Source organism: Camelus dromedarius, chromosome 9 (genome assembly GCF_036321535.1).
Source record: "Camelus dromedarius isolate mCamDro1 chromosome 9, mCamDro1.pat, whole genome shotgun sequence".
Lineage (NCBI taxonomy): Eukaryota > Metazoa > Chordata > Mammalia > Artiodactyla > Camelidae > Camelus > Camelus dromedarius.
In genome coordinates, this window is record NC_087444.1 from 75,378,132 (window position 1) to 75,436,294 (window position 58,163).

Below are 58,163 nucleotides of genomic sequence, written 5' to 3' on the forward strand. Positions count from 1 at the left end.
TTTAAAGGTTAGGGTATAGTTATAATATATTGGCTCTATTCCCCATGTTGTACAGCACATCCTTGTAGCTTATTTTATATCTGATAATTTGTACCTCTTAATCCTCCACCTCCATCTTGCCCCTCCTCCTTCTGGGAGGGGGTGTTACTTTGGATAGTACAATAAACAAAGGCTTCTCAAAGATGAAACCTGAATGATAAGAAACTCTGTGCCAATCTGGTGAGAAGAGCATTCCAGCAGAGGGAACAGCAAGTGCAAAGGCCCTGGGGCTGGAACAAGTTTGGCTTGTTTGAGGAGCAGACAGAAGGCCAGAGCAGCTGCAGCTAAGTGAACGAGTGAGGCTGGGCAGTGGCATCAGCTGGCTTACTTGCTTGGGGCCGGTTAATCTGAAAGTGGAGACCAAGGTGGAGGCCGGGAGACCAGAGCCTTGGCTTTTATAGTCAGAGCAGTCATTCAGGGGAGACAGTGACAGCTCAGAGCAGGGTGGAGTGGGAAGAAGAGGACAGAGTAGAGATCTGTTTTGGAGGCAGAGTCAGCTGCTCTTGCACACAGATTGGCTGTGGGGGGATTGGGAAGGAATTGAGGATTTGAGTTGGAGTTAAAACAGCCCCAAGAGATGACTTCAAAAATTCCTGCCTCCAACTGCCCCCAACATGGAGTGGGCTCAGGGATTGTCCTCTTCTTGCCTAAAACCTATATCAGGGGACGTAGGGCAGGGATGCCTCACCTGGTGAGCCAGGAGAGAGGACTGGCTATAGGACTATACCTATTAAATGGGTGCATAGTGGGGCTGCGAGGAAAGACCTAACTGCAGGTGGCTGGGGTGCTGGGCAGAGCCAGCAGCTCCCCAGGAGTGCTCTTCTTCTTCTCAATAACCTTGAGAAATAGAGACTATTCCATCTTCCATCTTGACTGGTCCAAGGTCACGCAGGCAAGTAAGGGAAAGAATGAGGAGTGGGGACTTTTTGTACCTAAACCCTGGATTGCCATCTCCCAAGGTCAGGTCCCCCATCTCTCCCCATTCTCCTGTTACCCTGAGCATGAGGGTTGGGGTGGAGGGAAGAAGTAAATTTCACCCCAGAAGTCAGTCTAATTTATGAAAGTAGATGGAGGAGCTGAACGATGTCCCACAGGAAGAAGGGACTGGATGCTGTTACTTCTGGGTCTGGGGGAGATGGGGACTGAGGGACCAGACTCCAGGGTCTGAGGAGGAAGGAGCTGGAGGCCTGGACTCTTGGGTCGGAGAGAGTAGGGGGCTGGGGGAGAAGGGGCCTGGGGGGTGAGATTTCTATGTCTGAGGGAGGATGAGATCGGGACCTGAAGCAGGAGGGAGGTGGGCTCCGGGAAGTGTCCCAGGCCCAGGGTTCCTAGGGATCCGAGGTGGGAAGCCGTGGGGACGCCCGGGATGGGAGGAGGTAGGGGCCGGGCCGCAGTAACAAAGGCCTCTCCCTCCAACAAGCAACCCCCCTCGGCCCCGCCTCCCCGGCCCCCCGCCTCCCCTGATTGGTCGGCCTTCCTGCCCGTCAGCGCCGCCCCCTCCCCGGGTCTGCTGCAGCTCCGGCCGCCTCGTCGCGCCCCCCCAGCCCCCTCCCCCCGCCCCCGCCGCCCCCCGGGCCGGTGCAGCCGCAGGCGGGGTCCCCCTCCCCCTTCCCCTCTCCCCCCAGGCCTCGCGCGCCCCGGACCGGCCCCCCCTTTCCCCTCCCCCTTCGCGCCGCCGCTGCCGCGATGCCCCCCCCTGCGCCCGGGGCCCGGCTCCGGCTTCTCGCCGCCGCCGCCCTGGCCGGCCTGGCCGTCATCAGCCGAGGTACCGCAGCGCCGGGGGCGGGGGGACTCGTCCTGGACTCCAGGGTCCCGGGCGGGGATTGGGGGCGGTGAGGGGGGCTGCATCTCAGGGCGGAGAAGGGGAGGCCCCCGGTCGCCGAGGTCTGGGCCCGGGGGCGGGGGCCGCATCCCCCACCTGGGAAGGGGGAACTCGGACATCTGGATCCATGCCCGGGGGCGGGGGTCCCCGTCCTGGGGCCTGAGCCTGGGCCTAGGGGCGGAGGTCTGCTTCTCCGGGCAGGAGAGAGAGGGTCGTGGACCCCTGGTCCCGGCCTGGGGGCGGGAGGCTGCGGCTCCGGGTCGGGGAGGGAGATCAGACACGAAAGTAAGGGTCTCTGAGCAGGATCTCTGAACTGAGTTGGGGGGAGATAGGGGAGCTGCCCCGTCCGGGGTCTTCATCTCTACGAGGAGAGGGTCCCCTTGGGGGTCCTGGCCTGAGGGCTGGGGTAGGTGTTTCTGAGCAGAGGTGGGGGGATGGTATCTTCCCAGGATCAGTAAGAGGAGGGGGCAGAGGTGTCTGTGGACCTCCGTCCCAGGGCCAGGAAAAGAAGGGGGTGGGGTCTGGTTTCCCACCTGGTAAGGGGCTGAAATCCCCAGCTGGGTCGTCTAGGTTGGAAGAAAGTGTTAGTATTTGGAGTGTTGCCGTTATGTGTGGGAGAATGAAAGAAGGCAAGAAGTTGGGGTGCTGGGCTGGGAACTCAGACATGGAACGCTCTGGCTGAATATTTGGTTTGGGGTAGGATGGAGGGTGAGAGACGGGGGCTGATTGAGAAGGGAGGGAAGGAAAGGGTTAACATGGGGTCAGAGGGTTAATCTCAGCCCTCCCAGTGGGGAAGGGGGCCTGGGAGTTGGTCTCCACAGAGCAGGAAGAGGAGAAGGGAAAGTGGGGGGCTCAGGTGGTGAACCTGGCAGTCTCTGTCAATAGGATGTAGAACTGGATCTCGGATCTCCCCATCGGGCTGGCATCCTGGGGTCCAGGAGATGCTCCTTAAGGAGGGGAGGGGAGAGCAAGAAGGCAGGAGGCAGGGAACAGAGCTAATTCAAGGCTTCTGGAGGATCCCCCCAGGCCCTGCCCTAACACAAGATCACAGAGTCAGGGACACACCGTCAGAGACAGTCTCAGCCAGACAGCTGCTCTCAGCTTCCCGCCCACACACAGCAGTCAGGCATAGTCATATAAACACCCATCACCAAGTCCAACCTGGAGCCAGCCACACCTGCAGCCGCCCACAGTCGCACACACTCAGCCCAGTGTAGGTAGGATGCTGGGCTGGGCCACAGAGGGCCGGAGGGTCCCTACCTCACTGGTGCAGAGGTCTGAGGAACCCTCCCACCTGACCTGTCTGAATCACTGTCTGACTTTCTACCAACCTGTCTGTGTCTCTCTATCACTTGCCTCTTTAAGTCTTTCTCAAGTCTCAGCCATTTCTGGGGTTCCCTAGCCCTGGGTGACATCCTATTTGTCTCTGTCTTTGGTCCCTGCCTGTCCCTCCCTGCTGGGCTCAGCACAATTTCATATCTGTCCCTCCCTCCCTGACTCTGGAAGTGTTCCTCCTTGTCACACCACGTGTCTCTTAGGGGAGCCAGGAGGTGGTCTGTGACCTAGGTCAAGTCCTTTCCCACCTCTGGACCTTTTGTCCCCCATCTGAGAACTACACGCAAGAGGGATGGGACAGGGGTGAACAAAGACAGGATTAGGATGGCAGAAAGATAACCGCACCCTCCCACCACCCCCTGACTGTTAGGGCTGCCTGAGAAAAAGCCCGTGGAGGAGGTACCAGATTGCCTCTCTTCCCGTTGATTCATTTGACGTGTTCCACATTAGGGGGGGATGCGTACAGGTGAACCAGCCACGTCAGGTCTGCGCGAGAGCAAACCCCACCGCGTCCCACCCCCACCCTCCCCAAACCCACTGTCACAAGAGAGAGAGCGAGGGGTTCACAGCCGGGAGCACGGCCTCCCCAGCCTTCTCTCACTTACACAGTCAGACGCGCAGAGTTCAACATCTGTGAGGGGGGTTGTTGGTGTATTTCCCAAGATAGAAACAAAATAAAGCCATTTCCCTGCAACTGGCTTTTTTCCCACTTAAACTCTACCTCCCCGGCATCTGTAGAGATTGTTCTAGCTTTACTTTTTTTTTTTACTAAATTCTTTATGCCCACGCACATACACACACACACACCTATATATATCCACTTACAAAAGTCGCTGCAGCAGGGGATTTGGGGGCAGTTCCTCTGTCGTGTTAGACGGAGTGGGGGCAGAGTGAACTGGGCATGGGGACCTGCTGCCCCCGCCAGGCACCCGAATTTGCCTGGACTGAGGACTCTGCCTCACTGTGGGCTCATTTAACACGTATTTACTGAGCACACAGTCGCTGTTCCAGGCACTGGGGATCTATAAACACAGCAGCGAGGGAGCCAGATGAAGTCCCTGCCCTCACGGAGTTTACGTCCTAGTGGGATGGAGAGAGATAAAACTAGAACAAAACCTAACAACAAGCAAGTAGGTAAACAGGTAATTTCAGAGAAGATACGTAACGCCGAGAACGTGAGAATGACTCGGCAGACGAGTTGGCCTTGTGAGCGCAGGTGGTGTCTGAACAGCTGAGTGGAGGTCAGACCGAGAGGGGAGACATCGGCCCTGGAAAGATCCCAAGGGAACAGCAGAGGCAAAGGCCCTGAGGTGGGAACCAGCAGGAAGGAATGGCCAGCGTGTGGAAAGTTCCAGGATTCTAGGCTTAGCATCCTGATTCAGGGCATCTGGGATAAGAAGGACTTCCGAGGTCAGCAAAGAGGAAGAGGGGTCTGGGGGTTCCTCAGTGGGAGTTAGACCAGGCCCGGCCCCTTCTCACAGCCCTTCTAAGCCAGAGCCACACGCACCCCCCACCCCCCTCCATCCAGTGACACTTCCACCCCCAGCTCCCTGAGCGCCCGCCAGTGGCTCAGATACATTCTCCATCTGTGGGTTCTAGGGTGGTGGAATCCAAGCACTCCCCACCCCATTGGAGGGTCCCAGCTTCACCTGAGTTCCTTTGAGGGGCATCCTTGTCTACGACTCAGGGTCACTCAGGTGGCTAGAAATCCCCTCCTCTCAAGAGAAGGGAACTCACCCACTGCGACCTTCAGTCCTTGGTTTATCAAACAGGTGTGAGGGCTGCCAGTCTGGACTGGCAGAGACCCAGGTGGTCCCTCCAGTCACCACTGGATCTCCCCCCCACCCCTGCCCACAGCCTGCCACCTGCCACATAACTGGCCAATCAGCCAACACACAGAGCTGTTTGAACCCATTGCTTGGGTGACTTTTCATCCTCCACGATGACTGTCCCTGGTTTACAGGTGGGGAAACTGAGTCCCAGTGAGGGGGAGTAACTTGTGCAACTCGGCAGCCCAGCTGGGGTTTGAACCCAGGCAGCCCGGCTCCCCGGGTCATTCTTTTCACAGCCTGCTTCTGCTGGCTTGGCGGTGGGCACAGCAGATGTTGACGGGGCATCTGTACGAGAGTCGGCGACTCAGGGGTGGGTGCTGGGCAGAGAGCAACCCACAACCCGGACCTGCCTTGCTCTCCCCCTCCCCCCAGCCCCCGGGGACCAACACCGAACCAGGGATAACAATAGCTGTTTACTTAAAAAGAAGGTGCTGTTAGGATCACCTAGCATTTACTGGACCCTTTCTGCATGCTAAGCGCTGAGCTAAATGTTTTGTTTGCATGTTCTCCTGGAATCCCTGACAAAGACCCTCAGAGGGAAGAGCTATTACTTTTCTCCTTTCTGCAATACAGTTGGGGAAACTGAGGCTCAGACTGGCTGGAGATCACCCTGCTGGGAAAGGGTGGGGCAGACGTATGATCTCTCAGCCTAGGCTTCTCGGGGCTTTCCCACCCAGTCTCTAGAGACCATCAATTACTTCTACAAACAGTTCTCTGCTCAGAGCTAAGCCCAGCTTTGGGGGACACAGCCAAGATTCCAGGCCCTCGGGGAGCTCCTGATCAGGTAGAGGAGACACCCTGGACACTGTCCCAGCTGAGTCAGAGGGTACCTAGTAGAGAAAGTGGAGACTCTGTCTTGAAGAGTACTCCTGGAGGAGGGGGCATTTGATTTGAGGTTTTGAAGAATGAGTAGGAGCTCAAGAGTTGCAGAAGCATGTTGTAGGCACCCATTTACATCCATTCAAGGAATATTTCCCAAGGCCTTCTGGGCCAGGCCCTGTGGTTGGAGATGCTGGAGACACAGACCTGAGTCAGAGCTAGGCTCTGCCCTCAAGAAACTTCTAGTCAGATGGGGAGACAGACACAGACAGTCAACACAGTGTGATCAGAGCTCTAATGGAGGTAGTTCAGGCATTGTGGGAACACAGACCAGGGATGGAGGTTATAGGGAGCCTGAGTTTTCCAAGCAGAATTCCTACAGAATGCACTTCATGTGCACCAGCTTGTTTATTTATACATTAAACACCTCTTGAGGCCACCTGTGGGCCAAGCCTTGAGCCCAGTGATGCTGGGACCCAGACGTGGGTCACACCCAAGCCCCACCCTGAGAGGATCCCATCTGGTGAGGGAAGCCAACCTGGACACAACCCTTGGTAATTGGGACTGAGACAGAGGGAGGGGCCGGGCCCAGGGGCAGAGAGGGTGATGTAATGGCTAACCTGACCCCTGCTCCATTTACTGAAGCCCAGAGAGGGGAAGGGACTTACCCAGGGTCACACAGCACAGACAGTCCTCCTGATCTTGATGTGTAGTAACTGTGCGAGAGACATGCAGGCCCATGACATCCAAATTTATAGACACAGAGACCAGGAATCAAAGACCCACTTGAGATAACTTCATCACTCATCTCCTGAGACTGCTCTCAGCCAGGGCCCAGCTGGGTGTGCTGGGGACACAGATGGTCTGAGCCTGGCCCTGCCCTGGAGGAGCAGGTGGGGGAGGCAGACGACTCCGATCCACGGTGCCCTGGGAGCAGAGTGGCAGCGCATATGGGCTCATACAGGCCGCCTCTCCTCTCCGCCACATGTGCATCAGGGGAGGGGAGGCAGGAAAGTGATGCCAGGCCGAGGGGCTGGGACTTCATCCTGAAGGCAGTGGGGGGCCACTGGAGGGGCAGGGGCCCACTTTGAGTGTTGGAGAGGTTCCCTGGCAAGGAGTGTGTGTCTGTCTGTCTTGGCTGTTTTTCTGTCTGTTGGGACATATGATTAAGATCCTACCTGCCTCTGTGAGGTCGACACCCCACCCCAGGGCCCTAGGCTGAGCTCTAGAGCCCCGGGTTCTGCCCTGAAGTTTTGAGGGGCACCTTGGACAGCTCCCTCTTCAACCCCAGACTGGGGTCATTCCCCTTAACCTCGGACAGTGGCTGTCACAGGGCTGGTGGGGAGACAGGCGGGGCAAGGCGGGGCTGGTGGTGATTTTGCCCCCTAGGAGGTATCTGGCAATGTCGGGGGTGGGGAGGTAATTAGGTTTATTTATTTATTTACTTATTTATTTTAATGGAGGCACTGTGGATTGCACCCAGGACCTCGTGAATGCTAAGCACGCCCTCTACCACGCAGCTATACCTACCCCACCCCCCCCACCCCCGTCCAGAGGCATTTTGGGTTGGGGGAGCTACTGGCATCTAGAGGGTGGAGGCCATGGATGCTGCCGAACATCCTAACACTGCACAAGACGACCCCACAAAGTAGAATCACCCGGCCCCAAGTGTCAGTGGTGCAGAGATGGAGAAACCTTGGTCTGGGATGTGTGTGACCAAGAGTATGACAAATACTGTGGGGCGTGTGTGTATGTGTGTGTGAATGTGGCTATGGCTGTGTGTGATCTGATCGTCGGTGACAGCATGCCTGCATGCGCCGGATTCTTGGCCCAGGGCGGTGGCGCCTTTGTATTTGAGAGGCTCTGCCCCTGTCACTGTTCCATTACACAACCTGGAGCTTCCTGCATGACTTTCCAGAGGGAGGGGGTGGGGACGAGTATGGCTCCTGGGCTGGTAGTGTCACTGTGACTGATTAGGCCAACGTGTGTGTGCGCGCGCGTAACCGTGTGTAGACTTTGCACCTGCGCGTGGGGGGCTGCTGGTGTCCGTGTAACCGTGTGGATCGGTTATATATGGTGGGTCGAGTCAGGATGCAATGGCGGCTGGGCCTGGAGCTGCCCCTCCTGTGGCTGATAGGAGTGCTTCTGGGAGAGAGCTGTCCTTTCTAACTGACCTTCTGCTGGGTGTGTGTCTCCGGCTGTGCGCCTCAGCGTGTGTGCTCCTGTCCCTCCGAGCAGGCCCTACCCGGTTCCTGTGACTGCTTGTGGGACTATTTCCTGACCCTGGGGCTGGCTCAGTGCATCTTTCCGGGACCCTAGTGACTGTGTGTGTGTGTGTGTGTGTGTGTGTGTGTGTGTGTGTGTGTGTGTGTGTGTGTGTGTGTGTGTGTGTGTGTCTGTCTGTCTGTCTGTCTGTCTGTCTGTCCTGGCCGTCCCCTCCTGTTACCGGGGTGTGTGTGTGTCATCCCCCCTCCGCACAGCGCAGGGAGAGCGAGTTCCTTCCCCACCTCCAGGGCTCTTCAAAGCGCAGGAGGGACTCTGGCCCGGCTGCAGGGCCCGGCCCCCAACCCCAGGGCCTGGCGAGCCCACTGCACTGGCTCTGCCCCCGCCCCGTCCTGTGGAGCTGCTGATGGAGAGGGCCTCCGGGAGTCATTGGGGCGGCACGGGCAATTAATTCATTAGATTAATTAGCTCCTCATCCTGGGGCGGGGCACCAGGGCAGCCCTGGATGGGGCCCTCCCTCCCCAGGCGCCCAAGGTCACCTGGCCTCCGCCGCCTCTCCCCCTCCTGATGCTGTCTCCATCCGCTGCCTCTGCGTGCCCAGCCCCCACTCCTTGGCCCCGGTCCAGCCGCTGGCCACGGTCCACAGAGAGATGAATGGGTGGGGGTGGGGGCTCTGCCAGGCGCTGGGGTGCGCAGGCAGGCGTGGGCAGGCGCCCGCCAGAGCGTGCCCCGCTGGGCATGGGCACACCGGGGTGTCTGCGTAGATGCGGGGGTCTGCGGAGGCTTGCGTGCGGCTGTACACCAGGCCCAAGGGCAGACTGTGCGTCTGTGATAGACGTGTGTCTGCGTGGATGTACGCAGACATCTGTGTTCCTGCGCGTGCTTGCATACGTGTGTCTGTAGGTCTGTGTAGACATATGTGGGTGTTGAGTATCTGCGAGGCGCTGGCGCTGCGTGTCTTTCCATGTATTTCTGAATTCAGGCCTATAATGTGTGTACAGAGTGCACATGTCTGTTACACACGTACATGTGTCTGTGTATATAGGTACCTACATACCCATGAGTCTGAATACATGTGTGTGCGCCCGTCTACGTGTGTATCTGTGCGTGTATACGTGTGTATCTTCATATGTGTATCTATCTGTAGATTTTTTTTTATTTTTAGTGGGGGAGGTGATTAAGTTTATTTATTTGTTAATGGAGGTACTGGGATGAAACCCAAGACCTGGTCCATGCTAAGCACGCGCTCTACCACTGAGCCCTGCCCTCCTCCCCATCTGTGGATTCTTGAATCTGTGTGTGTGTGTGTCTGTACACTGCTTGTGAACATGTCTGTGTGTGCCCGTGTGTTCCCATGTGCGGGTGTGTCGGTGTCCATGTGTATCTGTCTGTGTGTATCTGTGTGCATGTGTGCCTTTGCATTTCTGTAATTGTGAATCTGTGCATCCGTCGGTGTGGGTGTCTGTACACAGCCTCTGTGAATGCGTGCATTGAGTACTGGTGCTCTTGTGTCAGTGCGCACACACACTTGTGCTTGTGTGCTGGGGTTGGCTGTTGTCTCCGTGTCTCTGGAGGAATGTAGGTTTTGTGTGTCTGGGCGGTGTAGGCTTGTGGGAAGGTACTGGTTGCGTGTGTTGGCTCTGAGTGTGTCTGCTGTGTGCATCTCCGGAAGCATCGGGGGGTGGGGGGAGGGTATAGCTCAGTGGTAGAGCGCATGCTTAGCATGCCCGAGGTCCTGGGTTCAACCCCCAGTCCCTCCATCAAAAAGAATAAATTAATTAATTAATAATCTTAATTACCTTCCCCCCCCCAAAAAACAGAAAGAGAAACATAAGTGAACATGTGTGCCAGTGTGTGTGTGTGTGTGTGTGTATGTGTACTGTCCCTGCTGAGCTGAGCCACTCCCCCTTCTGCAGGGCTGCTCTCCCAGAGCCTGGAGTTCAGCTCGCCAGCAGACAACTACACGGTGTGTGAAGGTGACAACGCCACCCTCAGGTACAGGACTCGGAGGGGGCTGCCCCCTCACCTTTCTTAGGGGTAAATGGTCCTGACTTGCAGGCACAGCCCATACCTCCCCCATCCGGAGAGAGGCCATTGGGGCAGAAACTCTGGGCCCACCTCCACCCATGGGCCTCAGTGTCCCCATCTGTCAAGTGGGCAGGAGAATGGTCACCACCGAGTGAGTTGTTGTGAAGATTCAAGTCTATGCACACACCCTGAGCTCAGACAGCGTGGCCCACTGTGAGAGCCAGGATCACGTTGTCCCAGGCTCGGCCCCTCCCCACTCTGGGTCCCTGTCCCCCCCCACCCCCGGGTCTCTGTCCTGTCTCTGGGTTCCTCATCACTCTGCATCTCTGTCCCTCTCCCCCAGACTTTCTCTCCCCTCTCTTCTCTGACACACAACAATCACTCAATAACCATCAGCTGCTATTCTGTTGTACACGAGCTCACAACTGTCCATCCCTGAGGTTCAGTTTGCCCACCTGGAAAGTGGGCACAGTCACCCCTGCCTTCGAGGACTGCCATGGGAACTGGAGATGCGACAGGCCTTCCTCTCCCCCAACTCCAAGCCCCTGAGATGGGGGACCCTGGAGGGCCAGGCAGGTGTGGGGGAGGGAAGAACCGCCCTGCCCTCGTCCTCCCCGCCAGCTGCTTCATCGATGAGCATGTGACCCGAGTGGCCTGGCTGAACCGCTCCAACATCCTGTACGCGGGCAACGATCGCTGGACCAGCGACCCACGGGTGCGGCTGCTCACCAACACGCCGGAGGAGTTCTCCATCCTCATCACCCAGGTGGGGCTGGGCGATGAGGGCCTCTACACCTGCTCCTTCCAGACCCGCCACCAGCCGTACACCACTCAGGTCTACCTCATCGTCCACGGTGAGCCCTCGGCTGGGGCCCCAGAGAGTCAGGGAGGGGAAAGCAGGTGGCGGATGCAGGGGAGAGGGGACCCTCATGTCCTCGCAGATCCCAGGGATGCAGCCGTGGGAAGGCAGACACACATCCTCCCTCACAGATTCCAGCCAAGCAGAGGAAGGGGAAGTCATGGACAGCTTCTAGTGCAGGAGAGCGATGGGGGCGAGGGGGCATGCGGAGGAAGACCGCATCCATTCTCTCAGCCCTGTTTATTGAGCACCTACTATGTGCAGGCATTGCTCCACGCACTGGGGACAGAGAAGGAGCCAGGCAGGCTGTCGCTGCCCCTCTGGAGGTGTCTTTTCAAGGAGAGGTGGCTTCCCAGACATAATGTCTGAGCTGAGACCTTCAGCTGGGTGCAGGGCTGGTCCCAGAAAAGGAACAGCACGTGCCAGATCAGATGCAGCAGAATTCAGAGCAGGAGAGGTGGGGCTGGAGAGATCCATGGAGGGGGCAGGAGGCTGCTTCGCATGGCATCAGAGGTGGTCTGGAGGACAGGGAGCACTTGGAGAGACAGGACCCCAGAGACAGCCCAGCAGGGCCACGACCAGTCCTGACTTGGGAGCCAGATCCCCTGGTTTCCAACCTCGCCGCTACCACCCACCGGCTGAGGGACCTTGAGCAAGCCGGACTGACTCAGACGCCTCATCTGCAAAACAGAGATGACGTTGTCATGTATCAAATCCAAGACATCGTCAATTGGAAGGGGCACCTTTATTTTATACCCTGCTGGAAGAGGGGGTAAAACCTGCCTATTAAATTCTGGTGTCCTACCTCGTAAGGCCTTCCTGATGGGAGAAATCTTCAAATGGGACACGGGGTCGAGGTGGAGAACACCCCCCTGTGTTAGAATTGATGACTATAGCAATGTCTACCCCAGAGGGGTGGTTTAACAAGTTAATCTTTATAAAACACTTAGAACAGGGTGAGCTTACACCCAGAAGCAGAATATAAGCATTAATTAAATAAATTAATTTTAGTGATTTTTTTAAAAAATAATAATTAATACATAAATGCAAATAGAGACTGGAAAGGAGGACTTCAGGCCAGAAGATAGAAGAGAGAAACCAAGTTAGGAGGAAGGTGGAGAAAGACAAGAGACTGAGAAAGAGAGAGGAAAACACAGGAGCAGCAGCTGGAGAAGGAGCCAGGCCCAGAGGGAAGGGAGGACACAGAGGGAATCTTACAGAAAGACAGGAAATGCCGGGGACTCCCGGGTCGGGGGGGGGGGAGGAGGGGCTGGGGCCTGGATCCTGGGTCCCGGGGCCCACACCCAGCCTCTCACTCACCTTCCCTGCAGTCCCCGCCCGCATCGTGAATATCTCTTCGCCCGTGACGGTGAATGAGGGGAGCAATGTGAACCTGCTCTGCCTGGCTGTGGGGCGGCCGGAGCCCACGGTCACCTGGAGGCAGCTCCGAGGTGAGGACCCACCCCTGGCCGAGAGCCTCTTCCCCTTCTCCACCAGCTGGGCCCCCAGTTATCCCTCTCTCTTGATCCCTCCCCAACTCTGGTGACGACGGGTTTTCTCCTCCCACCCTGGTCCTGTTATTTCACCCGCAGCCCCCCAGAACCTTAGAGCCGTCCCCACTTGCCATCCCAGGCCTGGATGATTTCCTCCAAATCGCCTGCGAGATCCCAGCTTGCCACGCATCCCTGTCCCCAGTATCTCCAGTCTCTTCCCCACCAGTTCACAGGATTCTCCTGGACTCAGACCCCTACCTACTAGGTGGCCAGAGCCTTCAGCCCCGGCCCACGGTCTCCTCTCCTGCTCACATCACTACACCTCTACTGGATGCCTTTAGAGCAGCAGTTCTCAAAGTGTGGTCCCCAGACTGGCATCACCTGGAAACCTGCCGGAAATGCACATCTTGGGCCCATCCCCAGCTTAATGAGTCAGAACCCCACCACTACCACCACAATCTGTTTTAGTAAGCCCTTTGAATAATTCTTATGGTAGAGCTGAGAACCACAGCTGTCCCAAAACAGTGCCATCATCCATCGCCCCTTTTACCTGGATCTCCACCACTAGTTCCCAGATCCCTAAATCCTCACTCACAGGGTCTTTGGAGACCAACCGTGCCAATCACTAGATCCTCTGGGACCCAGAACCCAATAACTAGGTTTCAGATCCCTGGATCCTCGCCTACCAGTTCATGTAAGCCCCAAGGTCCTGGTCTTGATATCCTGGTTCCCTGGATGTTCTGAGTCTCGAAGGGTCATCTGAGCCAGTGCTCTGGCATAAGACCCCAGATACCTGGATTGCTGTCCCCAGTCACCAGATCCTGATTCCTTGGACCCCAAGAGCTAGATCACAGAACTCTAGAGCCTCCCCCATTGGGTCTGTATTTTCTGGATCTTTATGAATCTTTCTGAGCTTCAAGATCCTAGGATCCTCCCCACTGGGTCCTGTGAGCCCCATGATCTGAGTTATGGACTCCCAGATCACTGAATCCCCTGAGCTCCCCAAGTTCTATGACCCTCACCACTGGGTTCTAGTTACTTGGCCCCAGATCCCCACACCCTGCCCCACCCCTACCAGGAGATCCTGGGCCCCGCTAGCCCCCTCCCCACTCCTACTGAGCCGGGCACTCCAGGCCCTGCGGTGTCCGCCCCGCTGATGTGTGTCCGTGTTGTGCCCGTGTTGTCCCGTGTTAAGTGTTTGTGTCTGGCCCTGCCCCTCCCCTTCCCTCCCTCAACAGACGGCTTCACCTCCGAGGGGGAGATCCTTGAGATTTCCGACATCCAACGGGGCCAAGCCGGAGAATACGAGTGCGTGACTCACAACGGGGTGAACTCTGCACCCGACAGTCGCCGCGTGCTGGTCACAGTCAACTGTGAGGCCCCCTCCATCCCACCCCCGGGCACTGGGCACCAAAGGGGGGGGTGGGCCCTGGGTCCCTGGGGATGAAGGATATGAGAGAGAAGGAAGGGGGTGGGGTGGGTCTAAGGGACGAAAGGGTTTGGCCTAAGGAGGGGGTTGGAGATCTGGACTCCTGGGAAAGACGGAGGAGGGGACTGGGGGCGAGACCTTTTCGTCCCCACTGGGCTAGGAGAATTCGGTGACCCTGGTCCCCCTCCAGATCCTCCGACCATCACAGACGTGACCAGTGCCCGAACGGCCCTAGGCCGGGCCGCCCTCCTGCGCTGCGAAGCCATGGCCGTGCCTCCAGCGGATTTCCAGTGGTACAAGGATGACCGACTGTGAGGACAGCACCGGGGCGGGCCGTGGGGATGGTGGTGGTGGGGCCCTCAGTTCTTTGGACTGCAGGGAATGGGGCAGAGGGAGCAGAGTACTGGGTCCTGAGACCTGGGGGTCTAGTTTCTAGGTCTTGGGGTCCACTGGGCACCGGGAGACTGGGGTGACTTACTAAAAATTTGGGGTCCCAAGATGATAAATGTTGGAGCCCAGTCTCCTCCGGCTATTCAGGAAGAAGGTCTGGGGTCAGGGGTTGCTGTTGAGGATCTGGCCGAGAAGCTTTAGGGGACCCTTGGGACCTGGGTCCAGCGTGGCCTGGGAACCCCTAGACCTAGAGGTTGGGGGGTCACACACTGGGAGAGTCCAATGTCCCTGAGGGACTGCGGTGCCTGGAGAAGGGCGTCGGTGGGAGTGGCCCGTGATCCATGGGGAGCTAGAACAGGAGGCTAGAGATCGCTGGGGTAGGGGACAGAATGCAGGGTCTTCAGGGAATCGGGAACTGGGGAGCCTGATGGTCGCGGATGCGGGTGCAGGGCTGGTCTCTCCGCCTCGAGTGGGTCCCAGGCCGGGTCCTGCGGCCTGGTCCCTGACCCGGGTCCCTGGCAGGCTGAGCAGTGGCACGGCCGAGGGCCTGAAGGTGCAGACGGAGCGCACCCGCTCGATGCTTCTCTTCGCCAACGTGAGCGCCCGGCATTACGGCAACTACACGTGTCGCGCAGCCAACCGGCTGGGAATGTCCAGCGCCTCCATGCGGCTCCTGCGTGCGTCCCTGAGCGGCGGGCGGGGCGGGGCCGGGGAGGCGTGGGCGGGGCGGGAGCTGAATGGGCGGGGCCAGGGAGGTGGAGATGCAGAGACCGCCCCGAGAATGTCCTCGAACTTAGGAAAGATACGCGTGCTGAGACTCAGAAGCAGTGCGACTGAGCAAGAAGCCTATCCCTCTATCGATATTCACTGAGCGCCCACCTAGGGCTGGGCGTTGGGTGCTAGGGACCCAGCAATGCACAAAAGAGGCGAGCTCTGGGGACTCGCAGAGCTTGCTGTCCAGCAGCAGTAGAACAGCAATAAACAAGTAGACACAAATAAAATTAAAAGCAAACAAATCTATAAACACGTAACTAAGCAAAAATAATTTTAAATATCCATAAGGGCTACGAAAAAAATAAGTAATAGGATTGGGGGTGGTAGCATTAGATCAGATCATCAGAGAAAGCTTCCTGGAGGGGCTGATATCTGAACTGAGATCTCAATGGTCAGAGGAAGCCAGCCCTACCAAGATCTGTGGGAGGAGGTCTGCGGGCAGAAGGAACAGGGATCACAGATGCTAAGACTGAAACACTGAGTGGGAAGCCCAGAAAGTTCCCTAGGAGGCAGCCTCAGACAAGACCCTCGGAGACCAAAGCAGAGACAAGACTCCTGGGAGAGACACACATGGGGTTTCCCCTCTCCGGGCCTCCTCCCCTGACCCTCTTTCTCCCCCCAGGCCCAGGATCCCTGGAGAACTCGGCCCCGAGGCCCCCAGGGCCCCTGATCCTCCTCTCCGCCCTGGGCTGGCTGTGGTGGAGGATGTAGGGAGAACCGGTGCAGCTCGCCTCCCCCTGCGGGGGGCCTGCGGCCGAGAGCGAGAGGAAAAGGGGGAACAAGCGCTGTGGGTCTCGAGGAAACAGAAGAGCTCTCGGCCACTGAGGAAGAAGAGAGGAAAAGGAAGAGGAAGGGGAGGAGGAAAGATCTTTAGAGAACCCATCACTGTGAGGGATAACGCAAAATTATGCATCTTTCTACAGCCATTCTCGCCACTGTTCACCTTTCCGATTGTGACTCACCCCTGGCCACCCCACACCCCTCTCTTAGCTCAGGCTGTCAACTGGATCGTGCGTGTGTAGTGGGTGTGTGTGAGCGTAAGCCTGCACGTGTGTGTGCGCGCATGCGGGCGTGTGTGGACGGATGGGTGGGTGCGGAAGGGGGCGCAGCACTCTTCCTTCCCCAACACCCCCACATCCACTGCCCCCGTCCCTGCTGTCTCCCACTCTGGCTGGAGGTAGGTATGGGGGCTTCGTGGTAGAAGCCGTGAGGAGAGGTTTTCCAGGCTCCCTCCTTTCCCAATATATGCACGCACACCGCCCCTTCCCCTCCCTGTTGAAAGGCTGTCTCCTGGGCAGGTTGGGAGGGGGGGAGGGGCATCACTTTGTCAAGCTGTCATTCAGCCTTTATGAGAGGGTTGCGGGATCTCCATCTTGGCTTTGGGCCTCCCTGCTGTCAACCGCCAGCTGCCTGTAGCCAGAGGCCCCATTACCAGCTCAGCGGCCTGAGACCTTCCCACTTTCCCCGTCTCTGTCCACCCTGGACTTTCGGCCCCCTTCTGGGCCAATCGGTGCTTCCATCCAACTGTCAGGCTGGTGCCTGTTGTCACCTGCCTGTCTCAGTGCTTTGCCCTTCCTCAGCCCCACTCCCCTCGGCCACCTGCAGCGCCAACCAGCTGCCTTCAGCGCCCCTGCAGCCAACCCACAGGTGTGGGCTTACTGGTCTACCACTCCCTGGCCTCTCCACCAACCCAACCTCCTGAAGGTTGACCTGACCACCCTCACACACATTCAGACACACCCACAAAACCAGCGACTGTGACCAGCAATAGCCCCCTGGCTCCAGCTGTCCTGTAGTCAGTCGGTTCCCCCCAAGGATGGGCAACTGTTGTCAAGAAGGGGCTCTGAGGCTGTCACGTCAGCTCCGATTGTAGGAATACCCCACCCTGGCACAGCGCATCGCACCAAGTGGGGGAGAGAGGGGCGCCGCACAGACACCCCGAGCCCAGGCCAGGGTGCCGGGCTACCAGCTCCAACTCCCGGGAGACCCTCTATAAACACCCACCCTGAACTACACCACCCAGAGCTTGGGATAGGGAGAAAGGGTAGAGCAGGGGCAGGGGGGCAAGGGGCAGTGACTGTACCTCAGACGGGGGCGTGGGCCCCATCCCACATTGTCTTCCATTCCCAGGGTCCGGGGGACAGGGAGGGGAGGGGGAGGGACGCAAGGGAGGGGGCGGGGGGCCCTGGGGGCCGTGTGTTCCGATTCATGGGGAGTGTTGAGACCACCACACCAATAAACGCCTTTTTCCAAAGTCTCTGCCTGCAGGTGCCAATGTCATTAAGATATGGGTGAGTGGAGGGCAAGGGGTCGTGGTCCTTGGTGGTGCCACCCCAGCATCACTGCATCATTTCTACCCTCTTCTTTCTCTTTGGTAAATTTGGAATTGACCCACTTACAGAAGTGGCCCCTGATTGGCTTAAGCCACTTGGCACAGCCCATTTCCCAATGTGACTGGTTCAGAGGTGGGCACGTGACCTAGCCAGGCTAATGACAGAGTGGACATCAGAGCTGTGTGGATTCACAAGAAGAGATGCTCTTCTGCTGGATAATGTGGCTCAGTGGTATGAAGGCTAGATCTGCAAGGTTGCTTTTTTCCATCGCATGGAGAGCTCTTGGGTCTGTGGGGATAGCAATGGTGGGGAAGACAGCACGTGGAGCCTGTGAATGATAGAAACACTATGGAATGCAGAGTGAAAAGTCTAGAGAAACTGAGTCCATGATGACATCATTTGAGCAATCGGTTCAAAACTTACCTGATGCCCACGAACACTTACATAGGCAATAAAGTAGGTTTTCTGTCTCTAGTTATCCAAAAGGAAATGAAAACTCTAACTGATATAGAAGAGATATATAGAGTCCAGGTACCCAGGACCCCAGCCCTTACCTTTTAAAATTATATATGTGTGAGTGGGGAGGGCTATGTGTGAACTCTGTATTTTCTGCTCAATTCTGCTGTGAACCTGAAACTGCTCTAAAAGAATAAAGTCTATTAAAAAAAAAAAAAAAAAAGGATTCAAGGGCTCTTTTGCCCAAATCTTTCATCCCAATCCTTAATCAGAATGCCTCACATCCTTCCCCAAGACAGATGCTGGTTGCCTACACTTTATTATATGTTTTCTCCCTCTTTCCTGTCAGATGACCTCACATGATACAGGCTGAGATATTTAGTTTCCTGACCTCCACCTTGCAGTGATGTGGCCCATTCAGGGTCAATGAGACATAAAGGAAGTTTGCTGTGAGGCTTCCAGGAAAGTTTTTCCCCCCATTTATGAAGTTGGTCAAGGGGAGGGGGACCCTACTCCCTTCCTTTTGTTGTCAGATACAGTTGTGTGAAGATGTGATGTCTGGGGCTGCAGCAGCCATCTTGCTACATGAGACAACATGCCAATCCACCAAGGGTGGCAGAGCAGAAGGATGCAAAGAGCCCAGGTACTTGATGGGGTCACTAAGTTGCTGAGCCAGCCTGAAACCACTTACCTCCATGTTACTTGCAGCCAAAAGGATTTTCATTGATGCACTCCTTAAATTTTCAAAGAGAAACCCAGGTGAAAAAGGAAGGAATCCTGCTGGGTAAAGCAACAGCAAGCCCAGTCCTTCGCGGGCCCCAAAACATTTGATCGTCAACAAATATTTATGGAGGAACTGCCATGTGCCAAACTCTGTGTTAAGTGCTTGGGATAATGACACGGTCTCTACCTTTGTGCAGCTCTCAGTTTAGAAAGGGACTCAGAGGTTAAACAATTAATTATGTATTTACATATAAGGCACAGGAGGTTCAGGGGCTCTGGGACCTCACACGTAACAGGTAGGTTGGGGTCATGGGTTCGGGAAGTGTCCTCTATAATGGTAATGGTTACTTTTACATTTGAGAAACAAATGACAGAGCAAAGAAAGCTGCTCCAGGCAGAGTAAACTCTAGGAGCAAAGGCCTGGAGGCAAAATAAAGTGTGGTGGAGAGAAGCCAGGATGAAAGTTCTGGAAGGGGAGGTCAGAGAGGCTGACAGAGGCCAAACCGCAAGGTTTTGAAGGTCACGATGAAGAGTTTGGACAATATCTGAAGGGCAACGGGCAACCGCAGAAGGGCTTAAAGAGATGAGGGATGTGATCTGATCTAAGATGAAGACTCTGGAAGCTGGAGGGGGTGTGGCCTGGAGGCAAAAGAGAACATAGGAAGATCCTATCAGAGAATGAGGCAGGGCGACCTCTCCAGCACAAAGCAGCGCAGCAAGCCCTGCCAGTCTGCCACAGACACTGCAGGTTTTTCCTGCTCGAAGGTTGTGCAAACCACACTGTCAAATCAGCAGGTGTCTCTCCCAGCCCAGGAATCTCATCTCTTTAGTTGCACAAATGCCGGTAGAGTCTTCTCTGCTGAGAGAGGGAAACGGGAAGCCCCACTTTCTGGGTCCAACCTTCAGTCACAGCAGGACAGGAAGCCCTGACTGCTGGTGGGGCTAAACAGGAAGTTCTTCCCCAAAGTCCGAGGCACAGCAGGCCACTCGCTCTGGTCACACCTGCGTGGCAGCCCGAACAGTCTTGGGAACCCCACCTGGAGAGATGACTGGACTGGGGCTGGTGGCCTGGAAGAGAGAGGAGGGGTGAGGAACAACCTCACAGGTTACCCTGGATATGATATAACTCACCCTTTTCCCACTAGCTCCCACTACGGTGAAATTAGTTGAGTTCCCCCCAAAAAGTGTCTAGCCACCCTTGGGAGAGATAAGACATGCAACAATCCAACTTTTATGGGGAAGAAGACATTCTATTTCACTTCAGAGAGAAAATGAGAGTTTTGCCAATTTTTATGAAAAAAAATTAAGGTGTTTTCCCTCATTTGGGGAGGAAATTGGAACTTCACTTTTTTTTTTATGCTTCTTTTAATTTACATAAAAATTGGGTGGGAAGTCATGTCCAACTTTTATATATTAAAAAAAAGGGAAAAAAAGCTACCAACTTTGTAAACCAACAAGAAAAGTTGGAAGAATTCAGACCATCTCATCTCCCCGCCTGAAACAAAAAAGTTCCACCTCCGTTCCAGGACACTGGGGCACCCACACTCACCGGGTGTGCCCTGGATGGGTGAGGGTCCTCCAGCGGGACTTTGAGAGGCAGAGGCTGTGGGGTCACGCTCTGCATCTTCTTTTCTGGTAGTGGGACTACAGGGGTCAGCGTGGGGGGATGTTTCTTTTTCTTAGGGGTCTCTCCTTGGAAAGGGAGGAGGAAGAGAAATAGAAACACGTGACTGGCTGTTCAACATGCCCACCCAGCCAATGGCAAGGGAAGCTGGGCTGAGAGGTGTTGTCTTACTCTGATTGGCTGATATGGAGATAGGAAGGCGGATTGGATGAGGTAACCGCTGCTGATTGGTTCAGAGGCTGAACCAATGGCACTCTTTCTAGGGACTGTACCAGTTGGTCCCTCACTCACCTCGAAAGGGGCACAGACAACAGATGCATAGGAGCAGAAGTGCTGCCAGGAGTGCGAGAGCCAGTAGCGAACCCAGGACGATGCCTGCAATCGCCCCGGGGCTCAGGGTGGGGCCTGGAAGAGACGTAGAGAAGGAGGATAGGGGAGCAGGAGCCAAAGCTGGATCTGTTTCTTGAGCCCCCCGGTCTCAACCCCCCTCAGAACCCAGGAATCTGGGACCTCAGCATCCTCAATTCATTTAACATTTCCTAAGTGACTATGGTGTGCCTGGCAGTCCACTAGCTGGTGAAAATCCATTGGTGATCAAACCAAGATACCTGCTGTCGTGGGGATTCAATCAGAAATGAGTGCTCAAATAAATAACATAATTACAGATTGCACTAAGAAGAAAAATAGATGTGCTATGATAGAAGTAATGGGAGGGGAGGTGATATTTAGAAAGGCTGGTGAAGAAAGGTCCTTGAGGAAGTAACATTTTGGGAAGAGAACTGAAGAACTTATTCTAAGTTCTAAGACATGCCAAACCGGGGGAACTGTATTCCAAGCAGTGGGAACAGAACATGCAAAGACTTAGAGCTACAAAAGGGCTTTCTGCATTCAGTGAAGGCCAGGGTGGGTGGAGGAAATGGAATGAAGGTAGAATAGGTAAAGGATGAAGTTAGAGGGGTTAACAGGGACCAGAGTCTGGGCATGAAAGGCTTTTCAGCAGGGCAGCAGCAACACGATCTGATTTGCATAACTTCAGCTTCTACCTGGAGAATGGCTTTGGAGGAGGGCAAGAAGGGATGTAAAGAGACCAGATAAATGGCCGTTGCAGTCCAGATAAGAGAGGATGGTGGTGTCTGACCAGAGTGTTGGAGTGAAGATAGAAAGAAGTGGGTAGATTAGGAAAGCATTTTGGAAGGAAAAGTGATGGGACCTGCTGGTATCTGGGATGTTGGAAGTGATGTCAGCATGCAGGCAGTGCCATTTACCAGGATGGGAAGACTGGAGATTTGGTCAGAGGCGGGCAGGGTGCAGTTTGGGGAAAACTATTGAGGTCTATTTTGGACATGTAAAGTTTGAGGTGCCAGTTGGGCATCCTAAGTGAAGAGGGCAAGTGGCGAGGTGCCTTTTCAAGTCTGGAGTTTAGAGGAGAAGTCTGGGCTGGGGATGAGACATCTGAGAGTCATCTGAGCATTAATGATATTTAAGGCAACGAGAGTAGACAAGGCCACACTGGGAAGAAATATAGGTTGAGAAGAGGGCTGAGGACTGAGAAACCCAATCCTCAGAAGTTGAGGAGTGTTAGTGGTTGAATTGTATCTCTCCCCAAAAAGATAGAGTGACACCCTAACTCACAGTACCTGTGAATGTGACCTTATTTTGGAAATGAAATTTTTGTGGAGCATCTTGATTTGATTACACCTGCAAAGATTTCATTTCCAAAATAAGGTCATACTCACAGGTACTGAGGGTTAGGATGTCAATACAGTAGCCCCTCCCCCTTTATCTGTGGGGGATGCGTTCCAAGATCCTCAGCAGATGCCTGAAACCACGGATAGCACCAAACCCTATACCCGATATTTTTTCCAGGATCATTACTCTTGCGCTTTGGGGCCATTATTAAGTAAAAGAAGGGTTCCTTGAACACAAGCACTGACATACCATGACAGATGATCTGATAACGGAGACAGCTTCAAAGTGACTAATGGGAGGGATACCCTGGACAAAGGGATGATTCACATCCCAGGCAGGATGGAGCGGGGCCAGCGTGAGATTTCATCACGCTACTCAGGCATGCAATTTAAAACTTATGAATGGTTTATTTCTGAAATTTTCCATCTAATATTTTCAGAGTGTGGTTGACTGCTGGTAGCGGAAACCGAGGATAAAGGAGGGCTATTGTATCTTTTCTGGGGGAGACAACATTCAAGAAGTCAAGTCAAGATGAGATCATGAGGGTGGGCCCTAATGTGATATGGCTACTGTCCTTACAAGAGGACAAGAGACACACACAGGGAGGAGGAGGCTCTGGGAAGCTGGAGGCAGAGATTGGAGTGATGCCAAGGACTGACGGTCACCATCAGAAGCAGAAAGAAAAAAAATGAGGATTCTACACAGTCTCAGAGGGACCATGGCCCTGCAGACACCTTGATTTCAGACTTCTGGCCTCCAGAGTTGTGAGAGAATACATTTCTGTTGTTTCAAGCCACACAGTTCATGATACCTGGTTACAGCAGCCTTAGAGAACTAATGCAGAGATGGAAGAGCCAACAAAACAGACTGAGAGGAGACAGCCCCGGAGAAGGCACCCACAGCTCCAACTCACCGGCCAGGTAGACCTGGCTTTGGGATGGGATCCCTGGCTGGCCCCCCAGGGTGGGCAGGATACGAAAGACCCAGGTCCCAGGGTTCCGATGAGGGAGGGGCACCACAGCTGAACGCTCCCGAGGTCCCAGGATGAGCAGGGAGACCCAGTCTTTGTAGGTGGCAGCTCTGCTCAGGTCAGGGCCCTCTGGCCGTGTCTGGATCTCAAAACCGCTGATCAGGGCCCCGCGCTCCACATCCCAAGTCAGCACCGCTGCATCCTGGGTTCTCTGCAGCCTCCATGAGGAGATGGAGGGTCCTGGGGAGGGTTGGGGGGATCAAGATGGAGGCCGGATTCATGGGCCCTAGAGGGGAGAGGGAAGAGGGCCACCAGCCTGGACTCCTAGGTCCCAGGGGCAGGGGTCTGGAGACCCTGGCTCCTGGGTCCACGAGAAGGGACTCGGGGCCTGGACTCTTGGGTCTGAGGAAGGAACAGGCTGGAATTCCAGTCCTAAGTGTTTGAGAGAAGAGAGGGCTGGAGGGCCTGGTTCTGGGAAAGGATGGGGCTTACCAATGAGGGTGATCTGGTCCCCACCAGCACCCAGCGCCCCGCTGCACAACACGGAGTAATTTCCCAGGTCCCAGTCCAGGCTGAAGTTGCCAATGAGGAGCTTCCGTCCATCTTGGCTGAGCCGCAGACGCCCCCCACCTCCTGGGGCCAGGGGTCGCCCTTCCCGGGACCATGATGCTCGAGAAGGTGGGGGACAGCCAGAGGCCTCCAGTGCCACCTCTGCCTTCCCTGACCGTGTGTTCTCCACTATCGGATGCAGCAGCACCTCGCGAGGGGCCTCTGCAGATGGAAGAAACCCAATCAAGAAAGTCAAAGCACAGGTCCTGCGCCCTTTGATAAATCTAATAAGGCACCTTAGCCAAATGAGGAAGAACAAACTGGCTATTCACTCATTCATCTGATTTCCTTAACAAGGACTTAGGAAGTACGTGCCTGGGAAGGCCGTGGCCTGAGAAATTCATGATTCTCAACTATTTATTGCTCTGAACACGTGGGAAAGTGTCAGCCCTCTTCCTGGTTCCAGGAAAGAAATTTTGTCCCCGCCCCTGCTTGAAGTATAGGAGAAACTCCCATCCTTCTGTAAGATGAAAAATAAAGGCAATCTCTTTTCCTGGAGTTAGTAAGTCCCCCTTTCTCAGAGCCTAAAGGAGCAAAGAAGCACCTCCTTCTCCTCGGAAAACAGGAAAGAAGTCCCACAGACTCTCACCCGGGGTGACAGTGCAGGTGCGCGTGGTCACCAGGTGACGAGCAAGGCAGGTGACCCGGACGCCGCTGAGCCGAGGGTGGGCGGGGACAGCCGCTTGGAGCGCAGAGGACACCGGCCCCGCCCAGACCCCTTCCGGGAGACCCTGGAACTGCAAGGAGGCGGCAGGGACCCCGCCAGGCCAAGAGCAGCGGAAGCGGAGGCTTCTGTCCCCAGGACCCCCTTCGACTGAGCACTGTGGGGACCCGGGGGGCAGATCTGTGGAGGGGAGGGAGAGATCAAGGGGTCAGCCTCTCTCCCCTCTCCCCTCTAGCTCCGATTCTCTGAGCGTTCACTGCACTCTTTCTTCACCTGGCCCCACCCTGTAGGCATTGACCCTGCCCCGTTCTTTCGCAGACCCGTCCCCTTTCCTAAGGACACTTCATCTTCCCACACTTGACTCCTTTCATTCTAAACGTAACCCCACCCTCTTTTTTCTAGTTCCACCCCTTTACCAGGTTATTGGGCCCCTCTGATTACTCCATGAGAAGCCTCTTCCTGCTGAACCCGCCCCTTTTGCCAGACGTCCCTGCGCTTCCTAGTGGACCCTGCCCCCTTTCTAAGATGACTCCGCCCCTTTCTAGAACGATTCCCCTCCGTTCTCTTGTGACTCCGCTCCCTTTCCCAGGTAACGTCTTTCTTTTGCTGATCCCACTTACTGGCCTAGCAACTTAGTCCCGTCCCTTTCTGGCTCCCACTCTTGGCCACTTAAGTCTGCTGCTTAATTTATTGAGATTGCTCCCTGCCCAGGAAGCTCCGCCCTCTCAGTGCTGGCCCCGCCCCCTCCCGGCTACCCTCGCTCCACCCCTTACCCTGAGCATCCCCGTTCCTTCTACAGGGATCTCCGCCCCTCCCTGCCGGCCCCGCCCCATGCTAGCCCCGCCCCATCTCCGAGTAGTTCAGCCCCCTGCTGGTTCCGCCCCTTCTCCCTGGCATCTCGGCTTTCTTGCTGGCCTGGTGCCTCCATCCCGCCCTGCCGCGCTCACCCGCCACCGTGAGGTTGAGCAGCGAGCGGCGGCGGTGGCCGGTGCGAGGGTTCGCGGCGAGGCACGCGTAGGCGCCGGCGTGGCCTGGCCGGACCGCCGGCAGCAGGAGGCGCGGGCCGGCGGGCACGGCGGCCTCTGCAGGGTCCGCCAGGCTCCACGTGATGTCGGCCGGTGGCCGCGAGGCGGCGGTGCAGCGCAGAGTCACGTTGCTGCCCGCGGTGACATAGAGGGCAGGGGCGGCGTCGCGGTCCGAGGAGACTTTGATGACCGGTGGATCTGGGCCGTCTGAGGGGAGGAAAGGGGTCGAACCTCGAGAGTCGGGGTCACCTGAGACTCTTCCGGGCTCCCGAGAGACTGAGCTTCCAGCCCCCTCCTCCTCAAAGAATCCGGCGCTAGAGCCCCTGATCCCTGTCTCCGCCCCGAGGCATCCCCCAACTCACAGAAAACACTGACGTCGGCCGCCACCTCTGTGTGGCCGAAGGGGCTGCGGACGCGGCAGGTGTACCGGGCGTGGTCGCTGCGCACAGGGCGCGCAATGAGCAGCTGGTCGCCCTCTGCGTGGATCCGGGGTGGCTCCGCTCCCTCGGGGTCCGCTGCCTCCAGAGCGCGTCCGTCCCGGGTCCAGCTCAGCTCCCCGCGACCCGGCGCCCACCCTATGCAGCGCAGCCGGAGCTCGGTCGCACCCTCCTCTGTCTCTGGGGCCTTGGGCTGCACCGATAGCTTGGGCAGGGGCTCTGGGAGAGGGGAAAGGGACTCAGGACTCCCTCATCCCTTAGGTCTAGGACTCCAGGCCCCAGCCCCCTCCACCTCTTACACCTGGGGCTTCCGTCTTAGCAGAGGCCCCCCTTTTAACCCTCCTCTTGGCCCCAGGAATCGTCTTCTCACAGACTCATGAGTCTGAGTTCCCACCTCTCTCCTCTCCTGCACTCAGGAGTCAGGACCCCCAGGAGTTTTGGTCCCCAGGTCCAACTTCCCTCAAGCACCCCTGTCTTTTGCCCCCAGCTCCTCTTCTCCCTCCTTCCAACCCAGAAGCCCTCTCTCCCCTGTCTAGGAACCCCTTCCTCTGGGGAGGAAACATGCTCAAAACAGCAGGAAACTGCCCAAAGCAGCCCCAGTCACCAGCACTGGGGACCTCAGAACCCACTTACCATACACACCCACCGTGAACTCCCGAATCTGCCGAGAAACCCCAGCCCGGATAACCTCAGCTGTGTAGACCCCAGCATCCTCTAACTGGGCAGAGGTGAGTTCCAGGCCCCCTCGAGCCTGGTCAAATCGTAGGCGGTCTCGGTGAGCAGGGTCCAGGCTGATCAGAGGGGCCCCTAGCCCCAGGCCCCCAGCTGCCAGTACTTTGGAACCGTGGCGCCAAACCACTAAAGGGGCTGGAGGGCCAGGGCTGGGGACTGGAACCAAAGGAAGCCGGATGGTGGTCCCCACTAGCACTGCGAGAGGCCCCTCCATCTGTGGGGGGAAGCTTGCCCCTGAGTGGGCCTCCATGGGAACTCTGGGATCCAGGCTCTGGGCAGAGATGTCACTATCCAGATCCTCAGAGAATTTTGAAACTGGGGCCTCCCCAGAGACTTCAGTATCTGGGACTTGAGCAGACACGTTGGAAGCTGGAGTCTTCACAGAGAAGGAAGACTCCGGGTTTTTGGCAGAAACTTGAGGACCCAAGGTATCAGGAAATACTTCAGAACCAGGGATTCCAGAGAAGGAACCTAGCTTCACAGATGGGCCGTCAGCAGAAACGTTTGACCAGAAGGACCCGGGCGCATCGCTGGGATCCAAGGCTTCAGGAGACCATTCAGAATGAGGGATATCCGCGGAAGCTTTTGAAGCTGGAGACTGATCTGAAACTTTCCCGCTGGGGGGTTTAACGGAGGGAACTTTTGAATCCGGGCCCTGAGAAGAACTTTCTGAGTCCAAGGATAAATTGGTTCGCTGAATTCCAGGAGAGACTCTGAGGGCGAGGACCCCTACTCTGGAGGCTGCAGAGGAGAAGAGGAGAGGGCATTGCTGGGCTGCTGAAAAGGGGACAGGTGGGGAAGGGGCTGAGCAGGTCACTTACCCAGGAGCAGGAAGAGCGGCAGAGCCAGTGAGGTGTCCATGGTGCTGGCCGCACCAGAGAGGATACTGAGGCAATACCCAGGGCCTGCACCCATCCCTCCCAGGCTTGTCGGGGCTGGACGAGTCGGACAGGACTGGTAGCTTCCTGGGCGGGGAAGGGAATCAGACCCAGTGGGAGGTGCCAGCATCCCCTACCCAGATCAGGTGCCTGAACCACCACCCCACCCCACTTGTCCTCATCAGCTGGTCCAGTCTCGGGGGGAGGCCCAGCCTGACCCCTGCACTCCCCACCCTCTGGGGGAAGATGGTGAGAATCGAGTACCAGCCAGAAACTTGGTGACAAATTCATGGAAAATCCAGGAAGGCTTCCTGGAGGAAGGTAAGTTGCCCTTTCAGAGAGCATTCCCCTCTATGATGGCCTTGGCCTCAGCCGAGTCTTCCTCCTCTGCAGCCTCCTGGCCTCAAGTCCAATCTGTCCTGCCTGCAGCCTCAAATCCCCATGTCTGACCCTGCTCCTAACTCTCCCATGGTTCCCTCTTGCCCTCAGGACCAAGTCTCAAGTAGCTATCTCTCACCCAGTCATCTCTTCTGAGACCCAGAGGTGCATCTCCATGTCCCCCAGGCACTCACATGCCCTGTGTCCCACTACACTCTCCAACACAACCCTTCTGCATTCTCCATCTCCTGCAATCTAGAGACATGTTGTGAGCCTCCCCCCACCCCACCGCCTCCCTTCCCTTCACTGCTGTCAGTCTCTGAAACCCACCCACTCCCACCCCTGAATCTCTCTGCTCCATCCCTTCCTCTCTGTTCCTACTGGCTGAGCCTCAGCACAGGCCCTCACTTCTCCCTCTGTCCCTTTGCCTGGCCTCCTCCCTCCAGCTTCTAGTCTTCCTTAGTCCATGGATTCCCACTTGGCCTTTGAGTCTTTCCAGAGCTGACCCTGCCCCTCCATAGCTCCCCAGTGCCCCCAGGAGACAACCAGGTTCCTCATCAGAACTGCCGGGCTGATACCCACCCACTTTCCCCCTCCAGCAATTATTCTTTGAATACCCGGCCATTCCTCTGCCCATCTCTCCTCTCCCTGCCTTTGCAAGGGCAGCTTCCTCTGCCTGGAATGCTTGTGCTCGCTCCCCCACCCCCTCCTCTGACCTGGCTAAACCACAACTAGTCCTTCAAGTCTCACCTTATTAAGAACCAAAATAATAATTACCACTTCTCATGCGCCAGGAACCATGTGAAATGCTTTCTGGACATTATTGGGCTGAACCCTTCTAAACACTCTATGGGCCAGGTGTTTACAAACCGGGATACTACGGCTCAGAGACGTCAAGGGACCTGCGGAGGTGGCACAGCTGGAGGGAGGCGTTTAGCCCAGGATGGTCAGGCTGCTCACTCTTTCTGAAAACTTCTGCCACCCCATGCTAATAATAATAATAATGGCCATAATATACAGTGAGAATCTTCTGCATGTTGGGTATGGGTCTGCAGGTGCTACATTAATTAAACCTTCAGAATCCCATGGAGGTACGTTTTGTAGATTAAGGAATAGCTGCAAATTCAACCCTCCTGCTATTAAGAAATGGGGTCAAATTTGCAGCAACATGGATGGAACTGGAGATCATCATTCTAAGTGAAGCCAGAAAGAGAAAAATATCATATGATATTACTTATATGTGGAATCTAAAACAAACAACAACAACAACAAAACCCCACACAAATGAACTTATTTATAAAACAGAAACAGACTCACAGACATAGAAAACAAACTTACGATTACCAGAGGGGAAAGGGGTGAAAAGGGATAAACTGGGAGTTTGACATTTGCAGATACTACCATATATAAAATAGATAACCAACAAGTGTCTACTGTAGAGCACAGGGAACTGTATTCAGTATCTTGTGTAGCCTATAATGAAATAGAATGTGAAAACGAATGCATGTATGTATACGTATATGCTGTGCACCAGAAACTGACACATCGTAAACTGACTACACTTCAATTCACTTTTTAAAATAAATAAATAAAAGCTATTAAAATTTTTTAAAAAAGAAAAAGGAATAGGGTCTATGTCCCCTCCCTTGGGTCCGGGTAGTCTCTCTGACTGTCAGACCAAGAGAGCAGAGCAGAAGTGGCCCTGCGCTAATTTTTGCATCTAGAACTTGAGAGACTGGCGCCTACGCCACTGCCTATACTGGGCCCCAGCTGTGAGGAAGCTCAAGCGGCCCCAAGGAGAGGAACCATGGCCCCTGGCCAACAGCCAGCTCAAGCCCACAGCCCCAGCCAGCTTGCCAGGCACAGGACTGAGCCACCTTGGACACCCCATTTGAGCCATCCCCACCAAGGCTGCATGGAAGATTGGCAAGCTGTCCCTGCCAAGCCTCGCCCACATTTCAGATTTACGAGCAAAATAAATGATTGTTGGTTTCCACCACCAAGCTTTGGAGAGGTCTGTTACGCCACAACAACCAGAACGCAGGTGTTACCACTAACTCCACCTGATGGAGGAGGAAACCCAGGCTCCGAGAGTGGGAACTTGCTGAAGGTCCTCCCAGCATCCGGGATTGGCCAGACTGGGATCTGAACCCAGGGCCTTGGGATGCAGATCCCAGGCTCTTAACCACTACACCAAGCTCTTACTATTCCATCGTCCAGATGAGGAAACGGAAGCTCGGAGGCAGGAAGTAACTCACTCAAGATCTCATAGCTGGTAAGTGTGAGAATGAGGGTATAAAGTCATAAAGTCTGACTCCAGGCCCCAGCTCCTCATGCCTAAAAGAGGTTTTGACTGTCTGTTGCTTGCCTGTCCCCCCCAGCCAGGACCAGAGCCTCCAGCCTCATTCCCTCGTGTCTGAAGCTCAGCAGGGACCTGGCACCTGGAGTATCCAGCAAAATCTTTGCAGATGAAAGTCCTTCTTCTACCCCCTCCCCCCCCACCAACCTCACTGATATTTTTCTTTTTCTTTCTTTCTTTCTTTCTTTTTTTTAAATGGACGTACTGGGGATTGAACTCAGGACCTCGTGCATGCTAAGCATGCACTCTACCACTGAGCTATCCCACCCCTTATATTTGTCTTTTGAGAATCAACTTAAACACCATCTCCCTGGGAGGTCCCTTTGACCCCACAGGCCAGGTCAGATGCCCCATGTGGGTTCCCAAGGGAAGTGGGTTCCCTCAGCTTATAGCACACAGCACCCCACCTTACAGCTGCCTCTGTCCATGTGTGTCCCCTCCTTCAACAGAGAAGCTCCTCTTGGACAGGGACTGCATGTGACTCACCTGGGTCCCCAGCATCACTTAGCACAGGGCACAGGGCACAGGACCCAGCATGCAGGAGACTTAAGTAAATGTTTGCTGAATGAATCAAAGAATGGGTTTACAGGGAATGGGTTAACAGAGACAGACGTTGGAAGAGTCATGGTTTTATTGCTGAGTTTCAGGGAAGGGGCTCAAATGCACCCAGTCTCCCTCAGCTTGGCCACCAGGTCCTCTGTAGTCTCCACCTTGACGCCGGCTGTGCGCTGGGGTGGGTCTTCCACGCTAAGCACGGAAAGCTTGGAGGTCAGGTCCACGCCCAGGTCCCCGGCCTTGATCACCTCAATTTTCTTCTTCTTGGCTTTCTGCACACAGGAAGCCATGGTTCCCAGGGCTGCCAGAGCCTCTGGCTACCCGCCAGCAGCCTCCTTCCACAGGGGCCACAAATGCACAACCACTCCCACTGGCTGAACCCTTCTGGATCTGCCCACTGGCCAGAGCACATGTGACCTCTTACAGGGCTACATCCAGTGCCGATGATTCCCGCTGGCTGGGATTCCCTGGGAAGCCCTCCTACTGCGAGAGTCCTCCTTTAGACAGCCGCCTTGGGAAGCCCTTCACTGGCCAGCAACTTCATCCTCTGGCAATAATCTCAATGGACTTTTGGCCAAGATGACCAATTGTACTCTCCCTATTAGCTGAGATGACTCATTGAACCCTCCCTACTAGATGCGATGACCTACTGAACCCTCCCTGTTGGCTGGTATGACACACCAAAATCTCCCTATTGGCCGAGATGACTCAATGAATCCCCCTTGTTGGGTGAAATGATATACTGAGCCCTCCCTACTGGCTGAGATGACTCAATGGACTCTCCTTGTTGGCTGAGATGATTCACTGAACTCATCCTATTGGCTAAGATGACACACTAAACCCTCCCTATTGGCTGAGATGACCCAGTGAACCCATCCTATGAGCCAGGATGAACAGTGAACTCTTCCTGTTAGCCAAGAGACCCCATGAATTCCTCCTAGTTAGCCATCATGGCCTAAATGACTCCTTCCTGTTGGTTAGGATTACCAGGGAAATCCTCCCTGATGAACCAAGATGATCTAATGAATCCTCCTTATTCAGCTAAGATTACACAGTGAACTTTTCCCATTGGTAGGAATGATGGGGGAGTCCTGGTCCTAGGCCTATTAGCCAGTGAAGCCTTTCTATTGGCTGAGGTAATCAGCAACCCTCTCTGTGAGCCAAAACAGCCCCCATGAACTCTCACTATTGGCAGAAACGGCCCAGTGGGACCCCCTCAGTTAGCCAAACTGACCAGGAGAGCCCTTCCTTTGGAGGAGACATGGTGTGGGTCCTCTTTCCTCCCACCTGACCACCTGGGAGCCCTGGGCCTGCAGCCCTTGCCATTCCCAGGCCCTCGGCGGCCCGTCTGCCAAGCACTCACCATGATGTTGGGCAACGTGGCATAGCGGGGCTCATTGAGTCGCAGGTCAGCAGTCACCACGGCCGGCAGCTTCAGGCGCAGGGTCTCCAGGCCCCCGTCGATTTCCCGCTCCACTTTTACCTTGTCCCCTTCCAGCGTCACCTGGGAGGCAAACGTGCCCTGGGGAGGAACAGCGTTGGGGGGAGCACGGGAGAGGTTAACTCAGGACAGGCACAGAGAAGTCAGTCCTGAACGCAGGCGCGGAGGAGCCAATGAATGAGAACACAGGCGGGGGAGTGCCCCCAAGGTGACCTTCAGACAAGCTCAAGCATGGGAGGAAGCCGGGGGTGGGGGAGGGTCTAGCTCGGTGGTAAGGTGAATGCTTAGCATGCATGAGGTCCTGGGCTCAATCTCCAGTACCTTCATTAAACATAAATAAATAAAAACCTAATTACCTGCCCCCACCCACACCCCCCAATTTTTTTTTTTTTTAATGGTAGGAAACCATAGAAAAAGATCTTTAAAATCCAAGGGAGGGTGTCTTTACTGGGACCCAGGATGTATGTAGGTCCTGATGTCCCAAACCTGCCGGTTAGATCTCCCTTCCTTAATGACAACGAACACTTACTGAGTACTGGGCACTGTTCAAAGCAACTGAAATGTAGTAAGTCATCAGATCCACATAGGAACTCTATGAGGTCAATGCTATTATCCCCACTGTACAGATGAGGAAAACTGAGGCAGAGAGAGGCTCAAAAACATGCCCACTGCCGTGAGAGCTGGCAGATCTGAAACCTGGCGGTCTGATTCTAGGCTTCATGTCATGGTCTCACCTACCCACCATTCTATCCCCAAGAGCTCCCACCCAGGCCCCTCTGCTGGGCTGACAACAGAGCCTCGTCTACACTTTGATCCTCAAAACAGCTTCTGAGGCCCCATCTTCTTGACTCAGTGCCCACCCTCTGGCCAAGTCTCCTGTGCCCTTCCGTCCCGAATCACATGATCGACATCCTCTTTGTCTAAACAGCCTGTTCTCTCTATTCCATTAATCACTGAATAAATCTTTCAGGTCTTAGCTGGAATGTACCATGAGCCCGGCTCTGAGGACACACTGTAAACAAAACTGAAAAGGCCCCAGCTTTGGGGGCACTGTTCCTGGCAAAGAAGACCGCCAGCGACCAAGTAAATACACGGTGGCCACTGGCCCCATATGGCTTCTGAGCACGTGAAATGTGGTTGGTTCCATTGAGGGAAGGACGGAATTTTTAAGTTGATTTCACTAATTTAAATTTAAGAACTGATAAGCAAGATACATTATCATGATTGTGGTGGTGGTTTCATGTGTGTATAACACGCTTACCAAATTGTACACTTTAAATGTGTGCAATTTATTGTGCAGGTCAATTTTATCTCAATAAAGCTGTTCAAAAAACCAACCAAAACGATACTTGATGCAGTGACTAGGAAACGTTTAAGAATGTTTGGAACAACTGGGGTGTATGAATCTACTTTTTCAACTGTGAGTTTCAAGAATCTAAATTAAGTAATTTCAGATGGAAATTGAGCATCTGAATTGAGTGTGCTATACATATAAAATGCACACTGGATGTTGAAGACTTCGTGCAAGAAGGAAAAAGGAACATAAAATAGCTCAATAGCTTTTCTACTGATTACACATTGAAACGATATTTTAGAGATACTGAGTTAAATAAAATAGGATTAAAATTAATTTCACCTTTTTTACTTTTGGAATATGGCTGTGGGAAATTGTAAATGTCCCATGTGGCTTGCATTTCTACTGGACTGGACTGGACTGGGGAGCCTGGATTTGGGGTGGGGGCATGAGTATTTCATAGAAGCCTCTCTGAAGAGGTGATAATCTGTGGAGAGACCTGGAGGGGAGTGAAAAGTTCTGAGGCAATCCCAGAGAACCCTGTTCCAGGTGGCAGGAACAGCAAGTGCAAAGGCCCTGGGGCAGGGACGAGTTTGGTGGCTGAGGAGCAGCAGGGGCGATGGGAAAGAGCACATGAAGGCCCTGGCTGTGCGCACCTCCTTCCCAGAGTAGCCGTCCTGCTCTACCCTTGCCTCCCTCCAGAAGGGTGGGGACAGGGGTGGCTGTGTCCTGAGCCCCAGGCCTGGACCTCAGCAGGTGCTCCCCACTCCAGCCTCACCTGTGGCCAGTCCAGAAATCCGGCTGTCATCTGCCCCGTCTGGTTACAGTCATCATCGATGGCCTGAGTTGGGGAAAGAGAAGAGACTGTATGATGATGGGGCTTCCGATGTACCATTCCAGCCTCTGTCCAGAACGGAGGTTGGCAAACATTTTCTAGAATGGGCCAGATAATGAATGTCAAAGTCTCTGTCACAGTCCCTCAGCCCTTGCCCTGTTATGCATACTCAGCCAGAGACAATATGTGTCTATGTAAACGAATGTGGCAGCGTTCCAATAAAACTTTATTTATAAAATCAGTGGTAGCTGCGGAACAGTTTGCTGACTCCTGGTCTAGAATGATCCCATCTCGTCACATGGGCCCAGAGACAGTCACTCTTCTAGGGGGTACATGAGGGCACTCAGCATCCTTGACGCCAAATCTTTACCCTGTGCCTAAATATTCCAGAAGCTTCCCTCTAGCCAAGCCTGATGCCGACCACACTGGGGGAATGAATGAATGGCATTTGGGCCAATGAGAACATTTTATGCCAGACCCTGGTGACTGGTTCAGATATGGGTACATGAATCCAGCTAGATCAGTGAAGAGTCAGCCCTGGGAGCTCTGCTGGAGCCCTTGGGGAAAAAGGGTCTTTTCTGCTGGGGTTGTTAGGCTGGTCAGATGTGAGTGAGTCTGGAGATGCAGAGAGTACCACGAAGACAGAGAAGCAGAGTAGAGCATGTGTGTGACCTGAATCCAGCTGTGCCTGAAGCTTGCTACATGACCTAATAAATCTGGTTTTTGTCTTCAGCCAGCCTGAGTCACAATTCTGCCACTTACAGCAAATAGCATCCTGACCAGTTCATCCAGCATCTTTCCAGCTAGAGGCCCTGGCCCTAAGAACTGTCCCTGACAACCAGGAAAGGCAGAAATAGAGTTTGAGACCCACCAGTGAATGCAGGGTCTTCCATAGGCCATGCTGCCAGCACCATATCCTGGGGGGACGCTGGTGTGAGCCCCAGGCCCCACCCAGTCTTGTGCCTTTATAGACTGTCCCTTTGTTAGCACCTCTGCCTCAGTTCCCTGATTTGTACTCTATCTCTCTTGTTGTTTGTCATCGCTCTCTGTTTTCTCCCATCTGACTTGGGCAGGACACCCAACGACCTACCTAGACCCATCAGTCTCCTCCTCTCACCAGGGGCCGATTGGCAGGTGTCCAGTCGAGTCCCTGCCCCAGCTCATTCTCTTAGCCCCCAACCTCCTCCCCAAAGTCCCCACCTCCGGTCTCTTCCCTTCTAATCCATTCCTCAGGGCCTTTCTGCACCTGGAGCTGATCCCATCCCTGCTCAGCCTGGGACGTCTGGACACCCTGGGCCTGAGCCACCTGCAGTCTGACCTCACGCCCTCCCCACCCCCGGGCAGCCATGGGGGAGCGTGGGGCAGGGTCGGGGCACACCTACCTGCTTGCCCAGCAGCACCAGGTCCACCTTCTCCTTCTCTGCCAGCTTGGCCAGGACCCGGGCCACCTGCAGGGGACCCAGGCGGTCTGCCTCTGCAGCCGGCACCTCCACGTGGATGCCTCGGTCTGCACCCATGGCCAGAGCAGTGCGGATGGTCTCCTGCAGAGCAGGGAGGGGCGTGACGTGGCAGGGGAACCCGGAAGCCTGGTCCCCAGCCTCCTCCTCCCTCAGACCCAGGAGTCCGGGCCCCCAGATCTCCTTCCTAAGACCGGGACTCGGGGTCCCAGCACCCCCTCCCCAGGACCCCGGGTACCTGGCACTGGGCGGGCCCACAGCTGACGGCAATGACTTCCTTCACCAGCTTCTTCTCCTTGAGCCGCACAGCCTCTTCCACGGCAATCTCGCAGAAGGGGTTCATGGAGTGCTTCACGCCATCGGTGACCACACCTGTCCTGTCGGGCTTCACCCGGATCTGCCCAGCCAGGAGGGGAGGGGGCAGGGTCAGGGGGGAGTGGGCGAGAAGTGGGGGGCTGAGACACCAACCCTCGCCCAGGCTGGAGGGGAACCACAGGGATCTGGAAAGGGGCAGGGCCTTGTCCAGGGTCCCACAGCTCCGGGGACACGATGTATATTTATTATTAGCATAAATTCCACTGCCATGTAAGTTTCAGTTAACAATTTCAGTGAACTCTTCCATTATATATCATACCCTGACATTTTTCTATTCTTTTTGTGTGTGTGTGACCTTTATTTTAAAGGGGGTACTGGAGATTGAACCCAGGACCTCGTACACACTAAGCACTCACTCTTCCAATGAGCTATACCCACCCCTCTCTATTCTTTCTTTTTTTAATGCCAGCAGGTCACGTGGATTTCATGACGACACATGGCTAAGCCCTAGTTTGAATAACACCAGCATAGAAGGCCTCTCTCTGCCTAACAGGCAAAGGGCAAGGGCAAGCAAACCTCGCCTGTTCCTTTCCTCACAGGCGGAGTCTTCACTGAGCGCCGACCGTGTGCCTGGCCCCGAGCTGGATTCCGGGGCACCGCCGTGCGCAGGGGAGAGAGGCCAGCGGACCCCGGGAGCTCTGGCGCAGGTGGCGTGGCCTGAACAACTAACTGCTTCTGTCAGTTTCCTGCGGCCGCTGTGAACACAGCGCCGCAAACTCAGTGACTTGCTGTCTCCCAGTTCTGGAGGCCAGGAGGCCACAAGCAGTTTCGCTGTGAAATCAAGGTGTTGTCAGGGCTGCGGTCCCTCCCGGGGCTCCAGTGGAGGATCCGTTCCTTGGCTCCCACGGCTCCGAGGAGCCGCTAGCATTTCTGGGCTTGGGGTGGCGGCCTTTCTGCCTCAACTTTCTCTGCTCCATCTTCATGCGACCTTCTCCGTATGTGTCAAATCTTGGCTTCTCTCTTATAAGGACTCTTGCCATGGCATTTAGGAAACACCCTGGGAATCCAGGGTAACCTCCCCATCTCAAGATCCTTTACTTAATCACATCTGCAGAGACTGTTTCCAAATAAGGCAACATTCACAGGGTCCACAGATTAGGGACTTCATAGCCTAGGGGGGCCACATCTCCACCCACTACAATCTTCTTGGTGGCAAACCGGGATGACAGTATTGGCCACTGAAGAAGCATCACGCAGGAGCCCTGTTCTAAGCAATCACATACATCCTAACTCATCATTTCTGGAGACAGCCCCATGAGGGAGGAGCTGTCTTGTGTCTTGTCCCTGTGGGCAGACCAAGAAACTGAGGCTCCGAATTGAGGTGCCTGTGCTAAGGTCACACAGCCAGTCAGCGGTGACCCAGGCCTCCAGCACTCACGCCCCCTGCTGTACCACCTGACCATTCCTGAAGGAGACGTCAGGGAGGTATGAGACAGGATGATGGAGGCCTGACCCAGTCTAATGTTGGAGGCTATCAAGGAGGGCTTCCCTGAGACAGTGGCACTTGAGCTGTACCTGAGAGAGGAACTGGCATTGAGTAGGTGAAGTGTGAGGTAAGGAGTTTGGGGGGATAGGGAGCGTGTGCAAAGGCCCTGAGGTTTGAGGAGTCCCAGGAGGCTGGTGTGGCCAGGGGAACGCAGTGTGCTGTCAGAGAAGCTGGCAGGGGCTGGACATTGTGACAGGCACAATATCAGATCCTTAAGATGTCCACATCCTAATCCCTGGCACCTACGTGGCAAAAGGGATTTTGCAAATGTGACAGAAGTGACAGTTAGTGTCAAGGTCCAAAAGAGAGACTGAAAACGGTAGGCTGCTGGTTTTGAAGATGGAGGAAGGGGCCATGAGCCAAAGGATGCCAGCAGCCTCTAGAAGCTGGAAAAGGACAGGAAACTGATTCTCTCCTTGAGCCTCTGGAAGGCATGTAGCCCTGCTGACACCTTGATCTTAAGCTCAGAAGACTCACTGCAGATGTCTGACCTCCAGAACTATAAGAGAATAAATGTATGTTGTCATGAGCCACTCAGTGTGCGGTGACTGTTACAACAGCAACAGGGAACGAACACAAGAGGGCCCGGCAGGTCAGGCGGGGAAGCTGGGCTTTGATCCCAGAACCACAAGGAAAGGTAAAGGAGTCGGGGTTGGGGGGGAGGCAGGGGGAGGTATAGCTCAAGTGGTAGAGCACATGCTTAGCGTGCATGAGGTCCTAGGTAAAATCCTCAGTACTCCCACTTTTAAAAAAATTAAACAAATAAGGGTGGTGGGTGTAGCTCAGCGGTAGAGCGCGTGCTTAGCATGCATGTGGTTCTGGGTTCAATCCCCAGTACCTCCGTTAAAAAATAAATAAATAAAAAACCTAATTATCTCCCCCCAAACAAACAAAATAATAATAAAATTAAATACATAAAACTAATTACCTCCCCTCCCCCCCAAAAAAACTTGAAAAAAAATAAAGAGGTGAGAGGACCTGACCTAAGTTTGTACAAGGTCATTCTGGATTCTTGGTGTAGGAAACTGGAAAACTGGCAAGAGCGGAAGAAAGAAGCCAGCTGGGGGTGTTAGAGAGGACTGTTGGTCACTGAAATAAGAGATGACAGCTGTGACAGTGGTGATGGGGAAACGGAAGGTGTGACAGACCCAGGGTGACAACATGGTCCAGCTGGGGACACTGGGACCCTCTTGCTATTCCCCACCCCTGCCTCTCTGGGGCTGGGGGACTGACAGGACAGATCTGAGATGGGACTGTGGGATTCGAGCAGGGGTCTCCTGGTCTGGCTGTGCCTCATGGACCAGTCACACTGAAAGGAGGACTGAGTCCATGTGTTTTCACCAGAACTTGTGCCGAGCATGTCACCCAGGAGCTCCCAGAAGTGCTCCTGGCTCGACCCCTCACCTCCTGCCACTTTCCCTGGCCACCTTCTTCAAACCGCATGTGTCCCAACTCTCCCCGTCCTGTCCCGTTATTCTGTCCCCTTCCATTGCCCTGCCCACCCCTGCCATACGACATATGCTATCCTTACACAATCACAGACAGACACAAACATACACACACCCAGAAACACAGACATACACATTGAGCACCATATTGTTATGTTTTGAATAACTGACTCAATAAACATCCATAACTCTTACTACCAACAAGAGCAATACACACTGAGTGTCAGTCAACACTCACTGCGTGTCCCGCGCTGTTCTAAGAGCTTATTTAATCTTCATACCCATTTAACCTACATACCCTCATTTAATCTATAAGGAGGTACTTTCATTATCCCCATTGTACAAAAGCAGCAAATGAGGCTCAGAGTGGTTAAGCAACTCTCCCAAGATCACACAGCAGGAAGCAGACCCAAGTCTGTGCTCTAAACTGTTCTAGGAGTGTGCCTGCTGTCTAAGGCAGCAGGGACTATATCGGACAGACTCTTTTCCCCACGTTGGGGCTCGAATTCCAGAAGGAAAGACAGACACTAAAGCAATAAATCAGTAAAGTAAACTGCTGATTACAAAGTGATAATAGTATGGGGAAAAAAACACAGCAAGAAAGGGGACAAGACTATGGCCCCTGTGATTTTAAGCAGGTAACCAGGAAAGGCTTCACAGAGAAGATGAAGTTTGAGGAACGCCTGGAAGGAGGTGAGGGAGCAATACTGGGAACACAGAGTTGGGTCAGACCTAACATCCACCTCTGCTCATCTGGGGGCAGGGGTGACATCTGGACAAACAGAACATCTCAATCCAATGTGGGAAGGGCTAAGAGGCAAGCCCAGGGGGCTGCAGGCGTGCCCAAGGACACATCGAAGTAGCCTGAGGGGATGGGGTGGGGGGGCTTCCTGGAGGTGGTGACACCAGTGAATTACTAAACTTTGTTACAATCAGTGGGGTCAGTGGGAGTTAGGTAGGACACGGGAGGGAGAAGCAGCAGAGGTGGGAGGGCAGAGCTGGAAGGGCACCCGGGCAGAAGGCAGAGCAGGGGCAAAGGTCTAAGGCCAGAGGCAGCCTGGTCTGTAAGGAAAGTGTGAGCAGATGGGAGCTGTGGAGGCATAAATGGGGATGGAGGGCCAGGGGGCTGGGGATGGAGGGCCAGGGGGCCCGGGCTGGACCACGAAGGGTCTCAAACACTGAGCTGAGGGGACTGGTACTCTGTCCTGAGGGTGCTAGGGAGCTCTGGGTGCAGGAAGCCATTCCCCCTCCCCAGGGGCCGGGAGGGGATAGACTGGAGAGGAACTGGAGACTGGGGAACCAGGGAAGTGCTGGGAGTCTGGTCTGGTAATTAGGTAGTTGGCTGTGTCTGAATCACTCATTTGTTCAGAAAAAGACATCCACAGACACATCCAGGGAGACAGGATGCAATGGAGGGAGGCCTGGGGCCCTGTGGGAGGGATAGGAGCTGATCCAAGGGTAGGTTCACACTTCCTCACTCAGCACCTACACCAGGGGCTCCCACTTGCCAGGTCCTGGGCTGGGCGATGCTGGGACTGAGAGCTGAGTCAGATGTGAGCCTGTCTGGCAGAGGGGAAACGATTATGACCCGAGACATCTCAGGCCAGGGACCAGGGCTGGGGCAGAGGGAGGCTATGAGACCCCAGAGGAATTAGTAACATCTAGATGATACCAAAAGGATTCACCTCTGTCAAGGACTCAGAACGCTGCCTAGTGCAAGTAAGAACCCACTAAATGTGAGCTGTTTCATGTGAGAAGTTTTCATGCTGGGGTCGGGTTCCCAGGCCCTCTTCCCGACTCCACTTCAGACGCTGGCAGGAGCAATAGCAGCACCAACTTCGTGGCCTCGGTTTCACCCACCCGAGACCTAAGGCACGCGAGAGTGCTGGGCAGTGCTGGAGACACAGGCGGGCTCCCAATCTGATGGAGGGGGCGGGGGGTGGGGACAGACATGGATGGACAGTCACTACTCCTTCAGTCTAGTTTAGGCCACGTATTGAGACAAAGTGGCTTGAGGGACTGTCTGAGTCACCTCTGTCCAGACCAGCTTCTCTCTGGGGACAAGCCAGGCCCTTGGAGACGTTGCCTCTCACACCTCTTAAAAGATTGTCTTTGTCCCTAGCAAACGCACTTCTCCCTTCCTAGCGGGATACACCTCTCGCCCTGTGGCTGCGATAGCTTCTGGGTTCCCACAGCGCCCAGTGGGACCTCCATCATACCACATTTCCAGAGCTGAACAGTCAATTGAATGTGCAATGCAGCCTTGTGCATGAAAGCCTGGCTTGTGTGCAAAGCACTTAGTTGGGGTAAGGAGTCAGAGGGACCTGGATAGGAATCCTGGCTGTGCCCCTTCCCAGATGGGTGACCTCTCTGTGCCTCAGTTTCTCTGTATGTTAAACAGGGACCATGACTCCTCCAGCAGGTAAAAAAAATAGAGAAGGTAACTCGCCTTGCACCGATTTCTCAAGAGAGTGAGTCCAGAACCGGGGAAAGGGTAACGGGGTCATGACCCCAGAAGGAATGGGTTTGAATGATGAGATCAGACGTCAGAACCTCTCAGTTCTTGATCTTTGCCCTTAGGTGCGACTTTCACGTTTGGGAAGAGAGTGGCAGAGATCAAAGGTCCCAGATGACCCTCATACAGTGTGCGCTCGTGACCCCGGAAGCACACGGCAGTGGGGCTCAGGGAGGAGGGAGAGGGGGGCCCGGTCACCTTCACGGCGAAGTCGATGACCCTCTTGACAGCCACGAGCGCGCGCAGCTCCGCCATCTTCCTGCGGCGGCGAGTCCTCGCCTTCGGCCTCCCGGGCTGGTCGCCCCGCCCCCCTATCCTTCTCTGCGCCTGCGTTCCGCGCCGCCAGCCAGTCAACAGCCGCGGTGCCCGCCCCGCCCGCCCAGAAGGACCAATCGGGAGGCCGGAGGGGAGAGAGGTGGGGCAAGTAGATGCGGGCCAATGAGGAGCAGATCCCTGGGAGAGAGGCGGAACCCGGAAAAAAGGACATTGTGAAGGGGGTGTGGCCAGGAACTGGGGGAAAGGTCCCGCGAGGGAGGGACGCGTTCCTGGAGAGGAGTTCAGAAAAGACCTCCTAAACTTTTCCCAATGCCTTCGGGTCTACCCTCTCCCCTAGTGCCCAACCCGTGTCCCATTCCCCCTACCTCATTCTCTCCAAGCCCGTGTTCCTCGTCCCCTCTATGATCGCGCCTCTACGTTCCTCCATATCTGTCCTCCCCCGTCCTTGTCTCCACTTTTCCTCCGTGTCTGTGTCCCTATATCCTCTCTATGCGCCCATGTCCCCTGATTCCACTATCCCCATGTCCCCGTCCCCTCCAAATACATGTCCCTTGTCCTCTCTATATCCGAGTCTCTACCACGCCCGTGTCCCCCCCATGTCTACAATGTTCCCTGTAGGTTCGTGTCCTTACGCCCTCCCTGAGCCTCCAAGTACCCCCGTATCTGCGTCCTCAGGTCCCCCAGAAAGTCACATGGAGCCGCTGCGGTGGAAGCCGTTCCTTTATTCTGCCAAGCACCTGCGGTTACAAGCACACTGGAAATTCACTGATGGCATCCGTGCTCTGCACGATCATGTCCGCCAGCAGAAAGCAGAAGCCTGGCGGGAGGAGAATGGAGGGCAGGTGGAGGAGGGTAGGTCCCGGGGCGGATGACCCGGAGGGCCCCAGGGACTGGAGTTTGGGGCTCCAAGTGCTTTTCTGCCGGGTCCCCGGGAGCCCGGAGTGGAATGTGTTGGGGAGTCCCTGGGAAGTCACTGTGGAGTTTCCGGGAAGTGGCTAGGAGTCTCTGCAGGGAGGGGGTGTTCTTCGGGACCGTCTCTTCCACCCTCTTCCGCTGTCCAGATTACCCGCGAGAACAGAGAAGGATAAAGTCAGCCACCCCAAAAAATAGGACCAGGAGAAGACGACGTCGTTTTTCCACATATTCTTCACTATATAGCAGCCTGTCAAGGCGATCAGCAGCAGCAGGCCTGGGCCCCGCCCACCCCCCGGGTGAGCGTGGCCAAGAGGCTGCACCCAGGCCCCACCCTGGCCTCGCCCACCGCCCCAGGCCACGCCCTTCGAGCCCACCCCGTCCGGGCTCTACCCCGTCTCCCCGGCCCCGCCCCTAGCCCCGCCTCTCTAGCTCCTCCACCACCAGAGCTGTCCTTCTGATCCCCGCCGTATCCTCTCGGTCTCCAGCCCCAGCTCCCGGCTCCCATACCCATGCCTCAAGTCCGACCCCTGGGCCCCTGCCCCTCCAAACTCCAGGCCCACCCTATGCCTGGCGGCCCGCTGCCGTCTCACCGCAGAGGAAGAAGATGGCGCTAGTGGTCTGGCCCCGTGGGTCGCCCTCTTGGCACAGAATCCGCAGCCCCATCACCAAGCCCACGATGCCGGAGCCCGCCGCTAGCACCATGAACGCCCCAGTCACCGCCAGCATGGCTGGGGGAGAGCGGGTCGCATCAGCCCCGCTGGCACCTTCCCTGGCCACCAACCCCACCCGCCAGTTCTGGGCTGGCAGCAGAGTCAGGGGTTTGGATGGGGACTTGGCAGTTACATCATGAGGGCCCGTTAATGTTGCAACAGGGAAGCAGATGCCAAAGTGGGAGATCATGGTGGCCTTGGTCACGGAGGGGTAGCTGGAACTTAGATGGAAGGGTAGATTTGGGGGCGCCGCAGGATGTGCCCCGCAGTTGTGTCAGATGAGGGGGCTAGCTGTGATCGGTCTGTCTGGGGGCTGTCTGTCCAGTGGAGGTCTGACACTGGGGCAGCCGGGCCTCACTCTGGCCGGGGATGTTGGGTTACATGCCACTGTTACACTCCTGCCACAGGCCACTGTGGCCCCCCAGAGTAACGGAACCAGTAGTTGGTGGTGGTGGACAGAATCGTGAGGCTGGTAGCCAAGAAGCCCAGCAAGATGCCCCCACTCTGAAGGTTCTGCTTCACCCCCATGCCAGGGAGGATGCTGCCAAGGACCACACATGCAGGATTGGCCAACACCTCTCCCACCCCCAGGCCCCTCGCCCCATTCCTTCAAGTCCCTGAAACCCTCTTCCATATGTCCCCCCATATCCCAGATGGCTATCCCAGCACCCTGCCTCGGGCCCCTACTTATGGGGATCCCCCACAGGCCCCTCTCAGACCCAAGACCTCCTTTCCCCTCAGGCATCACTGCTTAGGAGTTTCCTTGTCTTCCAGAAACCTCCATCCCTCACATGCCTTTGGCCTGTCCAGTGCCACACCCCTCCTCCACTCCCCCACCCCCCCACCCCCCTCATCTCTGCACACACTCACCTAAGTGACCCATTCCAGCTCCCAGGGCTTCTCAGACAGAGCCCAGAGGGGTGGGGGAAGGGAAACCAGGTCTCTGTGAGGCAGTAGGAATTCCAGAATCCGTGGCTGTTTAAAGAGATAACCACCCACCCATACACACACGCACGCACACGGGGCAGCTCTTCTAGCAAAGTAACAGCTCAGAGTCAAACCGCAGGACTGGGGGCGTCTGAAGGTGATGACAGGGTAGCCCATGTCCTTCTAGAAACTTCTCTTCCCTTGACCGTCCCCAAGTTCTCCTGTCCCCAGCTCTTTGACTGTGCCCTCCTAGGCCCCCCTGCAGCCTCCTGCTCCTACTCCCGCCACCGCCCAGTGTGGGTTCTCTCGGAGGCTCCATTCTGTATCTTCTTTTCGGGGGAGCTTCCACACTCCCACAGCTCCAGTGACCACCAATGCTCTGAGAGCATCCCAAATGCCATCTCCAGCCCAGGTGTCCTCCTGAGCCTTAGCCTTAAATCCTCACATGCTCCCCGCCCTCTCCCAGACCCTAGCCCGCAACCATATCCCAGTTGATCTCAGCATCTTCCACCAAAACCAGAAATGACCACATCATCCCACTCAGTTAGTTGGACCAGACCCCCTGGGCACTCTCCTTGCTCTCTTCCTGCCCCTCACTCCACAAAGCCCTTGGATCCCTGAGTCCGGTTCCTCCCACCCCCTGAATCTTTCTGGATCCTTTCCTCCATTCCATCTCATGCCCTGGCTCCAGCCCAGCCTTGTCCTGTCTTCCGTCCCACCTGTTGTGTGGCCAAGATCTCCTCTCACCTCTGGCTTCCCCCATGTGCCCCAGAGGGAGCTTTCTGGTGCTCAGAGAAGATGCTGTCCCTCCCCTGTTCACCCTCTTCTCTTAGCTCCCTATCACCCACCAGAGACAGAGACAGAGACAGAGACAGACAACTGTTGAGTTAGAGGCACTGACTGCCACCTGTCTCTCCATCCTCATTTTCCACCAGCTCCACATTCTCCATTCAGCTGCAAAGCACTGTTCTCCATCCTCTGAGAACTTCCACCCTCTCCACGCCTCTGCCTTAGGGTCCCACTACCTGCATTACCTTCCTTTGGCCCTTGAGAAGTTCTCTGTCTCCTCAGAGAGCTCACCTCCACCCCCCACCCCACCCCACCCCCACGACACAGCCAGCCCTCCTGCTGTGCCCGCCCTGGGCTCTGCCTGCCCCCACCAGACTTGCAGCCCCTGGTGGGCAGGGTCCGGTCGGACCCACCACAGCACCCCCAGTGGGAGGCCCCCTCAGAAAGGATGCACTCGGGGAAAGCCAACTGCAGGAGTGAATTTATTAATGAAATGAGCAAGGAGGGCTAAGAGTGAAGGCAAGGGTGACAAAAGCAGAGAGGGGCGAGAACAAAAGGGATAAAAAGACAAAGGGGAGAGACAAAGGCCAGGGGGAGGGGGGAGAGAGCCCTGGGGCCGAGCCCGAGCCCACCCCGGCCCCCACTCTGGGTGGGAACACTCTCTGGGTGCCCAGGGTCTCCCACTGTGGAGCTGGTGTGTCGTCAGCTTCTGCTGGGGCTGCATTAACCTCGGAATAACTGGGTCCCAGCAAATTTTTGTGGAGTGAACGAAGACACAAAGGAAGGAGGCTGCAGAGCCTGGGAGTGAGGACCGGGAGGAGAACCAGAGCTTCCCGCGGCTCCTGATGGTGCCTTCAGAGGGCAGGGCCCCAAAGCCATCCACACGGTTCACACGCTCTCATAGCCGGGCCGGTGTGCCCCGCAGTGAGCACCCAGACTCAGGCCACCTGGGGTGGCAGAGAGAAGTTAGAGCCCTTGCCCCTGCCCTGCTCCCTCAGAGCCCCCAGTGGACCCCTTCCCCCCTCCCCCCGAACTCCCAGGGCAGCAGTCACCTGCACACAGAAAGAGGACAGTTGAAACCCAGCCCAGGTAGAAGGACCAGGAGAAGAAGGACTGGATCTGGGGGTGTCCAGGCTGGTTCCACCGCTCAATAGTATAGACCACCATGGCCACCATCAAGGAGAGGGCTGGGGGCGGAGACGAGAGAGACAGCTCAGCCCCCCTGCAGAAACTCCCCAGGTCCCAGTGCCCCAGGTGCAGCCCAGAGCCCTTACCTGCGGCAAAGGCTGTGAAGGTGGAGACCAGGGGGCCACGTCCAGGGGCAGACAGTGCGGGGATGCAGGACATCACCAGGAAGCTCACAGAGATCAGGCCCCACAGGGTGGCCAGAATGCAGAAGCTCTGTGTCACGTGGATGTAGCCTGCTTAGACACAGGACCTCTGAGTGCCTGTCAGCCCTGGCTGTTCCCCACCCCGAGAGAGTTGGCTCCCCCTTACCTGCTATTGAGTCCTGAAGCCCCTTTGGCCAGAGGCCCGAATGAGATGAAGAGGTGGGCCCCTCGGCAACGAACCAGAAATTTGTGCTCAGAGCAACCAAGATGGACATCAGGCCCAGGGAGCCAGTCAGCAGGGCCAGGGACCGACAGGGCTCCATCGGGTGAGCGCGGGGTTTCTGGGTCCTGGGTGATCAAGAGGCTGGTAATCCAGACTTCTGGGTCTCTGAGAGAGGAGGAGGCTGTGCCCCCGGACTCCTAGGTCCTCTGAGCTCAAGAAAGAAACCAGCAAGCAGCCGGGGTGGCCTGGGGGCCGGAGCGCCTTAAGACTGGGCTGGTTTAGCTTTACCCAGTTCCTAGCAGCTGACTCTTGTCACACATCCTCCCTTCCTGGGTTGCATCTACCCCACCCCACCTCCCTGAGGTTCCCCTCACAGCGTGTGTGTTGGGGGGAGGGCACTGAAGATGTCACCTCGTCAGTGGTTTGGATGGTGGTTGGAACTTGCCTCTCTGTCTATACAGAAGCCCTAGGAGCCCTTGGCGGCAGAGGGGGCTTCCTGGAAGAGGTGAGAGAGAGGCTTGGGGGGCCCGGAGGTGAGATGTGGTGAGGCCAGGGTGTGATTGAAATAGGAGGGGGGGTGTGGCCAGAGGGGACAGTGGGGGATGCATCATGCTTTTCTGTGTGTGGGTTCTGAAACCTTCCATTCTAGGAGATGGGGGTCTCAACTCTATGGTCTCCACCAAAGGAGGGGGCAAGAGATCAGGATGCCTGGGGCTGAAAGAGGAAGGAGTCAGAGGCTTAGACTCCAGGTTTTGAGGGCAGGGGCCCTCAGACTCCCAGATCCATGCTTGCAGCTTGTGCTCAGGGCAGATAAACAGTGATCACAGCTCTAAGAGTTTGTGGAGGGGAAGACGTGCCCACATCCTCCTCTGATAAATGAGTTCACAGATAGCTCTGCTTTAAGCGGGGCCTTCAGCTTGGTGGGCTATCACCAAGATCAGGGTTTCTGTGGTCAGGGAGTCGGGATGGGGAGTAAAGGGTGTCAGGGCTGGATGCTCCAGACCTCCTCCCACACCGGGAGACTGGCCCTGCGAGATCCAATAGGCTGGATCCTCTTTGGTTGGAGACTCTAGATTGCAGGCCCTCATCCCTCACCCAGATCCTCCCCGAGGGGGTAACTGGCCACTCCTGAAAACATACCTATGAGGACAGGCTCCCAGAAGAGGATCCAGGTCATGAGCAGCTAAAGCACCATCACAAAAATGGTGGTGGATGTGGCTCCTGTGAGGAGCAGCCAGACAGACTTCAGGAAGTCGGGGCCGTGGGCGTGTGGTGACAGGAGTCATAGCCCAGAGCCCATCTGCCATCTTGACTTCAACCCCAAACCCAGCCCCATCCTGGCTGTGGCTCCAGTCCCATTCTTAGCCCCATCCCTTTCCTCCAACCCAATCCCATTCTCATTCCCAAACCTAACCCCAGACTCAACCCCATCCTTAACGCCAGCTCCAGCCCCAAACTCAACCTCATCTCAATTTCCAAACCTAACCTAACCACTCTTATTCCCAAACCCCAATTCTGAACTCAATCCCACCCTCAACCCCAACACAGCCCATTCCTTAACCCCAACACCACCCCCTAATTTAACCCTATCCCTGTCCTCTAACCTAACCCCATTCTTATTCCCAAACTCAACCTGATCCCAAAAACCCAAACTCATCCTCACCCAGACACTGAACCCTATCTTCATTTCCATCCCCACACCAGATGGCATTTCCAACCCCAGCTCCAGCCCCAGTCCCACACCCACTTCTATCTTCATACTTCTCCCCCAACCCATATAATTCCTACCTCAAACTAACCCCCCTCCCACCTTACCCTCCGCCTCTCCATTTTTATCTGCGTCCCACCTCCAGGTCCAAGTCTCTAGAGGGCTTAGAGCGGAGGAGGGACATGATTTGAATTATGTTTTAATAAAAATTCCTCTAGATACTGTGTAGAGAGTGGATTGCAAGGGTGGGGGATTGGGGGTGGGGTGGGTAAGGCAGAGGCAGAGCTGGATAGGAGACTGTGGCAATAAGCCAGGTGACAGCTGATGGCAGCTTGGATCAGGGGTAACTGGGTAACTGTGGTTAAGCAAAGAGTCAAATATTGAACACATTTTTAAGGTAGAGCCAATACCTTTTGCTGATAAATCAGACATTAAGATGTAACGGAAAGAAAGCAATGGAGGAGGATGATCCTAATGTTTTTGGCTTGAACAGCTGGCTAAAAATGGAGTTGTTTTTTTTTTTTTTTCTTTTACCATTTACTAAGATGAGGGAGGCTGTGGGAGGAGCCGATGTGGTGGGTGAAAGAGATCAGGAACTCAGTTTTAGACATGTGAAATTTGAGATGCCTCTTCTTTTCAAGAGGAAATATTGAGTAAGAAGTTGGAGATAGGAGTCTGGCATAATAAGTGTAACATGATTATTGCTAGAGTAAGCCCCTATAAATACAATGACTCGAATGAACCTCAGTAAATATTTCTACTTAAATTGTCCTCAATAAATTATAATTACAAGGAGGCCTCCATTCCTATTATTATTAGCAGAAGCCTCTATAAATATAGTATTATTGTTATTTGAGGAGGCCCCAATAAATATTTCTAGAGAGTAAGCCTCTATTAATATAACAGTTACTAGCATAGGCTGTAGTAAATATTCTTATTATTGGAACTAGCCTTGCTAAAAATGATAAGCGTTAGTAAATCTCATGACGGTTGGCATCAGTTTGTTGGGTGAACTAATGAAAGAGTGGATGAAGAGAAGGTCAAGGTCATGAATGACGGGTGAAGAGGCAGGTGCAGAAGGAGGTGCAGGTCGGAGTTCCAGTGTCCCTAATTGGAGGAGCCCATCCAGGGAGGGGCCAGGAGCTTGGGAGCCAACTGGAGACGGCGTGCGTGGGCAGGTAGGTTGTTTTTTTCAAAGGTGTTTTTGATACAGGAAAAAGTTGGGTGAGAGGACAGCTACGTCCCAGGTCTCAGTTGAGTCCCTGGGATGTGCCCCCCGACTTGGCTCCGTGCAGTTAAGAATTCAAGAGCCAGCCACCATTGGGTACAAGTAGATTTATTCGGAGAGAGACATACTCCAGAGACAGAGTGCAGGCTGTCTCAGAAAGCAAGAGGAAGGCCAAGTGGCACGGGGTTGGGTGCTTAGCTTAAAGTAACAGTAGATCCACATGCCACCGACAGAGTGCTGTCCGTCTCAGTCAGAAAGGAGAGCGGCCACCAGGTGTGGAAGCTGTTAGTTTTTATGAGCTCGGCAACTTCACGTGCTAACAAGTGGGAGGGTTATTCCAACTACTTTGGAGAGGGGGTGGGGATTCCCAGGAACTGGACCACCACCCACTTTTTGACCTTTTATGACCTGTCATGGCACCTGTGGGAGTGCCATTTACCATACTAATATATTACAGTGAGTACATAAGGAAGCTCAACTGGAAGTCAAATCTCCCACCATCTTGGTATTAATTGCTGTGTCATTCCTTGAATGTCTGTAACCCTGTCCCCTCCCTTCCTGTCTCATTTTCAGTGACTCCATTATCTTACTGTGATATTCTGATTTGGAATAAATATATATTGGGTCTTTGTCCTCATTTCTGGCCTGGATCTCCTAAAACTCTTGGTATTTCCTAAGTGCTGAGAGCGGTCAAGGTGTCTTTTGTTATGCCAATGAGGTGACTTTTGGAAAGCCCCTAGGTAACTGATGGATGGGGCCGGTTGCCAGGGGAACCAACCACACAATTAGAAACTTAGAACTCGCAGTCCCACCTGGTTGAGCTCTTGGGAGGAGAGAGAGGTTGGAGATTGAGTCCAGTCACCGATGGCCGGTGATTTAATCAATCCTCCTATGTAACGAGTTTTCCATAAAAACCCCCCAAAGGAAAAGGTCCAGAGAGCTTCCGGGTTGGTGTGCACATGCATTCTGGGGGAGAGTGGCCCCCTTGGAGAGAGCTTGGAAGCTCACACCCCTCCCCACTTCCCTCACTCCATGCACGCCTTCTATCTGGCTGTTCTGACTTACATCCTTTTATGTTGAGCTGGTGATCTAGTGGGTGAAATGTTTCTCTGAGTTCTCTGAGCAGCTCTAGCAAATTAATTAAGCCCATGGAGGTGGTTGTGGGAGCCTCCAGCCTGTTGCTGGTTGGTCAGAAGCACAGGTGACAAACAGGACCTGTGATTGGTGGCTGAACTGGGGGGGCTGCGGGGTAGTCTTATCAGTCTGAGTCTTTAACTTGTCTGATCTGACCCCTTCTCCAGGTAGATAGTGTCAGAGTCGAGTTAACTGCTTGGTGACGGGAAGAAAACACACACCAGAACTAGACCTACACATCGGTTTCCTGGAAGTTGAACCTAGGAGGGCAGGGACTGTGTGGTTTACCTCTCTGCCCATCCCTACTGAAACGGGGCGGGTTGGGCTACTATAATGCAACCACCCCCCACCCCACCTACCACACTCACCCCTGTTTCTCTCCACCCCAGCCTCTCAGGGACCACACTTCAATAGTTTCAATCAGTTTTATTAGACTCCAGAAAGTCGTTCTAATGGATAACCCATTTCTCTAACAACCTCCCTGGTGGGTGGGGCTTTGGGTCTTCTCAACTGCCTCCACCAGGCCCCATTCTTGCTCCTTCCCTCTTGGGACACAGGAGTCAGGGGCCCCCACCCAGAGTCCGGGACCGAGCCCCCTCATGCCCCTAGGAATCAGGATTTCAGGCCTCTAGACCCTCCCCCTCCTCTTCAGTGACCTCACTTTAACTTCCAGATGAAGTTGGGGCATACATTTGGGCTCAGCGGGGAGTGGACAGGCGCCGACATTCATGCATCCGGTAGGCACACATGTAGAAAATTCCTACATGAGAAGAGACCCCAGTTGACCACCCACCACCCCCCTCAAGTTCTCCCAGCCCCATTCCCAGCCCAAGACCCCAACACAGCATCCCGTTTCTCCCTGGTGTCCACAGGGCTTAGAGTCTGCCTTCTGGCTCAGTCCTGGGGGACTCCCCAGTATTTCACCCTCTTAAGTGCTTCCTGCTCTGCCACAGACACTGACCTTGCCACCCCCAAACCCAGTACCTGCAAAGAAGGTCATGAGCAGGGCTACCCAGCCCAGGATGTAAGACCAGGAAAAGCGCCAGTCCCCAAAGCGGCGACCGAGGAAGCTGACGGTGACTCCAGTGTAAATGGCCAAGGCCAGCAGGACAAAAAAGGCTGGAGAGAGAGGGCGGGGGGGGGTGTGGGTGGGAAAGGGGTGGATTTGGGTTTAGAGATGAGGGTGGAAATGAGATTGAGAAGGGGGTACAGGTTGGGTGGGTGTGGGTAGGGATATGGGTAAGGATGGAGGCTGAGTTGGAAGTGGGAGTAAAAATGAATGGGGAGCAGAGCTGGGTGGGGATGGGGCAGTGTTGTATTGTGTCACAAAGAACCTGACTGGTCTTTGGCTCCCGGGAGGGAAACTCAATCTTTGGAATTTTCTGAGTAATAGGAGTGTCTTTTGTTGTTCTTGAGCCTCTTGGATCACACCTGAGTTTATGTTGATGAGCAAAGATGACTCAGGATGGGAGACAATCACCAGAAGACCAACTGTGGGAATAGAGGGTTAGGGCTTTGAGCCTCCTGGTATCAGTCTAAACTCTGGAGAGGACAGGGGAGCTGGAGATTGAGTTCAGTCACATGACCAATGATTAAATCAACCACGTCCTTGTAATGAAACTGCAATAGAAACTCTGAATGCTGAAGTTCACTGGAGCTTCCTGGCTGATGAATGTATGGATGTGCTGGGGGGTGATGTGCCCAGATTCTGTGGGGAGAGGGCATGGAATCTCCAAGTTCAGGACTCTGTCTGGCTTCATCCTGTGCATCTCTTTAGTTGGCTGGTCTTGAGTTGTATTCTTTATAATAAAACTGTCATTGCAAGCATCATGCTTTCCTGAGTTCTGTGAGGTGCTCTAGCAAATTTTTTGGAAACTGAGTGGGTCCTGGGAACCCCTGAATCTGTAGCCAGTTGATTAAAAGTGCAGGTGGGCTGGGGACCCGACTTGCAGTTGAAGTAGGGGCAGTCTTGTTGGGAACCATGCCTTTAAACCTGTGGGGTCTGCTGCCAGCTCTGGGTGGTGAGTGCCGGACCTGAATGGCAGTACGCCTCGCTGGTGTCAGAAACGACTAGTATTAGAAATAATCACGAAGTTGTGGTTGGGTTGGAGGTGGGATTTGGATGCGGGTGGAGTTGAGAGGGAGGAGAAGTAGGGAATGAAAGTGGTGTAGGGGGTGAGGACGGATTGGGGTTGGAGCTGGGCAGGGAGCTGGGGAGAGGGGTAGGCGTAGGGGGCAATACACTCACTGGAAGCGAAAAACATGATGCCTGCGGAGAAGGGCCGGGAGAGGCGGGTGAAGGTGGGCTGCTGAGCGAAGGCCATGATGCCCATGACGATGCCGGAGGTGGCACACAGGGAGGACAGGATCATGAAGGCCCGGGTGGCATTCCAGTATGCTGTGGGAGCACCCCAGGGTCACTGCCATGCCTCCCCCGCCCTCAGTGGTGAACGAGGCTACCTCTGAGGGCAGGGATGCCCTGCCTTTCTGTGTATCCCAGACGTAGCTCCTCCTTCGCCTCTGCAAACTCCCTCCTTTTTAAAAACTGGCAATGACTTTGGAAACTTTAAAAACACTATACATATACGTCTTCGGCTGGGTTTCGCCCCTGGGAAGCAAGCTCAGGACTCCTGCTCTAAGACTGGTGAAAAATTATGCCAGTTATACAATTGATGAGCAAGTCAAACCAGTTGTTTGGACAAACACCCAAGAATCAGTCGGGGTGAGTTATGTCACTGAGGTTCTCAGTCTTGTGGTCAAGAAGCTGTCAGATGAACTTGAAGACCTCCATCTGCCGCGCTCTCTCCCCATCCCCAGCAGAGATAAGACCCTTGGGGGTCTTGGGGATGTCTCTTGGGGGTGTTCCCAGTCTGAAGCAGGAGGAATGGTAGAAGTGTGACAAGAAAGACAGCCAGAAATGAAAAGGATGTGTAAAGTCAGGCAGACTGCTTTGTGAAGCTGGAGGCCCACCACAAGTCTTTCCACTTCTCCCTGCCTCAGTTTACCCCAGCAAACAGGAAGGTTTAGGGAGATGAGGTACGCTAAGTCTCCTGCCACAGGCCTGTCACATCACAGGGCTCACCAAGGGTTGGCCACTCCCCCCAAACCCCCCTCAAGAGAATTGGCTTTCTGAGGTCCAGTAACATGTCTTACTCAAAGACACAACGGGAGCACCCTCTTTGTGTTGCTGGGGCACCAAAGGGAGTTAATCCAGCCAAAACACTTAGAATAGCACATAAAACACAGTAACAATACATGTCAGTTATTGTTATTATTATTACCGCCACTATTATTGGATACATATAATATAAAACATGATATACTATATATTATTAATTTATTAATGTATTATATAATGTATATTGTATAATATATTATGTAACACACTGTATATCTCTATGTATCTCTCTTTCCATATATACATATATTCAGTTGACCCTTGAACAGTATGGGTTTAAACTGCACAAGTCCACTTACATGTGGATTTTTTTCAATAAACACATACAATACTACACGATCCGCGGTTGGTTGAATCCCCAGATGAAGAACTGCGGATGTGGAACTGAGAATATGGAACTATGGAAACGGAGGACTGACTGTGTGACTTGAGCATCCAGGGGTTTTGGTATCCACTGAGGGTCCTGGAAACAATTTTCTGAAGATACTGAGGGACAATTGTACATATATATAAATATATACCTATGTAGAAAGAGGTACATAGAGATATAAAATATATTATAATACTATATATTATATAATACAGATTGCAAGAGCCTTATAATGTAAGTACTTTTTTATCCCCCTTACAATATATAGTGTAATATATACATGTATGTACCTATATACACATATACATACACACATACACACATATACATATGCACATATATATTACATGGCTTAGCACACAGCAAGTATTTAAAAATATCTCATCCAGTATTAAGCAAATGTACGGTCCGTATCACTTCTGTATCTGCCTGGTACCTAACAGAGCTCTTGATACATTGCAGATATTTAGAAAATGCTGTTCTGACATCCCCAGCCCCAGCTGAACCTGACCTCTATGTTCACCTCTCTACCCAACCTCTAAATCAGTACATCCTGTAATTGTACTAGGAAAAAAATACTGAAATCCCAATTCTGCACCTTTCATGCTGAGTGACCCTGAGCTGCACCCTTTCCCTCTCTGAGCCACAGGGTTCTACATTTGCAAAAGAGGTTGCCCTCTGGCTGTGAGGTTCCGCCCTGCAGGAGGCTCTGATTCCAGCCCAGACCCCGCCCCGGAGCCTCACCGATGCTCTCCGTCTGCAGGTAGCACTTGCTGCCCAGACAGTACCGCCACAGGCCCTGGTGAGCAAAGGCCCCTGACAGCCGGTACTGCATCCAGTGGTCCGTCGCTGTGGCCACCACCAGGAGGATGGTCCCCACCCAGGCACAGAAAAGGCCACCACCCATGAAGCTGTACATGGTGATCTGTGGGGAAGGAGAGAGAAATGAGGTCAGGAGCTGGAGTCCAGGGTCCTGAGGAAGGAGGGGACTGGGGTCTGGGACATGAGGTCCCAGGGAAAGGAAGAAGCTGGTCACCTGGACCTTGGGTCTGGGGAGCAGAGGGAGCTAGTGATCTGGACTCCTGAGTCTGGGAGAGGAGATGCTGAGGATCTAGACCCTTGGGTCCTAGGGGAGAAAGGGGTTGGGCGCCTAGACTCCTAGGTCCTAAGCCAAGAAAGGGCTGGGCACTGGGATGCTAAGTCTTTGTGGAGAGGAGTGGGCCGGGGGCCTGGACTCCCAGGTCCTATATGAGGAGGGAGCTAGGGGCTAGGACCCCACCAAGTCCCCGGGAGAGGAAGGAGCTGGAGGACTGGCCGCCTAGGTCCTGGGGGAGGAGGTCCCGTGCCTGGCACCTACCTGTGTGACAGAGCCTGACCTGAACCCTCCGTCTGCCTCAGCCCCTCTGTGCAGACTGAGCCTAGCCAGGTCACTGGCCTCTCTGCCTCCCGGGTCCCCCAAATCCCTTAAGCCTCCCCGCACAATGGCCCCACAGCCCAGCAGCTTCCAGCAGGCAGAAGTGCAGTGGTGGCAGAGGCCCCAGATGGAATTTGCTGAAGCAGGAATCCGGGTGCTCCCTCTCCACAGCCCCTGGCCCCACTGGCCTCTCTCTGTCACCCTCCCAGCGACCCTCCCACCCCCTCTCACAGGCCTCACTCACGGCACCCACTAGGTCCGCCCAGCTGTGTAAGCACACACAGACACAAGACATAGGGATGCTCAGCCATTTATTGTTCAAGCCGGTTCCTCACCACCCCCACCCCCAGGGCAGGAAATGGGGTGAGGGCTGCAGGTGTCTAGAGAGGTTGGGCCAATGGGGTTCTTTGCAGGTGGGGTCACCAGGCATGTCACACTTGGGACAGGAAGGAGGTTGTGGACCAGGTGGGGCTGGCAAGCGTTGAAGACCGGGGAGGGGGTGTTTGGGGGGCTGGAGTTTAGGTGAAGCTAAGGATAAGGACTGGGCTGGCCTGAGGTAGATGGGGAAAGAGGATGAGGGAGCTGGGAAGGAGGGAGGCTGGGGTGGAGACGGGATAAGAACAGGACAGGAATGACTGTGTTGGGAAGCATGGTACTGAGAGCGTGCATGGATGGGATGGGACCAGTAGAGCAGGCAGGAATGCCTTCTGGGTTAGGAATGGGGTTGAGGATGGGCTGGAGGAGCCCTGGGTGTTGAGAGTGAGGTGAGGGTTGTCGCTGTAGTTGGGGACGGTGTCAGGATTGAGAAGAGGTTTCAATACAGGTATGAGGTCCAGGGTTTTTGTTTTTGTTTTTGGCTGCTTTGGGATCCTAAGTCAGGTCCGAGTTTCACCAGCTGACTCAGAGGACCCACTTCTGAGGCTGTGGTTTTGGGGGGAGAGGGATGGGAGTAAGATGTTTCTTGGGTTATCTCTGGCAGGGCTAAGGTCACCCTCCTGGAGACCCTCAAGGGGCCCTTCCGGAGTCAGGGGTGTACAGGACCCTCAGGCCCCTAGTACTCTGCCTCCCAGTCTTCTGCAGGTGGTGTCTCCAAGGGAGGCTCCAGACCTTGAGTTTCCTTCTTCCCATCCTGGGCAGGTGGTGTTGATGACGGCGGTGTTGCTGGTGGATTCTTGGGGCCAGCCCTAGAGCCCTCCATCCAACCCCTCTCTGCCTGCTCAGCCCTCCCAAGTCCCCATCGTCGCTGTCCCTGGCCCCGGCCTGGCCTGCGTCGGACCTCCCAGCCCCCTCGACCTCTGTACGGCCTTCTGGCAGTGCCTTGCGGCGGTGGGGAAGTGCAGGGGCAGGAGGGCAAGGACTGTTGATAGCTGTAGGCCCCCATGAGGGCGCTGTGCAGGAGGTAGGAAAGCGCATCCAGACGGATGGGGACGGTGACAGAGGCCAGGCTCTCGGGGAGCCCCAGGTGGGCTGGATCTGGGGTGCCCAGGAGAGAAGGGTGCAGGGCTGGAAAAGGTGCAGGCGGCCATGACTCGGTCCCAGGTGATGGCAGGGACAGGTTGTTCCTGGAATGACAAAAGGACAGGTGAGTGGGTCTCACTGTCTGCAAGTCTTCTGTGCTTCTCCCTGGAGTCCATTTCTCCCCACTCTCAGTACTGAGTCCACCTCTGACCTCTCTCTCTTCCCATCTCTTTACAGACAGACAGGCAAACAGCGCTGCCAGAACTTAAGCATCCGACAGAAGGCGGTTCCACTTCCAGGCTGCCTCCCTCATGGTGTGTCTGGGCAAACCATGGTCCCATTCCCAACCTTTACACTTCATACCGAAGGATGGCTTTTCGAGGTATCAGAGGTGCCTGTCAAAGGGCTGGGGCTGGGAAGTGTTCAATAAATGCGGGCAATGATTATTTCTCCAGCCCTACAGCTGTTCCTGGCATCTTCAATTCTCCTGGTTCCTTCTTGAAAGTTCTCTCTGTTCCACACATACCTGTTTCCAGCTCTCTATTTCTAAGTCTCTAGCTCAACTCTGTCACCAAGATCCTCTAAGATTCTGTTCCTATGTGATGATACCCGAGACTTTTAAAAATTAATTTTTAAAAAAAATTTAACTTTTGGGGGGGGGAATTAGGTTTTTATTTATATATTTTAATGCAGGTACTGGGGAACGAACCCAGGACCTCGTGCATGCTAAGCACGCGCTCTATCACGGAGCTATACCCTCCCCCCACCCCCAACCCGAGACTTTTTTTTTCTGACACTCTCTGGGTCTGCTCAACTCTCTCTCCGATTTTCTGTCCCTTCTCTTTCTGGGGAAAGGGGAGTGCCTTGTGTCTCTCACCTCTCTGGCATGGTCCCTTCCTTTTGTTGTTCCATCTTCACAAGTCTTTTCTAGCACCTTCGACTGGATTTCTCCAGGGCCCAGAGAGTGGGGCGGGGTCTAAAAGAAAGTGGGCGGGGCCTTGTTAGAAGGGGCGTGGCTTGTGGGCCGCGCTGAGCCTCGGGAAAGCGTGCAGGGCTGGGTTCTTGCGGTTGCGATTCCTCAGCTCTGCGTATCTCAGGTCGCAGCCCCCACCTCCCCGAAATCCAGGAGCCCTGCATCTGAGCTCCGTCCTTCCCTCAGACCCGGGAGCGCAGGCC

At 54.8% G+C, this 58,163-nt stretch overlaps 7 protein-coding genes across 7 annotated transcripts; 1 reads left to right on the plus strand and 6 right to left on the minus strand.

Annotated features, from left to right (window-relative positions):
• The first annotated feature begins 1,705 nt into the window (after window positions 1-1,705).
• Window positions 1,706-17,301, plus strand: IGLON5 (IgLON family member 5). The gene is made up of 8 exons (XM_031457120.2): window positions 1,706-1,804; window positions 9,987-10,065; window positions 10,720-10,952; window positions 12,289-12,408; window positions 13,689-13,823; window positions 14,070-14,190; window positions 14,792-14,946; window positions 15,666-17,301. Exons 1-8 carry the CDS (start codon window positions 1,726-1,728, stop codon window positions 15,752-15,754), a joined length of 1,011 nt encoding a protein of 336 aa, XP_031312980.2. The 5' UTR covers window positions 1,706-1,725; the 3' UTR covers window positions 15,755-17,301.
• Window positions 17,302-18,779: 1,478 nt separating this feature from the next.
• On the minus strand, window positions 18,780-30,432 carry VSIG10L (V-set and immunoglobulin domain containing 10 like). The gene is made up of 10 exons (XM_031457056.2): window positions 27,127-30,432; window positions 26,207-27,046; window positions 25,499-25,792; window positions 25,059-25,343; window positions 24,037-24,291; window positions 23,331-23,609; window positions 22,782-23,078; window positions 20,471-20,584; window positions 20,105-20,247; window positions 18,780-19,623 (listed from the first exon to the last, which is right to left on the minus strand). Exons 1-10 carry the CDS (start codon window positions 27,311-27,313, stop codon window positions 19,552-19,554), a joined length of 2,766 nt encoding a protein of 921 aa, XP_031312916.2. The 5' UTR covers window positions 27,314-30,432; the 3' UTR covers window positions 18,780-19,551.
• Window positions 30,433-30,533: 101 nt separating this feature from the next.
• On the minus strand, window positions 30,534-41,645 carry ETFB (electron transfer flavoprotein subunit beta). Its single transcript, XM_010986869.3, has 6 exons — window positions 41,525-41,645; window positions 35,741-35,899; window positions 35,428-35,586; window positions 33,989-34,051; window positions 31,839-31,997; window positions 30,534-30,747 (listed from the first exon to the last, which is right to left on the minus strand). Exons 1-6 carry the CDS (start codon window positions 41,579-41,581, stop codon window positions 30,577-30,579), a joined length of 768 nt encoding a protein of 255 aa, XP_010985171.1. The 5' UTR covers window positions 41,582-41,645; the 3' UTR covers window positions 30,534-30,576.
• Window positions 41,646-42,304: 659 nt separating this feature from the next.
• Window positions 42,305-44,037, minus strand: CLDND2 (claudin domain containing 2). Its single transcript, XM_010986870.3, is given in 5 exon segments — window positions 42,305-42,419; window positions 42,669-42,791; window positions 43,108-43,245; window positions 43,586-43,649; window positions 43,651-44,037. Coding segments are annotated over 5 exon segments (504 nt in total). The 5' UTR covers window positions 43,756-44,037; the 3' UTR covers window positions 42,305-42,345.
• Window positions 44,038-45,584: 1,547 nt separating this feature from the next.
• NKG7 (natural killer cell granule protein 7) lies at window positions 45,585-46,826 on the minus strand. Its single transcript, XM_010986872.3, has 4 exons — window positions 46,441-46,826; window positions 46,218-46,364; window positions 45,996-46,130; window positions 45,585-45,890 (listed from the first exon to the last, which is right to left on the minus strand). The coding sequence occupies exons 1-4, from the start codon at window positions 46,595-46,597 to the stop codon at window positions 45,832-45,834; spliced, it is 498 nt and encodes a 165-aa protein (XP_010985174.1). The 5' UTR covers window positions 46,598-46,826; the 3' UTR covers window positions 45,585-45,831.
• Window positions 46,827-50,980: 4,154 nt separating this feature from the next.
• On the minus strand, window positions 50,981-55,220 carry LIM2 (lens intrinsic membrane protein 2). Its single transcript, XM_031446779.2, has 4 exons — window positions 54,860-55,220; window positions 52,816-52,965; window positions 51,552-51,686; window positions 50,981-51,327 (listed from the first exon to the last, which is right to left on the minus strand). Exons 1-4 carry the CDS (start codon window positions 55,032-55,034, stop codon window positions 51,266-51,268), a joined length of 522 nt encoding a protein of 173 aa, XP_031302639.1. The 5' UTR covers window positions 55,035-55,220; the 3' UTR covers window positions 50,981-51,265.
• Window positions 55,221-55,885: 665 nt separating this feature from the next.
• Window positions 55,886-57,940, minus strand: C9H19orf84 (chromosome 9 C19orf84 homolog). Its single transcript, XM_031457170.2, has 2 exons — window positions 57,865-57,940; window positions 55,886-57,091 (listed from the first exon to the last, which is right to left on the minus strand). Exons 1-2 carry the CDS (start codon window positions 57,897-57,899, stop codon window positions 56,581-56,583), a joined length of 546 nt encoding a protein of 181 aa, XP_031313030.1. The 5' UTR covers window positions 57,900-57,940; the 3' UTR covers window positions 55,886-56,580.
• Between the last annotated feature and the right edge of the window lie 223 nt (window positions 57,941-58,163).

Excerpts from the sequence above, each read along its gene's own strand:
- NKG7 (XM_010986872.3), bottom strand. The coding sequence starts at position 46,597 with ATGGAGCCCTGTCGGTCCCTGGCCCTGCTGACTGGCTCCCTGGGCCTG. Across the intron at positions 46,131-46,217 it reads CTTCACAGCCTTTGCCGCAG|CCCTCTCCTTGATGGTGGCC; the intron begins GTAAGGGCTCTG and ends CTCCGCCCCCAG. Across the intron at positions 45,891-45,995 it reads TGTCCTCTTTCTGTGTGCAG|GTGGCCTGAGTCTGGGTGCT; the intron begins GTGACTGCTGCC and ends CTGCCACCCCAG.
- IGLON5 (XM_031457120.2), top strand. The coding sequence starts at position 1,726 with ATGCCCCCCCCTGCGCCCGGGGCCCGGCTCCGGCTTCTCGCCGCCGCC. Across the intron at positions 10,066-10,719 it reads GGTGACAACGCCACCCTCAG|CTGCTTCATCGATGAGCATG; the intron begins GTACAGGACTCG and ends CCTCCCCGCCAG. Across the intron at positions 10,953-12,288 it reads GGTCTACCTCATCGTCCACG|TCCCCGCCCGCATCGTGAAT; the intron begins GTGAGCCCTCGG and ends CCTTCCCTGCAG.
- C9H19orf84 (XM_031457170.2), bottom strand. The coding sequence starts at position 57,899 with ATGGAACAACAAAAGGAAGGGACCATGCCAGAGAG. Across the intron at positions 57,092-57,864 it reads GAAGGGACCATGCCAGAGAG|GAACAACCTGTCCCTGCCAT; the intron begins GTGAGAGACACA and ends TTGTCATTCCAG.
- VSIG10L (XM_031457056.2), bottom strand. The coding sequence starts at position 27,313 with ATGCTGGCACCTCCCACTGGGTCTGATTCCCTTCCCCGCCCAGGAAGC. Across the intron at positions 25,793-26,206 it reads GTTCACGGTGGGTGTGTATG|AGCCCCTGCCCAAGCTATCG; the intron begins GTAAGTGGGTTC and ends CCCCTCTCCCAG. Across the intron at positions 24,292-25,058 it reads GCTCAACCTCACGGTGGCGG|ATCTGCCCCCCGGGTCCCCA; the intron begins GTGAGCGCGGCA and ends TCCCCTCCACAG.
- LIM2 (XM_031446779.2), bottom strand. The coding sequence starts at position 55,034 with ATGTACAGCTTCATGGGTGGTGGCCTTTTCTGTGCCTGGGTGGGGACC. Across the intron at positions 51,687-52,815 it reads CATCATGTTTTTCGCTTCCA|CCTTTTTTGTCCTGCTGGCC; the intron begins GTGAGTGTATTG and ends CTCTCTCTCCAG. Across the intron at positions 51,328-51,551 it reads GCTCATGACCTTCTTTGCAG|GAATTTTCTACATGTGTGCC; the intron begins GTACTGGGTTTG and ends CTTCTCATGTAG.
- ETFB (XM_010986869.3), bottom strand. The coding sequence starts at position 41,581 with ATGGCGGAGCTGCGCGCGCTCGTGGCTGTCAAGAGGGTCATCGACTTC. Across the intron at positions 31,998-33,988 it reads GATTTCTGGACTGGCCACAG|GGCACGTTTGCCTCCCAGGT; the intron begins GTGAGGCTGGAG and ends GTTCCTCCCCAG. Across the intron at positions 30,748-31,838 it reads CCACGTTGCCCAACATCATG|AAAGCCAAGAAGAAGAAAAT; the intron begins GTGAGTGCTTGG and ends TCCTGTGTGCAG.